Genomic DNA, 72,089 nt, shown 5'->3' on the forward strand with positions numbered 1-72,089 from the left:
GAAGAACAACCAGAAGAAGAAATATCTCGAAATATGTCCGTCAGGCCCCTTCCCTTGAGATAAATCTGCAAATATCTCGGAAACGAAGCGAGCTATTGCAAAATGTTAAGAGACCTTTTTTGTAGAGGATTGAGTTTCCTACTTTCTATGTTCTATGATATTTTTTGATCAGATGCGTAGTTCTCGAGATATATCAAGATATTTAAAAGTTAAGAAGCCGCACCAACATAATAGAGATACAGAAACACCGTGGCCCCTTTCTTTGAGATAACTCTGCACTAATGCGAGCTGCAAATGCCACTTCCAGCTTAGCTGTGCAGAAGAAGAACAACAAGAAGAAGAAATATCACGAAATATGTCCGTTAGGCTCCTTCCCTTGAGATAAATCTGCAAATATCTCGGAAACGAAGCGAGCTATGGCAAAATGTTAAGAGACCTTTTTGTAGCGAATTAAGTTTCCTACTTTTTATGTTCTATGATATTTTTTGATCAGATGCGTAGTTCTCGAGATATATCAAGATATTCAAAAGTTCCGAAGCCGCACCAACATAATAGAGATACAGAAACACCGTGGCCCCTTTCTTTGAGATAACTCTGCACTAGTGCGAGCCGCAAATGCCACTTCCAGCTTAGCTGTGCAGAAGAAGAACAACAAGAAGAAGAAATATCTCGAAATATGTCCGTCAGGCCCCTTCCCTTGAGATAAATCTGCAAATATCTCGGAAACGAAGCGAGCTACGGCAAAATGTTAAGAGACCTTTTTTGTAGAAAATTAGGTTTCCTACTTTTTATGTTCTATGATATTTTTTGATCAGATGCGTAGTTCTCGAGATATATCAAGATATTTAAAAGTTCCGAAGCCGCACCAACATAATAGAGATACAGAAACACCGTCGCCCCTTTCTTTGCGATAACTCTGCACTATTTCGAGCTGCAAATGCCACTTCCAGCTTAGCTGTGCAGAAGAAGAACAACAAGAAGAAGAAATATCTCGAAATATGTCCGTCAGGCCCCTTCCCTTGAGATAAATCTGCAAATATCTCAGAAACGAAGCGAGCTATGCCAAAATGTTAAGAGACCTTATTTGTAGAGAATTAAGTTTCCTACTTTTTATGTTCTATGATATTTTTTGATCAGATGCGTAGTTCTCGAGATATATCGAGATATTTAAAAGTTCCGAAGCCGCACCAACATAATAGAGATACAGAAACACCGTGGCCCCTTTCTTTGAGATAACTGTGCACTATTGCGAGCTGCAAATGCCACTTCCAGCTTAGCTGTGCAGAAGAAGAACAACAAGAAGAAGAAATATCTCGAAATATGTCCGTCAGGCCCCTTCCCTTGAGATAAATCTGCAAATATCTCGGAAACGAAGCGAGCTATGGCAAAATGTTAAGAGACCTTTTTTGTATGGAATTATGTTTCCTACTTTTTATGTTGTATGATATTTTTTGATCAGACGCGTAGTTCTCGAGATATATCAAGATATTTAAAAGTTCCGAAGCCGCACCAACATAATAGAGATACGGAAACACCGTGGCCCCTCTCTTTGAGATAACTCTGCACTATTGCGACCTGGAGATGCCACTTCCAGCTTAGCTGTGCAGAAGAAGAACAACCAGAAGAAGAAATATCTCGAAATATGTCCGTCAGGCCCCTTCCCTTGAGATAAATCTGCAAATATCTCGGAAACGAAGCGAGCTATTGCAAAATGTTAAGAGACCTTTTTTGTAGAGGATTGAGTTTGCTACTTTCTATGTTCTATGATATTTTTTGATCAGATGCGTAGTTCTCGAGATATATCAAGATATTTAAAAGTTAAGAAGCCGCACCAACATAATAGAGATACAGAAACACCGTGGCCCCTTTCTTTGAGATAACTCTGCACTAATGCGAGCTGCAAATGCCACTTCCAGCTTAGCTGTGCAGAAGAAGAACAACAAGAAGAAGAAATATCACGAAATATGTCCGTTAGGCTCCTTCCCTTGAGATAAATCTGCAAATATCTCGGAAACGAAGCGAGCTATGGCAAAATGTTAAGAGACCTTTTTGTAGCGAATTAAGTTTCCTACGTTTTATGTTGTATGATATTTTCTGATCAGATGCGTAGTTCTCGAGATATATCAAGATATTTAAAAGTTCCGAAGCCGCACCAACATAATAGAGATACAGAAACACCGTGGCCCCTTTCTTTGAGATAACTCTGCACTAGTGCGAGCCGCAAATGCCACTTCCAGCTTAGCTGTGCAGAAGAAGAACAACAAGAAGAAGAAATATCTCGAAATATGTCCGTCAGGCCCCTTCCCTTGAGATAAATCTGCAAATATCTCGGAAACGAAGCGAGCTACGGCAAAATGTTAAGAGACCTTTTTTGTAGAAAATTAGGTTTCCTACTTTTTATGTTCTATGATATTTTTTGATCAGATGCGTAGTTCTCGAGATATATCAAGATATTTAAAAGTTCCGAAGCCGCACCAACATAATAGAGATACAGAAACACCGTCGCCCCTTTCTTTGCGATAACTCTGCACTATTGCGAGCTGCAAATGCCACTTCCAGCTTAGCTGTGCAGAAGAAGAACAACAAGAAGAAGAAATATCTCGAAATATGTCCGTCAGGCCCCTTCCCTTGAGATAAATCTGCAAATATCTCAGAAACGAAGCGAGCTATGCCAAAATGTTAAGAGACCTTATTTGTAGAGAATTAAGTTTCCTACTTTTTATGTTCTATGATATTTTTTGATCAGATGCGTAGTTCTCGAGATATATCGAGATATTTAAAAGTTCCGAAGCCGCACCAACATAATAGAGATACAGAAACACCGTGGCCCCTTTCTTTGAGATAACTGTGCACTATTGCGAGCTGCAAATGCCACTTCCAGCTTAGCTGTGCAGAAGAAGAACAACAAGAAGAAGAAATATCTCGAAATATGTCCGTCAGGCCCCTTCCCTTGAGATAAATCTGCAAATATCTCGGAAACGAAGCGAGCTATGGCAAAATGTTAAGAGACCTTTTTTGTATGGAATTATGTTTCCTACTTTTTATGTTGTATGATATTTTTTGATCAGACGCGTAGTTCTCGAGATATATCAAGATATTTAAAAGTTCCGAAGCCGCACCAACATAATAGAGATACGGAAACACCGTGGCCCCTCTCTTTGAGATAACTCTGCACAATTGCGAGCTGCAAATGCCACTTCCAGCTTAGCTGTGCAGAAGAAGAACAACCAGAAGAAGAAATATCTCGAAATATGTCCGTCAGGCCCCTTCCCTTGAGATAAATCTGCAAATATCTCGGAAACGAAGCGAGCTATTGCAAAATGTTAAGAGACCTTTTTTGTAGAGGATTGAGTTTCCTACTTTCTATGTTCTATGATATTTTTTGATCAGATGCGTAGTTCTCGAGATATATCAAGATATTTAAAAGTTAAGAAGCCGCACCAACATAATAGAGATACAGAAACACCGTGGCCCCTTTCTTTGAGATAACTCTGCACTAATGCGAGCTGCAAATGCCACTTCCAGCTTAGCTGTGCAGAAGAAGAACAACAAGAAGAAGAAATATCACGAAATATGTCCGTTAGGCTCCTTCCCTTGAGATAAATCTGCAAATATCTCGGAAACGAAGCGAGCTATGGCAAAATGTTAAGAGACCTTTTTGTAGCGAATTAAGTTTCCTACTTTTTATGTTCTATGATATTTTTTGATCAGATGCGTAGTTCTCGAGATATATCAAGATATTCAAAAGTTCCGAAGCCGCACCAACATAATAGAGATACAGAAACACCGTGGCCCCTTTCTTTGAGATAACTCTGCACTAGTGCGAGCCGCAAATGCCACTTCCAGCTTAGCTGTGCAGAAGAAGAACAACAAGAAGAAGAAATATCTCGAAATATGTCCGTCAGGCCCCTTCCCTTGAGATAAATCTGCAAATATCTCGGAAACGAAGCGAGCTACGGCAAAATGTTAAGAGACCTTTTTTGTAGAAAATTAGGTTTCCTACTTTTTATGTTCTATGATATTTTTTGATCAGATGCGTAGTTCTCGAGATATATCAAGATATTTAAAAGTTCCGAAGCCGCACCAACATAATAGAGATACAGAAACACCGTCGCCCCTTTCTTTGCGATAACTCTGCACTATTTCGAGCTGCAAATGCCACTTCCAGCTTAGCTGTGCAGAAGAAGAACAACAAGAAGAAGAAATATCTCGAAATATGTCCGTCAGGCCCCTTCCCTTGAGATAAATCTGCAAATATCTCAGAAACGAAGCGAGCTATGCCAAAATGTTAAGAGACCTTATTTGTAGAGAATTAAGTTTCCTACTTTTTATGTTCTATGATATTTTTTGATCAGATGCGTAGTTCTCGAGATATATCGAGATATTTAAAAGTTCCGAAGCCGCACCAACATAATAGAGATACAGAAACACCGTGGCCCCTTTCTTTGAGATAACTGTGCACTATTGCGAGCTGCAAATGCCACTTCCAGCTTAGCTGTGCAGAAGAAGAACAACAAGAAGAAGAAATATCTCGAAATATGTCCGTCAGGCCCCTTCCCTTGAGATAAATCTGCAAATATCTCGGAAACGAAGCGAGCTATGGCAAAATGTTAAGAGACCTTTTTTGTATGGAATTATGTTTCCTACTTTTTATGTTGTATGATATTTTTTGATCAGACGCGTAGTTCTCGAGATATATCAAGATATTTAAAAGTTCCGAAGCCGCACCAACATAATAGAGATACGGAAACACCGTGGCCCCTCTCTTTGAGATAACTCTGCACTATTGCGACCTGGAGATGCCACTTCCAGCTTAGCTGTGCAGAAGAAGAACAACCAGAAGAAGAAATATCTCGAAATATGTCCGTCAGGCCCCTTCCCTTGAGATAAATCTGCAAATATCTCGGAAACGAAGCGAGCTATTGCAAAATGTTAAGAGACCTTTTTTGTAGAGGATTGAGTTTGCTACTTTCTATGTTCTATGATATTTTTTGATCAGATGCGTAGTTCTCGAGATATATCAAGATATTTAAAAGTTAAGAAGCCGCACCAACATAATAGAGATACAGAAACACCGTGGCCCCTTTCTTTGAGATAACTCTGCACTAATGCGAGCTGCAAATGCCACTTCCAGCTTAGCTGTGCAGAAGAAGAACAACAAGAAGAAGAAATATCACGAAATATGTCCGTTAGGCTCCTTCCCTTGAGATAAATCTGCAAATATCTCGGAAACGAAGCGAGCTATGGCAAAATGTTAAGAGACCTTTTTGTAGCGAATTAAGTTTCCTACGTTTTATGTTGTATGATATTTTCTGATCAGATGCGTAGTTCTCGAGATATATCAAGATATTTAAAAGTTCCGAAGCCGCACCAACATAATAGAGATACAGAAACACCGTGGCCCCTTTCTTTGAGATAACTCTGCACTAGTGCGAGCCGCAAATGCCACTTCCAGCTTAGCTGTGCAGAAGAAGAACAACAAGAAGAAGAAATATCTCGAAATATGTCCGTCAGGCCCCTTCCCTTGAGATAAATCTGCAAATATCTCGGAAACGAAGCGAGCTACGGCAAAATGTTAAGAGACCTTTTTTGTAGAAAATTAGGTTTCCTACTTTTTATGTTCTATGATATTTTTTGATCAGATGCGTAGTTCTCGAGATATATCAAGATATTTAAAAGTTCCGAAGCCGCACCAACATAATAGAGATACAGAAACACCGTCGCCCCTTTCTTTGCGATAACTCTGCACTATTGCGAGCTGCAAATGCCACTTCCAGCTTAGCTGTGCAGAAGAAGAACAACAAGAAGAAGAAATATCTCGAAATATGTCCGTCAGGCCCCTTCCCTTGAGATAAATCTGCAAATATCTCAGAAACGAAGCGAGCTATGCCAAAATGTTAAGAGACCTTATTTGTAGAGAATTAAGTTTCCTACTTTTTATGTTCTATGATATTTTTTGATCAGATGCGTAGTTCTCGAGATATATCGAGATATTTAAAAGTTCCGAAGCCGCACCAACATAATAGAGATACAGAAACACCGTGGCCCCTTTCTTTGAGATAACTGTGCACTATTGCGAGCTGCAAATGCCACTTCCAGCTTAGCTGTGCAGAAGAAGAACAACAAGAAGAAGAAATATCTCGAAATATGTCCGTCAGGCCCCTTCCCTTGAGATAAATCTGCAAATATCTCGGAAACGAAGCGAGCTATGGCAAAATGTTAAGAGACCTTTTTTGTATGGAATTATGTTTCCTACTTTTTATGTTGTATGATATTTTTTGATCAGACGCGTAGTTCTCGAGATATATCAAGATATTTAAAAGTTCCGAAGCCGCACCAACATAATAGAGATACGGAAACACCGTGGCCCCTCTCTTTGAGATAACTCTGCACAATTGCGAGCTGCAAATGCCACTTCCAGCTTAGCTGTGCAGAAGAAGAACAACCAGAAGAAGAAATATCTCGAAATATGTCCGTCAGGCCCCTTCCCTTGAGATAAATCTGCAAATATCTCGGAAACGAAGCGAGCTATTGCAAAATGTTAAGAGACCTTTTTTGTAGAGGATTGAGTTTGCTACTTTCTATGTTCTATGATATTTTTTGATCAGATGCGTAGTTCTCGAGATATATCAAGATATTTAAAAGTTAAGAAGCCGCACCAACATAATAGAGATACAGAAACACCGTGGCCCCTTTCTTTGAGATAACTCTGCACTAATGCGAGCTGCAAATGCCACTTCCAGCTTAGCTGTGCAGAAGAAGAACAACAAGAAGAAGAAATATCACGAAATATGTCCGTTAGGCTCCTTCCCTTGAGATAAATCTGCAAATATCTCGGAAACGAAGCGAGCTATGGCAAAATGTTAAGAGACCTTTTTGTAGCGAATTAAGTTTCCTACGTTTTATGTTCTATGATATTTTTTGATCAGATGCGTAGTTCTCGAGATATATCAAGATATTTAAAAGTTCCGAAGCCGCACCAACATAATAGAGATACAGAAACACCGTGGCCCCTTTCTTTGAGATAACTCTGTACTATTGCGAGCTGGAAATGCCACTTCCAGTTTAGCTGTGCAGAAGAAGAACAACAAGAAGAAGAAATATCTCGAAATATGTCCGTTAGGCCCCTTCCCTTGAGATAAATCTGCAAATATCTCGGAAACGAAGCGAGCTATGGCAAAATGTTAAGAGACGTTTTTTGTAGAGAATTATGTTTCCTACAATTTATGTTCTATGATATTTTTTGATCAGAAGCGTAGTTTTCGAGATATATCGAGATATTTAACAGTTCCGAGGCAGCACCAACATAATAGAGATACAGAAACACCGTGGCCCCTTTCCTTGAGATAACTCTGCACTAGTGCGAGCCGCAAATGCCACTACCAGCTTAGCTGTGCAGAAGAAGAACAACAAGAAGAAGAAATATCTCGAAATATGTCCGTCAGGCCCCTTCCCTTGAGATAAATCTGCAAATATCTCGGAAACGAAGCGAGCTATTGCAAAATGTTAAGAGACCTTTTTTGTAGAGAATTGAGTTTCCTACTTTTTATGTTCTATGATATTTTTTGATCAGATGCGTAGTTCTCGAGATATATCAAGATATTTAAAAGTTCCGAAGCCGCACCAACATAATAGAGATACAGAAACACCGTGGCCCCTTTCTTTGAGATAACTCTGCACTAGTGCGAGCCGCAAATGCCACTTCCAGCTTAGCTGTGCAGAAGAAGAACAACAAGAAGAAGAAATATCTCGAAATATGTCCGTCAGGCCCCTTCCCTTGAGATAAATCTGCAAATATCTCGGAAACGAAGCGAGCTATTGCAAAATGTTAAGAGACCTTTTTTGTAGAGAATTGAGTTTCCTACTTTCTATGTTCTATGATATTTTTTGATCAGATGCGTAGTTCTCGAGATATATCAAGATATTTAAAAGTTAAGAAGCCGCACCAACATAATAGAGATACAGAAACACCGTGGCCCCTTTCTTTGAGATAACTCTGCACTAATGCGAGCTGCAAATGCCACTTCCAGCTTAGCTGTGCAGAAGAAGAACAACAAGAAGAAGAAATATCACGAAATATGTCCGTTAGGCTCCTTCCCTTGAGATAAATCTGCAAATATCTCGGAAACGAAGCGAGCTATGGCAAAATGTTAAGAGACCTTTTTGTAGCGAATTAAGTTTCCTACTTTTTATGTTCTATGATATTTTTTGATCAGATGCGTAGTTCTCGAGATATATCAAGATATTCAAAAGTTCCGAAGCCGCACCAACATAATAGAGATACAGAAACACCGTGGCCCCTTTCTTTGAGATAACTCTGCACTAGTGCGAGCCGCAAATGCCACTTCCAGCTTAGCTGTGCAGAAGAAGAACAACAAGAAGAAGAAATATCTCGAAATATGTCCGTCAGGCCCCTTCCCTTGAGATAAATCTGCAAATATCTCGGAAACGAAGCGAGCTACGGCAAAATGTTAAGAGACCTTTTTTGTAGAAAATTAGGTTTCCTACTTTTTATGTTCTATGATATTTTTTGATCAGATGCGTAGTTCTCGAGATATATCAAGATATTTAAAAGTTCCGAAGCCGCACCAACATAATAGAGATACAGAAACACCGTCGCCCCTTTCTTTGCGATAACTCTGCACTATTGCGAGCTGCAAATGCCACTTCCAGCTTAGCTGTGCAGAAGAAGAACAACAAGAAGAAGAAATATCTCGAAATATGTCCGTCAGGCCCCTTCCCTTGAGATAAATCTGCAAATATCTCAGAAACGAAGCGAGCTATGCCAAAATGTTAAGAGACCTTATTTGTAGAGAATTAAGTTTCCTACTTTTTATGTTCTATGATATTTTTTGATCAGATGCGTAGTTCTCGAGATATATCGAGATATTTAAAAGTTCCGAAGCCGCACCAACATAATAGAGATACAGAAACACCGTGGCCCCTTTCTTTGAGATAACTGTGCACTATTGCGAGCTGCAAATGCCACTTCCAGCTTAGCTGTGCAGAAGAAGAACAACAAGAAGAAGAAATATCTCGAAATATGTCCGTCAGGCCCCTTCCCTTGAGATAAATCTGCAAATATCTCGGAAACGAAGCGAGCTATGGCAAAATGTTAAGAGACCTTTTTTGTATGGAATTATGTTTCCTACTTTTTATGTTGTATGATATTTTTTGATCAGACGCGTAGTTCTCGAGATATATCAAGATATTTAAAAGTTCCGAAGCCGCACCAACATAATAGAGATACAGAAACACCGTGGCTCCTTTCTTTTAGATAACTCTGCACTATTGCGACCTGGAGATGCCACTTCCAGTTTAGCTGTGCAGAAGAAGAACAACAAGAAGAAGAAATATCTCGAAATAAGTCCGTTAGGCCCCTTCCCTTGAGATAAATCTGCAAATATCTCGGAAACGAAGCGCGCTATGGCAAAATGTTAAGAGACCTTTTTTGTAGAGAATTAAGTTTCCTACTTTTTATGTTCTATGATATTTTTTGATCAGATGCGTAGATCTCGAGATATATCAAGATATTTAAAAGTTCCGAAGCCGCACCAACATAATAGAGATACAGAAACACCGTGGCCCCTCTCTTTGAGATAACTCTGCACAATTGCGAGCTGCAAATGCCACTTCCAGCTTAGCTGTGCAGAAGAAGAACAACCAGAAGAAGAAATATCTCGAAATATGTCCGTCAGGCCCCTTCCCTTGAGATAAATCTGCAAATATCTCGGAAACGAAGCGAGCTATTGCAAAATGTTAAGAGACCTTTTTTGTAGAGGATTGAGTTTCCTACTTTCTATGTTCTATGATATTTTTTGATCAGATGCGTAGTTCTCGAGATATATCAAGATATTTAAAAGTTAAGAAGCCGCACCAACATAATAGAGATACAGAAACACCGTGGCCCCTTTCTTTGAGATAACTCTGCACTAATGCGAGCTGCAAATGCCACTTCCAGCTTAGCTGTGCAGAAGAAGAACAACAAGAAGAAGAAATATCACGAAATATGTCCGTTAGGCTCCTTCCCTTGAGATAAATCTGCAAATATCTCGGAAACGAAGCGAGCTATGGCAAAATGTTAAGAGACCTTTTTGTAGCGAATTAAGTTTCCTACGTTTTATGTTGTATGATATTTTCTGATCAGATGCGTAGTTCTCGAGATATATCAAGATATTTAAAAGTTCCGAAGCCGCACCAACATAATAGAGATACAGAAACACCGTGGCCCCTCTCTTTGAGATAACTCTGCACTATTGCGAGCTGGAAGTGCCACTTCCAGTTTAGCTGTGCAGAAGAAGAACAACAAGAAGAAGAAATATCTCGAAATATGTCCGTTAGGCCCCTTCCCTTGAGATAAATCTGCAGATATCTCGGAAACGAAGCGAGCTATGGCAAAATCTTACGAGACTTTTTTGTAGAGAATTAAGTTTCCTACTTTTTATGTTGTATGATATTTTTTGATCAGATGCGTAGTTCTCGAGATATATCAAGATATTTAAAAGTTCCGAAGCCGCACCAACATAATAGAGATACAGAAACACCGTGGCCCCTTTCTTTGAGATAACTCTGCACTATGGCGAGCTGCAAATGCCACTTCCAGCTTAGCTGTGCAGAAGAAGAACAACAAGAAGAAGAAACATCTCGAAATGTGTCCGTCAGGCCCCTTCCCTTGAGATAAATCTGCAAATATCTCGGAAACGAAGAGAGCTATGGCAAAATGTTAAGAGACCTTTTTTGTAGAGAATTAAGTTTCCTACTTTTTATGTTCTATGATATTTTTTGATCAGATGCGTAGTTCTCGAGATATATCAAGATATTTAAAAGTTCCGAAGCCGCACCAACATAATAGAGATACAGAAACACCGTGGCCCCTTTCTTTGAGATAACTCTGTACTATTGCGAGCTGGAAATGCCACTTCCAGTTTAGCTGTGCAGAAGAAGAACAACAAGAAGAAGAAATATCTCGAAATATGTCCGTTAGGCCCCTTCCCTTGAGATAAATCTGCAAATATCTCGGAAACGAAGCGAGCTATGGCAAAATGTTAAGAGACGTTTTTTGTAGAGAATTATGTTTCCTACAATTTATGTTCTATGATATTTTTTGATCAGAAGCGTAGTTTTCGAGATATATCGAGATATTTAACAGTTCCGAGGCAGCACCAACATAATAGAGATACAGAAACACCGTGGCCCCTTTCCTTGAGATAACTCTGCACTAGTGCGAGCCGCAAATGCCACTTCCAGCTTAGCTGTGCAGAAGAAGAACAACAAGAAGAAGAAATATCTCGAAATATGTCCGTCAGGCCCCTTCCCTTGAGATAAATCTGCAAATATCTCGGAAACGAAGCGAGCTATTGCAAAATGTTAAGAGACCTTTTTTGTAGAGAATTGAGTTTCCTACTTTTTACGTTATATGATATTTTTTGATCAGATGCGTAGTTCTCGAGATATATCAAGATATTTAAAAGTTCCGAAGCCGCACCAACATAATAGAGATACAGAAACACCGTGGCCCCTCTCTTTGAGATAACTCTGCACTATTGCGAGCTGGAAATGCCACTTCCAGTTTAGCTGTGCAGAAGAAGAACAACAAGAAGAAGAAATATCTCGAAATATGTCCGTTAGGCCCCTTCCCTTGAGATAAATCTGCAAATATCTCGGAAACGAAGCGAGCTATGGCAAAATCTTACGAGACTTTTTTGTAGAGAATTAAGTTTCCTACTTTTTATGTTCTATGATATTTTTTGATCAGATGCGTAGTTCTCGAGATATATCAAGATATTTAAAAGTTCCGAAGCCGCACCAACATAATAGAGATACAGAAACACCGTGGCCCCTTTCTTTGAGATAACTCTGCACTATTGCGAGCTGCAAATGCCACTTCCAGCTTAGCTGTGCAGAAGAAGAACAACAAGAAGAAGAAACATCTCGAAATGTGTCCGTCAGGCCCCTTCCCTTGAGATAAATCTGCAAATATCTCGGAAACGAAGAGAGCTATGGCAAAATGTTAAGAGACCTTTTTTGTAGAGAATTAAGTTTCCTACTTTTTATGTTCTATGATATTTTTTGATCAGATGCGTAGTTCTCGAGATATATCAAGATATTTAAAAGTTCCGAAGCCGCACCAACATAATAGAGATACAGAAACACCGTGGCCCCTTTCTTTGAGATAACTCTGTACTATTGCGAGCTGGAAATGCCACTTCCAGTTTAGCTGTGCAGAAGAAGAACAACAAGAAGAAGAAATATCTCGAAATATGTCCGTTAGGCCCCTTCCCTTGAGATAAATCTGCAAATATCTCGGAAACGAAGCGAGCTATTGCAAAATGTTAAGAGACCTTTTATGTAGAGAATTGAGTTTCCTACTTTTTATGTTCTATGATATTTTTTGATCAGATGCGTAGTTCTCGAGATATATCAAGATATTTAAAAGTTCCGAAGCCGCACCAACATAATAGAGATACAGAAACACCGTGGCCCCTTCCTTTCAGATAACTATGCACTATTACGAGCTGTAAATGCCACTTCCAGCTTAGCTGTGCAGAAGAAGAACAACAAGAAGAAGAAATATCTCGAAATATGTCCGTCAGGCCCCTTACCTTGAGATATATCTGCAAATATCTCGGAAACGAAGCGAGCTATGGCAAAATGTTAAGAGACGTTTTTTGTAGAGAATTAAGTTTCCTACTTTTTATGTTGTATGATATTTTTTGATCAGATGCGTAGTTCTCGAGATATATCAAGATATTTAAAAGTTCCGAAGCCGCACCAACATAATAGAGATACAGAAACACCGTGGCCCCTCTCTTTGAGATAACTCTGCACTATTGCGAGCTGGAAATGCCACTTCCAGTTTAGCTGTGCAGAAGAAGAACAACAAGAAGAAGAAATATCTCGAAATATGTCCGTCAGGCCCCTTCCCTTGAGATATATCTGCAAATATCTCGGAAACGAAGCGAGCTATGGCAAAATGTTAAGAGACCTTTTTTGTAGAGAATTATGTTTCCTACAATTTATCTTCTATGATATTTTTTGATCAGAAGCGTAGTTTTCGAGATATATCGAGATATTTAAAAGTTCCAAAGCCGCACCAACATAATAGAGATACAGAAACACCGTGGCCCCTTTCTTTGAGATAACTCTGCACTAGTGCGAGCCGCAAATGCCACTTCCAGCTTAGCTGTGCAGAAGAAGAACAACAAGAAGAAGAAATATCTCGAAATATGTCCGTCAGGCCCCTTCCCTTGAGATAAATCTGCAAATATCTCGGAAACCAAGCGAGCTATGGCAAAATGTTAAGAGACCTTTTTTGTAGAGAATTAAGTTTCCTACTTTTTATGTTCTATGATATTTTTTGATCAGATGCGTAGTTCTCGAGATATATCAAGATATTTAAAAGTTCCGAAGCCGCACCAACATAATAGAGATACAAAAACACCGTGGCCCCTTTCTTTGAGATAACTCTGCACTATTGCGAGCTGCAAATGCCACTTCCAGCTTAGCTGTGCAGAGGAAGAACAACAAGAAGAAGAAATATCTCGAAATATGTCCGTCAGGCCAGTTCCTTTGAGCTGAATCTGCAAATATCTCGGAAACGAAGCGAGCTATGGCAAAATGTTAAGAGACGTTTTTTGTAGAGAATTATGTTTCCTACAATTTATGTTCTATGATATTTTTTGATCAGAAGCGTAGTTTTCGAGATATATCGAGATATTTAAAAGTTCCGAAGCCGCACCAACATAATAGGGATACAGAAACACCGTGGCCCCTTTCTTTGAGATAACTCTGCACTAGTGCGAGCCGCAAATGCCACTTCCAGCTTAGCTGTGCAGAAGAAGAACAACAAGAAGAAGAAATATCTCGAAATATGTCCGTCAGGCCCCTTCCCTTGAGATAAATCTGCAAATATCTCGGAAACGAAGCGAGCTATGGCAAAACGTTAAGAGACCTTTTTTGTAGAGAATTAAGTTTCCTACTTTTTATGTTCTATGATATTTTTTGATCAGATGCGTAGTTCTCGAGATATATCAAGATATTTAAAAGTTCCGAAGCCGCACCAACATAATAGAGATACAGAAACACCGTGGCCCTTTCTTTGTGATAACTCTGCAGTATTGCGAGCTGTAAATGCCACTTCCAGCTTAGCTGTGCAGGAGAAGAACAACAAGAAGAAGAAATATCTCGAAATATGTCCGTCAGGCCCCTTCCCTTGAGATAAATCTGCAAATATCTCGGAAACGAAACGAGCTATGGCAAAATGTTAAGAGACCTTTTTTGTAGAGAATAATGTTTCCTACAATTTACGTTCTACGATATTTTTTGATCAGAAGCGTAGTTTTCGAGATATATCGAGATATTTAAAAGTTCCGAAGCCGCACCAACATAATAGAGATACAGAAACACCGTGGCCCCTTTCTTTGAGATAACTCTGCACTATTGCGACCTGCAAATGCCACTTCCAGCTCAGCTGTGCAGAAGAAGAACAACCAGAAGAAGAAATATCTCGAAATATGTCCGTCAGGCCCCTTCGCTTGAGATAAATCTGCAAATATCTCGGAAACGAAGCGAGCTATTGCAAAATGTTAAGAGACCTTTTTTGTAGAGGATTGAGTTTCCTACTTTCTATGTTCTATGATATTTTTTGATCAGATGCGTAGTTCTCGAGATATATCAAGATATTTAAAAGTTCCGAAGCCGCACCAACATAATAGAGATACAGAAACACCGTGGCTCCTTTCTTTTAGATAACTCTGCACTATTGCGACCTGGAGATGCCACTTCCAGTTTAGCTGTGCAGAAGAAGAACAACAAGAAGAAGAAATATCTCGAAATAAGTCCGTTAGGCCCCTTCCCTTGAGATAAATCTGCAAATATCTCGGAAACGAAGCGCGCTATGGCAAAATGTTAAGAGACCTTTTTTGTAGAGAATTAAGTTTCCTACTTTTTATGTTCTATGATATTTTTTGATCAGATGCGTAGATCTCGAGATATATCAAGATATTTAAAAGTTCCGAAGCCGCACCAACATAATAGAGATACAGAAACACCGTGGCCCCTCTCTTTGAGATAACTCTGCACAATTGCGAGCTGCAAATGCCACTTCCAGCTTAGCTGTGCAGAAGAAGAACAACCAGAAGAAGAAATATCTCGAAATATGTCCGTCAGGCCCCTTCCCTTGAGATAAATCTGCAAATATCTCGGAAACGAAGCGAGCTATTGCAAAATGTTAAGAGACCTTTTTTGTAGAGGATTGAGTTTCCTACTTTCTATGTTCTATGATATTTTTTGATCAGATGCGTAGTTCTCGAGATATATCAAGATATTTAAAAGTTAAGAAGCCGCACCAACATAATAGAGATACAGAAACACCGTGGCCCCTTTCTTTGAGATAACTCTGCACTAATGCGAGCTGCAAATGCCACTTCCAGCTTAGCTGTGCAGAAGAAGAACAACAAGAAGAAGAAATATCACGAAATATGTCCGTTAGGCTCCTTCCCTTGAGATAAATCTGCAAATATCTCGGAAACGAAGCGAGCTATGGCAAAATGTTAAGAGACCTTTTTGTAGCGAATTAAGTTTCCTACGTTTTATGTTGTATGATATTTTCTGATCAGATGCGTAGTTCTCGAGATATATCAAGATATTTAAAAGTTCCGAAGCCGCACCAACATAATAGAGATACAGAAACACCGTGGCCCCTCTCTTTGAGATAACTCTGCACTATTGCGAGCTGGAAATGCCACTTCCAGTTTAGCTGTGCAGAAGAAGAACAACAAGAAGAAGAAATATCTCGAAATATGTCCGTTAGGCCCCTTCCCTTGAGATAAATCTGCAGATATCTCGGAAACGAAGCGAGCTATGGCAAAATCTTACGAGACTTTTTTGTAGAGAATTAAGTTTCCTACTTTTTATGTTGTATGATATTTTTTGATCAGATGCGTAGTTCTCGAGATATATCAAGATATTTAAAAGTTCCGAAGCCGCACCAACATAATAGAGATACAGAAACACCGTGGCCCCTTTCTTTGAGATAACTCTGCACTATGGCGAGCTGCAAATGCCACTTCCAGCTTAGCTGTGCAGAAGAAGAACAACAAGAAGAAGAAATATCTCGAAATGTGTCCGTCAGGCCCCTTCCCTTGAGATAAATCTGCAAATATCTCGGAAACGAAGAGAGCTATGGCAAAATGTTAAGAGACCTTTTTTGTAGAGAATTAAGTTTCCTACTTTTTATGTTCTATGATATTTTTTGATCAGATGCGTAGTTCTCGAGATATATCAAGATATTTAAAAGTTCCGAAGCCGCACCAACATAATAGAGATACAGAAACACCGTGGCCCCTTTCTTTGAGATAACTCTGTACTATTGCGAGCTGGAAATGCCACTTCCAGTTTAGCTGTGCAGAAGAAGAACAACAAGAAGAAGAAATATCTCGAAATATGTCCGTTAGGCCCCTTCCCTTGAGATAAATCTGCAAATATCTCGGAAACGAAGCGAGCTATGGCAAAATGTTAAGAGACGTTTTTTGTAGAGAATTATGTTTCCTACAATTTATGTTCTATGATATTTTTTGATCAGAAGCGTAGTTTTCGAGATATATCGAGATATTTAACAGTTCCGAGGCAGCACCAACATAATAGAGATACAGAAACACCGTGGCCCCTTTCCTTGAGATAACTCTGCACTAGTGCGAGCCGCAAATGCCACTTCCAGCTTAGCTGTGCAGAAGAAGAACAACAAGAAGAAGAAATATCTCGAAATATGTCCGTCAGGCCCCTTCCCTTGAGATAAATCTGCAAATATCTCGGAAACGAAGCGAGCTATTGCAAAATGTTAAGAGACCTTTTTTGTAGAGAATTGAGTTTCCTACTTTTTATGTTCTATGATATTTTTTGATCAGATGCGTAGTTCTCGAGATATATCAAGATATTTAAAAGTTCCGAAGCCGCACCAACATAATAGAGATACAGAAACACCGTGGCCCCTTTCTTTGAGATAACTCTGCACTAGTGCGAGCCGCAAATGCCACTTCCAGCTTAGCTGTGCAGAAGAAGAACAACAAGAAGAAGAAATATCTCGAAATATGTCCGTCAGGCCCCTTCCCTTGAGATAAATCTGCAAATATCTCGGAAACGAAGCGAGCTATTGCAAAATGTTAAGAGACCTTTTTTGTAGAGAATTGAGTTTCCTACTTTTTACGTTATATGATATTTTTTGATCAGATGCGTAGTTCTCGAGATATATCAAGATATTTAAAAGTTCCGAAGCCGCACCAACATAATAGAGATACAGAAACACCGTGGCCCCTCTCTTTGAGATAACTCTGCACTATTGCGAGCTGGAAATGCCACTTCCAGTTTAGCTGTGCAGAAGAAGAACAACAAGAAGAAGAAATATCTCGAAATATGTCCGTTAGGCCCCTTCCCTTGAGATAAATCTGCAAATATCTCGGAAACGAAGCGAGCTATGGCAAAATCTTACCAGACTTTTTTGTAGAGAATTAAGTTTCCTACTTTTTATGTTCTATGATATTTTTTGATCAGATGCGTAGTTCTCGAGATATATCAAGATATTTAAAAGTTCCGAAGCCGCACCAACATAATAGAGATACAGAAACACCGTGGCCCCTTTCTTTGAGATAACTCTGCACTATTGCGAGCTGCAAATGCAACTTCCAGCTTAGCTGTGCAGAAGAAGAACAACAAGAAGAAGAAACATCTCGAAATGTGTCCGTCAGGCCCCTTCCCTTGAGATAAATCTGCAAATATCTCGGAAACGAAGAGAGCTATGGCAAAATGTTAAGAGACCTTTTTTGTAGAGAATTAAGTTTCCTACTTTTTATGTTCTATGATATTTTTTGATCAGATGCGTAGTTCTCGAGATATATCAAGATATTTAAAAGTTCCGAAGCCGCACCAACATAATAGAGATACAGAAACACCGTGGCCCCTTTCTTTGAGATAACTCTGTACTATTGCGTGCTGGAAATGCCACTTCCAGTTTAGCTGTGCAGAAGAAGAACAACAAGAAGAAGAAATATCTCGAAATATGTCCGTTAGGCCCCTTCCCTTGAGATAAATCTGCAAATATCTCGGAAACGAAGCGAGCTATTGCAAAATGTTAAGAGACCTTTTATGTAGAGAATTGAGTTTCCTACTTTTTATGTTCTATGATATTTTTTGATCAGATGCGTAGTTCTCGAGATATATCAAGATATTTAAAAGTTCCGAAGCCGCACCAACATAATAGAGATACAGAAACACCGTGGCCCCTTCCTTTCAGATAACTATGCACTATTGCGAGCTGTAAATGCCACTTCCAGCTTAGCTGTGCAGAAGAAGAACAACAAGAAGAAGAAATATCTCGAAATATGTCCGTCAGGCCCCTTACCTTGAGATATATCTGCAAATATCTCGGAAACGAAGCGAGCTATGGCAAAATGTTAAGAGACGTTTTTTGTAGACAATTAAGTTTCCTACTTTTTATGTTGTATGATATTTTTTGATCAGATGCGTAGTTCTCGAGATATATCAATATATTTAAAAGTTCCGAAGCCGCACCAACATAATAGAGATACAGAAACACCGTGGCCCCTTTCTTTGAGATAACTCTGCACTATTGCGAGCTGCAAATGCCACTTCCAGCTTAGCTGTGCAGAAGAAGAACAACAAGAAGAAGAAATATCTCGAAATGTGTCCGTTAGGCCCCTTCCCTTGAGATAAATCTGCAAATATCTCGGAAACGAAGCGAGCTATGGCAAAATGTTAAGAGACGTTTTTTGTAGAGAATTATGTTTCCTACAATTTATGTTCTATGATATTTTTTGAACAGAAGCGTAGTTTTCGAGATATATCGAGATATTTAACAGTTCCGAGGCAGCACCAACATAATAGAGATACAGAAACACCGTGGCCCCTTTCTTTGAGATAACTCTGCACTAGTGCGAGCCGCAAATGCCACTTCCAGCTTAGCTGTGCAGAAGAAGAACAACAAGAAGAAGAAATATCTCGAAATATGTCCGTCAGGCCCCTTCCCTTGAGATAAATCTGCAAATATCTCGGAAACGAAGCGAGCTATTGCAAAATGTTAAGAGACCTTTTTTGTAGAGAATTATGTTTCCTACTTTTTATGTTCTATGATATTTTTTGATCAGACGCGTAGCTCTCGAGATATATCAAGATATTTAAAAGTTCCGAAGCCGCACCAACATAATAGAGATACAGAAACACCGTGGCCCCTCTCTTTGAGATAACTCTGCACTATTGCGAGCTGGAAATGCCACTTTCAGTTTAGCTGTGCAGAAGAAGAACAACAAGAAGAAGAACTATCTCGAAATATGTCCGTTAGGCCCCTTCCCTTGAGATAAATCTGCAAATATCTCGGAAACGAAGCGAGCTATGGCAAAATGTTAAGAGACCTTTTTTGTAGAGAATTAAGTTTCCTACTTTTTATGTTCTATGATATTTTTTGATCAGATGCGTAGTTCTCGAGATATATCAAGATATTTAAAAGTTCCGAAGCCGCACCAACATAATAGAGATACAGAAACACCGTGGCCCCTTTCTTTGAGATAACTCTGCACTATTGCGAGCTGCAAATGCCACTTCCAGCTTAGCTGTGCAGAGGAAGAACAACAAGAAGAAGAAATATCTCGAAATATGTCCGTCAGGCCAGTTCCTTTGAGCTGAATCTGCAAATATCTCGGAAACGAAGCGAGCTATGGCAAAATGTTAGGAGACGTTTTTTGTAGAGAATTATGTTTCCTACAATTTATGTTCTATGATATTTTTTGATCAGAAGCGTAGTTTTCGAGATATATCGAGATATTTAAAAGTTCCGAAGCCGCACCAACATAATAGGGATACAGAAACACCGTGGCCCCTTTCTTTGAGATAACTCTGCACTAGTGCGAGCCGCAAATGCCACTTCCAGCTTAGCTGTGCAGAAGAAGAACAACAAGAAGAAGAAATATCTCGAAATATGTCCGTCAGGCCCCTTCCCTTGAGATAAATCTGCAAATATCTCGGAAACGAAGCGAGCTATGGCAAAACGTTAAGAGACCTTTTTTGTAGAGAATTAAGTTTCCTACTTTTTATGTTCTATGATATTTTTTGATCAGATGCGTAGTTCTCGAGATATATCAAGATATTTAAAAGTTCCGAAGCCGCACCAACATAATAGAGATACAGAAACACCGTGGCCCCTTTCTTTGAGATAACTCTGCAGTATTGCGAGCTGTAAATGCCACTTCCAGCTTAGCTGTGCAGGAGAAGAACAACAAGAAGAAGAAATATCTCGAAATATGTCCGTCAGGCCCCTTCCCTTGAGATAAATCTGCAAATATCTCGGAAACGAAACGAGCTATGGCAAAATGTTAAGAGACCTTTTTTGTAGAGAATAATGTTTCCTACAATTTACGTTCTACGATATTTTTTGATCAGAAGCGTAGTTTTCGAGATATATCGAGATATTTAAAAGTTCCGAAGCCGCACCAACATAATAGAGATACAGAAACACCGTGGCCCCTTTCTTTGAGATAACTCTGCACTATTGCGACCTGCAAATGCCACTTCCAGTTTAGCTGTGCAGAAGAAGAACAACAAGAAGAAGAAATATCTCGAAATATGTCCGTTAGGCCCCTTTCCTTCAGATAATCTGCAAATATCTCGGAAACGAAGCGAGCTATGGCAAAATGTTAAGAGACCTTTTTTGTAGAGAATTAAGTTTCCTACTTTTTATGTTCGATGATATTTTTTGATCAGATGCGTAGTTCTCGAGATATATCAAGATATTTAAAAGTTCCGAAGCTGCACCAACATAATAGAGGTACAGAAACACCGTGGCCTCTTTCTTTGAGATAACTCTGCACTATTGCGAGCTGCAAATGCCGCTTCGAGCTTAGCTGTGCAGAAGAAGAACAACAAGAAGAAGAAATATCTCGAAATATGTCCGTCAGACCCGTTCCCTTGAGATGAATCTGCAAATATCTCGGAAACGAAGCGAGCTATGGCAAAATGTTAAGAGACCTTTTTCGTAGAGAATAATGTTTCCTACAATTTACGTTCTATGATATTTTTTGATCAGAAGCGTAGTTTTCGAGATATATCGAGATATTTAAAAGTTCCGAAGCCGCACCAACATAATAGAGATACAGAAACACCGTGGCCCCTTTCTTTGAGATAACTCTGCACTATTGCGAGCTGCAAATGCCACTTCCAGCTCAGCTGTGCAGAAGAAGAACAACAAGAAGAAGAAATATCTCGAAATATGTCCGTCAGGCCCCTTCCCTTGAGATAAATCTGCAAATATCTCGGAAACGAAGCGAGCTATGGCAAAATGTTAAGAGACCTTTTTTGTAGAGAATTAAGTTTCCTACTTTTTATGTTCTATGATATTTTTTGATCAGATGCGTAGTTCTCGAGATATATCAAGATATTTAAAAGTTCCGAAACCGCACCAACATAATAGATATACAGAAACACCGTGTCCCCTTTCTTTGAGATAACTCTGCACTATTGCGAGCTGGAAATGCCACTTCCAGTTTAGCTGTGCAGAAGAAGAACAACAAGAAGAAGAAATATCTCGAAATATGTCCGTTAGGCCCCTTCCCTTGAGATAAATCTGCAAATATCTCGGAAACGAAGCGAGCTATGGCAAAATGTTAAGAGACCTTTTTTGTAGAGAATTAAGTTTCCTACTTTTTATGTTCTATGATATTTTTTGATCAGAGGCGTAGTTTTCGAGATATATCGAGATATTTAAAAGTTCCGAAGACGCACCAACATAATAGAGATACAGAAACACCGTGGCCCCTTTCTTTGAGATAACTGTGCACTAGTGCGAGCCGCAAATGCAACTTCCAGCTTAGCTGTGCAGAAGAAGAACAACAAGAAGAAGAAATATCTCGAAATATGTCCGTCAGGCCCCTTCCCTTGAGATATATCTGCAAATATCTCGGAAACGAAGCGAGCTATGGCAAAATGTTAAGAGACCGTTTTTGTATGGAATTATGTTTCCTACTTTTTATGTTGTATGATATTTTTTGATCAGACGCGTAGTTCTCGAGATATATCAAGATATTTAAAAGTTCCGAAGCCGCACCAACATAATAGAGATACAGAAACACCGTGGCTCCTTTCTTTGAGATAACTCTGCACTATTGCGACCTGCAAATGCCACTTCCAGCTTAGCTGTGCAGAAGAAGAACAACAAGAAGAAGAAATATCTCGAAATAAGTCCGTTAGGCCCCTTCCCGTGAGATATATCTGCAAATATCTCGGAAACGAAGCGAGCTATGGCAAAATGGTAAGAGAACTTTTTTGTAGAGAATTATGTTTCCTACAATTTAGGTTCTATGATATTTTTTGATCAGATGCGTAGTTCTCGAGATATATCAAGATATTTAAAAGTTCCGAAGCCGCACCAACATAATAGAGATACAGAAACACCGTGGCCCCTTTCTTTGAGATAACTGTGCACTAGTGCGAGCCGCAAATGCAACTTCCAGCTTAGCTGTGCAGAAGAAGAACAACAAGAAGAAGAAATATCTCGAAATATGTCCGTCAGGCCCCTTCCCTTGAGATATATCTGCAAATATCTCGGAAACGAAGCGAGCTATGGCAAAATGTTAAGAGACCGTTTTTGTATGGAATTATGTTTCCTACTTTTTATGTTGTATGATATTTTTTGATCAGACGCGTAGTTCTCGAGATATATCAAGATATTTAAAAGTTCCGAAGCCGCACCAACATAATAGAGATACAGAAACACCGTGGCTCCTTTCTTTGAGATAACTCTGCACTATTGCGACCTGCAAATGCCACTTCCAGCTTAGCTGTGCAGAAGAAGAACAACAAGAAGAAGAAATATCTCGAAATAAGTCCGTTAGGCCCCTTCCCGTGAGATATATCTGCAAATATCTCGGAAACGAAGCGAGCTATGGCAAAATGGTAAGAGAACTTTTTTGTAGAGAATTATGTTTCCTACAATTTAGGTTCTATGATATTTTTTGATCAGATGCGTAGTTCTCGAGATATATCAAGATATTTAAAAGTTCCGAAGCCGCACCAACATAATAGAGATACAGAAACACCGTGGCCCCTTTCATTGAGATAACTCTGCACTATTGCGAGCTGGAAATGCCACTTCCAGCTTAGCTGTGCAGAAGAAGAACAACAAGAAGAAGAAATATCTCGAAATATGTCCGTCAGGCCACTTCCCTTGAGATAAATCTGCAAATATCTCGGAAACCAAGCGAGCTATGGCAAAATGTTAAGAGACCTTTTTTGTAGAGAATTAAGTTTCCTACTTTTTATGTTCTATGATATTTTTTGATCAGATGCGTAGTTCTCGAGATATATCAAGATATTTAAAAGTTCCGAAGCCGCACCAACATAATAGAGATACAGAAACACCGTGGCCCCTTTCTTTGAGATAACTCTGCACTATTGCGAGCTGGAAATGCCACTTCCAGTTTAGCTGTGCAGAAGAAGAACAACAAGAAGAAGAAATATCTCGAAATATGTCCGTTAGGCCCCTTCCCTTCAGATAAATCTGCAAATATCTCGGAAACGAAGCGAGCTATGGCAAAATGTTAAGAGACCTTTTTTGTAGAGAATTAAGTTTCCGACTTTTTATGTTCTACGATATTTTTTGATCAGATGCGTAGTTCTCGAGATATATCAAGATATTTAAAAGTTCCGAAGCCGCACCAACATAATAGAGATACAGAAACACCGTGGCCCCTTTCATTGAGATAACTCTGCACTATTGCGAGCTGGAAATGCCACTTCCAGCTTAGCTGTGCAGAAGAAGAACAACAAGAAGAAGAAATATCTCGAAATATGTCCGTCAGGCCACTTCCCTTGAGATAAATCTGCAAATATCTCGGAAACGAAGCGAGCTATGGCAAAATGTTAAGAGACCTTTTTTGTAGAGAATTAGGTTTCCTACTTTTTATGTTCGATGATATTTTTTGATCAGATGCGTAGTTCTCGAGATATATCAAGATATTTAAAAGTTCCGAAGCCGCACCAACATAATAGAGATACAGAAACACCGTGGCCTCTTTCTTTGAGATAACTCTGCACTATTGCGACCTGCAAATGCCACTTCCAGCTTAGCTGTGCAGAAGAAGAACAACAAGAAGAAGAAATATCTCGAAATATGTCCGTCAGACCCCTTCCCTTGAGATGAATCTGCAAATATCTCGGAAACGAAGCGAGCTATGGCAAAATGTTAAGAGACCTTTTTTGTAGAGAATAATGTTTGATACAATTTACGTTCTATGATATGTTTTGATCAGAAGCGTAGTTTTCGAGATATATCGAGATATTTAAAAGTTCCGAAGCCGCACCAACATAATAGAGATACAGAAACACCGTGGCCCCTTTCTTTGAGATAACTCTGCACTATTGCGACCTGCAAATGCCACTTCCAGCTCAGCTGTGCAGAAGAAGAACAACAAGAAGAAGAAATATCTCGAAATATGTCCGTCAGGCCCCTTCCCTTGAGATAAATCTGCAAATATCTCGGAAACGAAGCGAGCTATGGCAAAATGTTAAGAGACCTTTTTTGTAGAGAATTAAGTTTCCTACTTTTTATGTTCTATGATATTTTTTGATCAGATGCGTAGTTCTCGAGATATATCAAGATATTTAAAAGTTCCGAAGCCGCACCAACATAATAGAGATACAGAAACACCGTGGCCCCTTTCTTTGAGATAACTCTGCACTATTGCCAGCCGCAAATGCCACTTCCAGCTTAGCTGTGCAGAGGAAGAACAACAAGAAGAAGAAGAAGTATCTCGAAATATGTCCGTCAGGCCCGTTCCTTTGAGCTGAATCTGCAAATGTCTCGGAAACGAAGCGAGCTATGGCAAAATGTTAAGATACGTTTTTTGTAGAGAATTATGTTTCCTACAATTTATGTTCTATGATATTTTTTGATCAGAAGCGTAGTTTTCGAGATATATCGAGATAATTAAAAGTTCCGAAGCCGCACCAACATAATAGAGATACAGAAACACCGTGGCCCCTTTCTTTGAGATAACTCTGCACTAGTGCGAGCCGCAAATGCCACTTCCAGCTTAGCTGTGCAGAAGAAGAACAACAAGAAGAAGAAATATCTCGAAATATGTCCGTCAGGCCCCTTCCCTTGAGATAAATCTGCAAATATCTCGGAAACGAAGCGAGCTATGGCAAAATGTTAAGAGACCTTTTTTGTAGAGAATTAAGTTTCCTACTTTTTATGTTCTATGATATTTTTTGATCAGATGCGTAGTTCTCGAGATATATCAAGATATTTAAAAGTTCCGAAGCCGCACCAACATAATAGAGATACAGAAACACCGTGGCCCCTTTCTTTGAGATAACTCTGCACTATTGCGAGCTGGAAATGCCACTTCCAGTTTAGCTGTGCAGAAGAAGAACAACAAGAAGAAGAAATATCTCGAAATATGTCCGTTAGGCCCCTTTCCTTCAGATAATCTGCAAATATCTCGGAAACGAAGCGAGCTATGGCAAAATGTTAAGAGACCTTTTTTGTAGAGAATTAAGTTTCCTACTTTTTATGTTCTATGATATTTTTTGATCAGATGCGTAGTTCTCGAGATATATCAAGATATTTAAAAGTTCCGAAGCCGCACCAACATAATAGAGATACAGAAACACGGTGGCCCCTTTCTTTGAGATAACTCTGCACTAGTGCGAGCCGCAAATGCCACTTCCAGCTTAGCTGTGCAGAAGAAGAACAACAAGAAGAAGAAATATCTCGAAATATGTCCGTCAGGCCCCTGCCCTTGAGATATATCTGCAAATATCTCGGAAACGAAGCGAGCTATGGCAAAATGTTAAGAGACCTTTTTTGTAGAGAATTATGTTTCCTACTTTTTATGTTCTATGATATTTTTTGATCAGATGCGTAGTTCTCGAGATATATCAAGATATTTAAAAGTTCCGAAGCCGCACCAACATAATAGAGATACAGAAACACCGTGGCCCCTTTCTTTGAGATAACTCTGCACTATTGCGACCTGCAAATGCCACTTCCAGCTTAGCTGTGCAGAAGAAGAACAACAAGAAGAAGAAATATCTCGAAATATGTCCGTCAGGCCACTTCCCTTGAGATAAATCTGCAAATATCTCGGAAACGAAGCGAGCTATGGCAAAATGTTAAGAGACCTTTTTTGTATAGAATAATGTTTCCTACAATTTACGCTCTATCATATTTTTTGATCAGAAGCGTAGTTTTCGAGATATATCGAGATATTTAAAAGTTCCGAAGCCGCACCAACATAATAGAGATACAGAAACACCGTGGCCCCTTTCTTTGAGATAACTCTGCACTATTGCGACCTGCAAATGCCACTTCCAGCTCAGCTGTGCAGAAGAAGAACAACAAGAAGAAGAAATATCTCGAAATATGTCCGTCAGGCCCCTTCCCTTGAGATAAATCTGCAAATATCTCGGAAACGAAGCGAGCTATGGCAAAATGTTTAGAGACCTTTCTTGTAGAGAATTAAGTTTCCTACTTTTTATGTTCGATGATATTTTTTGATCAGATGCGTACTTCTCGAGATATATCAAGATATTTAAAAGTTCCGAAGCTGCACCAACATAATAGAGGTACAGAAACACCGTGGCCTCTTTCTTTGAGATAACTCTGCACTATTGCGAGCTGGAAATGCCACTTCCAGTTTAGCAGTGCAGAAGAAGAACAACAAGAAGAAGAAATATCTCGAAATATGTCCGTTAGGCCCCTTCCCTTGAGATAAATCTGCAAATATCTCGGAAACGAAGCGAGCTATGGCAAAATGTTAAGAGACCTTTTTTGTAGAGAATTAAGTTTCCTACTTTTTATGTTCGATGATATTTTTTGATCAGATGCATAGTTCTCGAGATATATCAAGATATTTAAAAGTTCCGAAGCTGCACCAACATAATAGAGGTACAGAAACAGCGTGGCCTCTTTCTTTGAGATAACTCTGCACTATTGCGAGCTGCAAATGCCGCTTCGAGCTTAGCTGTGCAGAAGAAGAACAACAAGAAGAAGAAATATCTCGAAATATGTCCGTCAGACCCCTTCCCTTGAGATGAATCTGCAAATATCTCGGAAACGAAGCGAGCTATGGCAAAATGTTAAGAGACCTTTTTTGTAGAGAATAATGTTTGATACAATTTACGTTCTAAGATATTTTTTGATCAGAAGCGTAGTTTTCGAGATATATCGAGATATTTAAAAGTTCCGAAGCCGCACCAACATAATAGAGATACAGAAACACCGTGGCCCCTTTCTTTGAGATAACTCTGCACTATTGCGACCTGCAAATGCCACTTCCAGCTCAGCTGTGCAGAAGAAGAACAACAAGAAGAAGAAATATCTCGAAATATGTCCGTCAGGCCCCTTCCCTTGAGATAAATCTGCAAATATCTCGGAAACGAAGCGAGCTATGGCAAAATGTTAAGAGACCTTTTTTGTAGAGAATTAAGTTTCCTACTTTTTATGTTCTATGATATTTTTTGATCAGATGCGTAGTTCTCGAGATATATCAAGATATTTAAAAGTTCCGAAGCCGCACCAACATAATAGAGATACAGAAACACCGTGGCCCCTTTCTTTGAGATAACTCTGCACTATTGCCAGCCGCAAATGCCACTTCCAGCTTAGCTGTGCAGAGGAAGAACAACAAGAAGAAGAAGTATCTCGAAATATGTCCGTCAGGCCCGTTCCTTTGAGCTGAATCTGCAAATATCTCGGAAACGAAGCGAGCTATGGCAAAATGTTAAGATACGTTTTTTGTAGAGAATTATGTTTCCTACAATTTATGTTCTATGATATTTTTTGATCAGAAGCGTAGTTTTCGAGATATATCGAGATATTTAAAAGTTCCGAAGCCGCACCAACATAATAGAGATACAGAAACACCGTGGCCCCTTTCTTTGAGATAACTCTGCACTAGTGCGAGCCGCAAATGCCACTTCCAGCTTAGCTGTGCAGAAGAAGAACAACAAGAAGAAGAAATATCTCGAAATATGTCCGTCAGGCCCCTTCCCTTGAGATAAATCTGCAAATATCTCGGAAACGAAGCGAGCTATGGCAAAATGTTAAGAGACCTTTTTTGTAAAGAATCATGTTTCCTACAATTTATGTTCTATGATATTTTTTGATCAGAAGCGTAGTTTTCGAGATATATCGAGATATTTAAAAGTTCCGAAGCCGCACCAACATAATAGAGATACAGAAACACCGTGGCCCCTTTCTTTGAGATAACTCTGCACTATTGCGACCTGCAAATGCCACGTCCAGCTCAGCTGTGCAGAAGAAGAACAACAAGAAGAAGAAATATCTCGAAATATGTCCGTTAGGCCCCTTCCCTTCAGATAATCTGCAAATATCTCGGAAACGAAGCGAGCTATGGCAAAATGTTAAGAGACCTTTTTTGTAGAGAATTAAGTTTCCTACTTTTTATGTTCTATGATATTTTTTGAGCAGATGCGTAGTTCTCGAGATATATCAAGATATTTAAAAGTTCCGAAGCTGCACCAACATAATAGAGGTACAGAAACACCGTGGCCTCTTTCTTTGAGATAACTCTGCACTATTGCGAGCTGCAAATGCCGCTTCGAGCTTAGCTGTGCAGAAGAAGAACAACAAGAAGAAGAAATATCTCGAAATATGTCCGTCAGACCCCTTCCCTTGAGATGAATCTGCAAATATCTCGGAAACGAAGCGAGCTATGGCAAAATGTTAAGAGACCTCTTTTGTAGAGAATAATGTTTCCTACAATTTACGCTCTATCATATTTTTTGATCAGAAGCGTAGTTTTCGAGATGTATCGAGATATTTAAAAGTTCCGAAGCCGCACCAACATAATAGAGATACAGAAACACCGTGGCCCCTTTCTTTGAGATAACTCTGCACTATTGCGACCTGCAAATGCCACTTCCAGCTCAGCTGTGCAGAAGAAGAACAACAAGAAGAAGAAATATCTCGAAATATGTCCGTCAGGCCCCTTCCCTTGAGATAAATCTGCAAATATCTCGGAAACGAAGCGAGCTATGGCAAAATGTTTAGAGACCTTTCTTGTAGAGAATTAAGTTTCCTACTTTTTATGTAGTATGATATTTTTTGATCAGATGCGTAGTTCTCGAGATATATCAAGATATTTAAAAGTTCCGAAGCCGCACCAACATAATAGAGATACAGAAACACCGTGGCCCCTTTCTTTGGGATAACTCTGCACTATTGCGAGCTGCAAATGCCACTTCCAGCTTAGCTGTGCAGAAGAAGAACAACAAGAAGAAGAAATATCTCGAAATATGTCCGTCAGGCCACTTCCCTTGAGATAAATCTGCAAATATCTCGGAAACGAAGCGAGCTATGGCAAAATGTTAAGAGACCTTTTTTGTAGAGAATTAAGTTTCCTACTTTTTATGTTCGATGATATTTTTTGATCAGATGCGTAGTTCTCGAGATATATCAAGATATTTAAAAGTTCCGAAGCCGCACCAACATAATAGAGATACAGAAACACCGTGGCCCCTTTCTTTGAGATAACTCTGCACTATTGCGAGCTGGAAATGCCACTTCCAGTTTAGCTGTGCAGAAGAAGAACAACAAGAAGAAGAAATATCTCGAAATATGTCCGTTAGGCCCCTTCCCTTGAGATAAATCTGCAAATATCTCGGAAACGAAGCGAGCTATGGCAAAATGTTAAGAGACCTTTTTTGTAGAGAATTAAGTTTCCTACTTTTTATGTTCTATGATATTTTTTGATCAGAAGCGTAGTTTTCGAGATATATCGAGATATTTAAAAGTTCCGAAGCCGCACCAACATAATAGAGATACAGAAACACCGTGGCCCCTTTCTTTGAGATAACTCTGCACTATTGCGAGCTGCAAATGCCACTTCCAGCTTAGCTGTGCAGAAGAAGAACAACAAGAAGAAGAAATATCTCGAAATATGTCCGTCAGGCCCCTTCCCTTGAGATAAATCTGCAAATATCTCGGAAACGAAGCGAGCTATGGCAAAATGTTAAGAGACCTTTTTCGTAGAGAATTATGTTTCCTACAATTTATGTTCTCTGATATTTTTTGATCAGAAGCGTAGTTTTCGAGATATATCGAGATATTTAAAAGTTCCGAAGCCGCACCAACATAATAGAGATACAGGAACACCGTGGCCCCTTTCTTTGAGATAACTCTGCACTATTGCGAGCCGCAAATGCCACTTCCAGCTTAGCTGTGCTGAAGAAGAACAACAAGAAGAAGAAATATCTCGAAATATGTCCGACAGGCCCCTTCCCTTGAGATAAATCTGCAAATATCTCGGGAACGAAGCGAGCTATGGCGAAATGTTAAGAGACCTTTTTTGTAGAGAATTAAGTTTCCTACTTTTTATCTTCTATGATATTTTTTGATCAGATGCGTAGTTCTCGAGATATATCAAGATATTTAAAAGTGCCGAAGCCGCACCAACATAATACAGATACAGAAACACCGTGGCCCCTTTCTTTGAGATAACTCTGCATTATTGCGAGCTGGAAATGCCAGTTCCAGTTTAGCTGTGCAGAAGAAGAACAACAAGAAGAAGAAATATCTCGGAATATGTCCGTCAGGCCCCTTTCCTTGAGATAAATCTGCAAATATCTCGGAAACGAAGCGAGCTATGGCAAAATATTAAGAGACCATTTTTGTAGACAATTAAGTTTCCTACTTTTTATGTTCTATGATATTTTTTGATCAGATGCGTAGTTCTCGAGATATATCAAGATATTTAAAAGTTCCGAAGCCGCACCAACATAATACAGATACAGAAACACCGTGGCCCCTTTCTTTGAGATAACTCTGCACTATTGCGAGCCGCAAATGCCACTTCCAGCTTAGCTGTGCAGAAGAAGAACAACAAGAAGAAGAAATATCTCGAAATATGTCCGACAGGCCCCTTCCCTTGAGATAAATCTGCAAATATCTCGGGAACGAAGCGAGCTATGGCGAAATGTTAAGAGACCTTTTTTGTAGAGAATTAAGTTTCCTACTTTTTATCTTCTATGATATTTTTTGATCAGATGCGTAGTTCTCGAGATATATCAAGATATTTAAAAGTGCCGAAGCCGCACCAACATAATACAGATACAGAAACACCGTGGCCCCTTTCTTTGAGATAACTCTGCACTATTGCGAGCTGGAAATGCCAGTTCCAGTTTAGCTGTGCAGAAGAAGAACAACAAGAAGAAGAAATATCTCGGAATATGTCCGTTAGGCCCCTTCCCTTGAGATAAATCTGCAAATATCTCGGAAACGAAGCGAGCTATGGCAAAATGTTAAGAGACCTTTTTTGTAGAGAATTAAGTTTCCAACTTTTTATGTTCTATGATATTTTTTGATCAGATGCGTAGTTCTCGAGATATATCAAGATATTTAAAAGTTCCGAAGCCGCACCAACATAATAGAGATACAGTAACACCGTGGCCCCTTTCTTTGAGATAACTCTGCACTATTGCGAGCTGCAAATGCCACTTCCAGCTTAGCTGTGCAGAGGAAGAACAACAAGAAAAAGAAGTATCTCGAAATATGTCCGTCAGGCCCGTTCCTTTGAGCTGAATCTGCAAATATCTCGGAAACGAAGCGAGCTATGGCAAAATGTTAAGAGACCTTTTTTGTAGAGAATTAAGTTTCCTACTTTTTATGTTGTATGATATTTTTTGATCAGATGCGTAGTTCTCGAGATATATCAAGATATTTAAAAGTTCCGAAGCCGCACCAACATAATAGAGATACAGAAACACCGTGGCTCCTTTCTTTGAGATAACTCTGCACTATAGCGAGCTGGAAATGCCACTTCCAGTTTAGCTGTGCAGAAGAAGAACAACAAGAAGAAGAAATATCTCGAAATATGTCCGTTAGGCCCCTTCCCTTGAGATAAATCTGCAAATATCTCGGAAACGAAGCGAGCTATGGCAAAATGTTAAGACACCTTTTTTGTATAGAATAATGTTTCCTACAATTTACGCTCTATCATATTTTTTGATCAGAAGCGTAGTTTTCGAGATATATCGAGATATTTAAAAGTTCCGAAGCCGCACCAACATAATAGAGATACAGAAACACCGTGGCCCCTTTCTTTGAGATAACTCTGCACTATTGCGACCTGCAAATGCCACTTCCAGCTCAGCTGTGCAGAAGAAGAACAACAAGAAGAAGAAATATCTCGAAATATGTCCGTCAGGCCCCTTCCCTTGAGATAAATCTGCAAATATCTCGGAAACGAAGCGAGCTATGGCAAAATGTTTAGAGACCTTTCTTGTAGAGAATTAAGTTTCCTACTTTTTATGTTCGATGATATTTTTTGATCAGATGCGTACTTCTCGAGATATATCAAGATATTTAAAAGTTCCGAAGCTGCACCAACATAATAGAGGTACAGAAACACCGTGGCCTCTTTCTTTGAGATAACTCTGCACTATTGCGAGCTGGAAATGCCACTTCCAGTTTAGCAGTGCAGAAGAAGAACAACAAGAAGAAGAAATATCTCGAAATATGTCCGTTAGGCCCCTTCCCTTGAGATAAATCTGCAAATATCTCGGAAACGAAGCGAGCTATGGCAAAATGTTAAGAGACCTTTTTTGTAGAGAATTAAGTTTCCTACTTTTTATGTTCGATGATATTTTTTGATCAGATGCATAGTTCTCGAGATATATCAAGATATTTAAAAGTTCCGAAGCTGCACCAACATAATAGAGGTACAGAAACAGCGTGGCCTCTTTCTTTGAGATAACTCTGCACTATTGCGAGCTGCAAATGCCGCTTCGAGCTTAGCTGTGCAGAAGAAGAACAACAAGAAGAAGAAATATCTCGAAATATGTCCGTCAGACCCCTTCCCTTGAGATGAATCTGCAAATACCTCGGAAACGAAGCGAGCTATGGCAAAATGTTAAGAGACCTTTTTTGTAGAGAATAATGTTTGATACAATTTACGTTCTAAGATATTTTTTGATCAGAAGCGTAGTTTTCGAGATATATCGAGATATTTAAAAGTTCCGAAGCCGCACCAACATAATAGAGATACAGAAACACCGTGGCCCCTTTCTTTGAGATAACTCTGCACTATTGCGACCTGCAAATGCCACTTCCAGCTCAGCTGTGCAGAAGAAGAACAACAAGAAGAAGAAATATCTCGAAATATGTCCGTCAGGCCCCTTCCCTTGAGATAAATCTGCAAATATCTCGGAAACGAAGCGAGCTATGGCAAAATGTTAAGAGACCTTTTTTGTAGAGAATTAAGTTTCCTACTTTTTATGTTCTATGATATTTTTTGATCAGATGCGTAGTTCTCGAGATATATCAAGATATTTAAAAGTTCCGAAGCCGCACCAACATAATAGAGATACAGAAACACCGTGGCCCCTTTCTTTGAGATAACTCTGCACTATTGCCAGCCGCAAATGCCACTTCCAGCTTAGCTGTGCAGAGGAAGAACAACAAGAAGAAGAAGTATCTCGAAATATGTCCGTCAGGCCCGTTCCTTTGAGCTGAATCTGCAAATATCTCGGAAACGAAGCGAGCTATGGCAAAATGTTAAGATACGTTTTTTGTAGAGAATTATGTTTCCTACAATTTATGTTCTATGATATTTTTTGATCAGAAGCGTAGTTTTCGAGATATATCGAGATATTTAAAAGTTCCGAAGCCGCACCAACATAATAGAGATACAGAAACACCGTGGCCCCTTTCTTTGAGATAACTCTGCACTAGTGCGAGCCGCAAATGCCACTTCCAGCTTAGCTGTGCAGAAGAAGAACAACAAGAAGAAGAAATATCTCGAAATATGTCCGTCAGGCCCCTTCCCTTGAGATAAATCTGCAAATATCTCGGAAACGAAGCGAGCTATGGCAAAATGTTAAGAGACCTTTTTTGTAAAGAATCATGTTTCCTACAATTTATGTTCTATGATATTTTTTGATCAGAAGCGTAGTTTTCGAGATATATCGAGATATTTAAAAGTTCCGAAGCCGCACCAACATAATAGAGATACAGAAACACCGTGGCCCCTTTCTTTGAGATAACTCTGCACTATTGCGACCTGCAAATGCCACGTCCAGCTCAGCTGTGCAGAAGAAGAACAACAAGAAGAAGAAATATCTCGAAATATGTCCGTTAGGCCCCTTCCCTTCAGATAATCTGCAAATATCTCGGAAACGAAGCGAGCTATGGCAAAATGTTAAGAGACCTTTTTTGTAGAGAATTAAGTTTCCTACTTTTTATGTTCTATGATATTTTTTGAGCAGATGCGTAGTTCTCGAGATATATCAAGATATTTAAAAGTTCCGAAGCTGCACCAACATAATAGAGGTACAGAAACACCGTGGCCTCTTTCTTTGAGATAACTCTGCACTATTGCGAGCTGCAAATGCCGCTTCGAGCTTAGCTGTGCAGAAGAAGAACAACAAGAAGAAGAAATATCTCGAAATATGTCCGTCAGACCCCTTCCCTTGAGATGAATCTGCAAATATCTCGGAAACGAAGCGAGCTATGGCAAAATGTTAAGAGACCTCTTTTGTAGAGAATAATGTTTCCTACAATTTACGCTCTATCATATTTTTTGATCAGAAGCGTAGTTTTCGAGATGTATCGAGATATTTAAAAGTTCCGAAGCCGCACCAACATAATAGAGATACAGAAACACCGTGGCCCCTTTCTTTGAGATAACTCTGCACTATTGCGACCTGCAAATGCCACTTCCAGCTCAGCTGTGCAGAAGAAGAACAACAAGAAGAAGAAATATCTCGAAATATGTCCGTCAGGCCCCTTCCCTTGAGATAAATCTGCAAATATCTCGGAAACGAAGCGAGCTATGGCAAAATGTTTAGAGACCTTTCTTGTAGAGAATTAAGTTTCCTACTTTTTATGTAGTATGATATTTTTTGATCAGATGCGTAGTTCTCGAGATATATCAAGATATTTAAAAGTTCCGAAGCCGCACCAACATAATAGAGATACAGAAACACCGTGGCCCCTTTCTTTGGGATAACTCTGCACTATTGCGAGCTGCAAATGCCACTTCCAGCTTAGCTGTGCAGAAGAAGAACAACAAGAAGAAGAAATATCTCGAAATATGTCCGTCAGGCCACTTCCCTTGAGATAAATCTGCAAATATCTCGGAAACGAAGCGAGCTATGGCAAAATGTTAAGAGACCTTTTTTGTAGAGAATTAAGTTTCCTACTTTTTATGTTCGATGATATTTTTTGATCAGATGCGTAGTTCTCGAGATATATCAAGATATTTAAAAGTTCCGAAGCCGCACCAACATAATAGAGATACAGAAACACCGTGGCCCCTTTCTTTGAGATAACTCTGCACTATTGCGAGCTGGAAATGCCACTTCCAGTTTAGCTGTGCAGAAGAAGAACAACAAGAAGAAGAAATATCTCGAAATATGTCCGTTAGGCCCCTTCCCTTGAGATAAATCTGCAAATATCTCGGAAACGAAGCGAGCTATGGCAAAATGTTAAGAGACCTTTTTTGTAGAGAATTAAGTTTCCTACTTTTTATGTTCTATGATATTTTTTGATCAGAAGCGTAGTTTTCGAGATATATCGAGATATTTAAAAGTTCCGAAGCCGCACCAACATAATAGAGATACAGAAACACCGTGGCCCCTTTCTTTGAGATAACTCTGCACTATTGCGAGCTGCAAATGCCACTTCCAGCTTAGCTGTGCAGAAGAAGAACAACAAGAAGAAGAAATATCTCGAAATATGTCCGTCAGGCCCCTTCCCTTGAGATAAATCTGCAAATATCTCGGAAACGAAGCGAGCTATGGCAAAATGTTAAGAGACCTTTTTTGTAGAGAATTAAGTTTCCTACTTTTTATGTTCGATGATATTTTTTGATCAGATGCGTAGTTCTCGAGATATATCAAGATATTTAAAAGTTCCGAAGCTGCACCAACATAATAGAGGTACAGAAACACCGTGGCCTCTTTCTTTGAGATAACTCTGCACTATTGCGAGCTGGAAATGCCACTTCCAGTTTAGCTGTGCAGAAGAAGAACAACAAGAAGAAGAAATATCTCGAAATATGTCCGTTAGGCCCCTTCCCTTGAGATAAATCTGCAAATATCTCGGAAACGAAGCGAGCTATGGCAAAATGTTAAGAGACCTTTTTCGTAGAGAATTATGTTTCCTACAATTTATGTTCTCTGATATTTTTTGATCAGAAGCGTAGTTTTCGAGATATATCGAGATATTTAAAAGTTCCGAAGCCGCACCAACATAATAGAGATACAGAAACACGGTGGCCCCTTTCTTTGAGATAACTCTGCACTAGTGCGAGCCGCAAATGCCACTTCCAGCTTAGCTGTGCAGAAGAAGAACAACAAGAAGAAGAAATATCTCGAAATATGTCCGTCAGGCCCCTTCCCTTGAGATAAATATGCAAATATCTCGGAAACGAAGCGAGCTATGGCAAAATGTTAAGAGACCTTTTTTGTAGAGAATTAAGTTTCCTACTTTTTATGTTCTATGACATTTTTTGATCAGATGCGTAGTTCTCGAGATATATCAAGATATTTAAAAGTTCCGAAGCCGCACCTACATAATAGAGATACAGAAACACCGTGGCCCCTTTCTTTGAGATAACTCTGCACTATTGCGAGCTGCAAATGCCACTTCCAGCTTAGCTGTGCAGAAGAAGAACAAGAAGAAGAAATATCTCGAAATATGTCCGTCAGGCCCCTTCCCTTGAGATAAATATGCAAATATCTCGGAAACGAAGCGAGCTATGGCAAAATGTTAAGAGACCTTTTTTGTAGAGAATTAAGTTTCCTACTTTTTATGTTCTATGACATTTTTTGATCAGATGCGTAGTTCTCGAGATATATCAAGATATTTAAAAGTTCCGAAGCCGCACCTACATAATAGAGATACAGAAACACCGTGGCCCCTTTCTTTAAGATAACTCTGCACTATTGCGAGCTGCAAATGCCACTTCCAGCTTAGCTGTGCAGAAGAAGAACAACAAGAAGAAGAAATATCTCGAAATATGTCCGTCAGGCCCCTGCCCTTGAGATATATCTGCAAATATCTCGGAAACCAAGCGAGCTATGGCAAAATGTTAAGAGACCTTTTTTGTAGAGAATTATGTTTCCTACAATTTATGTTCTATGATATTTTTTGATCAGAAGCGTAGTTTTCGAGATATATCGAGATATTTAAAAGTTACGAAGCCGCACCAACATAATAGAGATACAGGAACACCGTGGCCCCTTTCTTTGAGATAACTCTGCACTATTGCGAGCCGCAAATGCCACTTCCAGCTTAGCTGTGCTGAAGAAGAACAACAAGAAGAAGAAATATCTCGAAATATGTCCGACAGGCCCCTTCCCTTGAGATAAATCTGCAAATATCTCGGGAACGAAGCGAGCTATGGCGAAATGTTAAGAGACCTTTTTTGTAGAGAATTAAGTTTCCTACTTTTTATCTTCTATGATATTTTTTGATCAGATGCGTAGTTCTCGAGATATATCAAGATATTTAAAAGTGCCGAAGCCGCACCAACATAATACAGATACAGAAACACCGTGGCCCCTTTCTTTGAGATAACTCTGCATTATTGCGAGCTGGAAATGCCAGTTCCAGTTTAGCTGTGCAGAAGAAGAACAACAAGAAGAAGAAATATCTCGGAATATGTCCGTCAGGCCCCTTTCCTTGAGATAAATCTGCAAATATCTCGGAAACGAAGCGAGCTATGGCAAAATATTAAGAGACCATTTTTGTAGACAATTAAGTTTCCTACTTTTTATGTTCTATGATATTTTTTGATCAGATGCGTAGTTCTCGAGATATATCAAGATATTTAAAAGTTCCGAAGCCGCACCAACATAATACAGATACAGAAACACCGTGGCCCCTTTCTTTGAGATAACTCTGCACTATTGCGAGCCGCAAATGCCACTTCCAGCTTAGCTGTGCAGAAGAAGAACAACAAGAAGAAGAAATATCTCGAAATATGTCCGACAGGCCCCTTCCCTTGAGATAAATCTGCAAATATCTCGGGAACGAAGCGAGCTATGGCGAAATGTTAAGAGACCTTTTTTGTAGAGAATTAAGTTTCCTACTTTTTATCTTCTATGATATTTTTTGATCAGATGCGTAGTTCTCGAGATATATCAAGATATTTAAAAGTGCCGAAGCCGCACCAACATAATACAGATACAGAAACACCGTGGCCCCTTTCTTTGAGATAACTCTGCACTATTGCGAGCTGGAAATGCCAGTTCCAGTTTAGCTGTGCAGAAGAAGAACAACAAGAAGAAGAAATATCTCGGAATATGTCCGTTAGGCCCCTTCCCTTGAGATAAATCTGCAAATATCTCGGAAACGAAGCGAGCTATGGCAAAATGTTAAGAGACCTTTTTTGTAGAGAATTAAGTTTCCAACTTTTTATGTTCTATGATATTTTTTGATCAGATGCGTAGTTCTCGAGATATATCAAGATATTTAAAAGTTCCGAAGCCGCACCAACATAATAGAGATACAGTAACACCGTGGCCCCTTTCTTTGAGATAACTCTGCACTATTGCGAGCTGCAAATGCCACTTCCAGCTTAGCTGTGCAGAGGAAGAACAACAAGAAAAAGAAGTATCTCGAAATATGTCCGTCAGGCCCGTTCCTTTGAGCTGAATCTGCAAATATCTCGGAAACGAAGCGAGCTATGGCAAAATGTTAAGAGACCTTTTTTGTAGAGAATTAAGTTTCCTACTTTTTATGTTCTATGATATTTTTTGATCAGATGCGTAGTTCTCGAGATATATCAAGATATTTAAAAGTTCCGAAGCCGCACCAACATAATACAGATACAGAAACACCGTGGCCCCTTTCTTTGAGATAACTCTGCACTAGTGCGAGCCGCAAATGCCACTTCCAGCTTAGCTGTGCAGAAGAAGAACAACAAGAAGAAGAAATATCTCGAAATATGTCCGTCAGGCCCCTTCCCTTGAGATAAATCTGCAAATATCTCGGAAACGAAGCGAGGTATGGCAAAATGTTAGGAGACCTTTTTTGTAGAGAATTAAGTTTCCTACTTTTTATGTTGTATGATATTTTTTGATCAGATGCGTAGTTCTCGAGATATATCAAGATATTTAAAAGTTCCGAAGCCGCACCAACATAATAGAGATACAGAAACACCGTGGCTCCTTTCTTTGAGATAACTCTGCACTATAGCGAGCTGGAAATGCCACTTCCAGTTTAGCTGTGCAGAAGAAGAACAACAAGAAGAAGAAATATCTCGAAATATGTCCGTTAGGCCCCTTCCCTTGAGATAAATCTGCAAATATCTCGGAAACGAAGCGAGCTATGGCAAAATGTTAAGAGACCTCTTTTGTAGAGAATTAAGTTTCCTACTTATAATGTTCTATGATATTTTTTGATCAGATGCGTAGTTCTCGAGATATATCAAGATATTTAAAAGTTCCGAAGCCGCACCAACATAATAGAGATACAGAAACACCGTGGCTCCTTTCTTTGAGATAACTCTGCACTATTGCGAGCTGGAAATGCCACTTCCAGCTTAGCTGTGCAGAGGAAGAACAACAAGAAGAAGAAGTATCTCGAAATATGTCCGTCAGGCCCGTTCCTTTGAGCTGAATCTGCAAATATCTCGGAAACGAAGCGAGCTATGGCAAAATGTTAAGAGACCTTTTTTGTAGAGAATTAAGTTTCCTACTTATAATGTTCTATGATATTTTTTGATCAGATGCGTAGTTCTCGAGATATATCAAGATATTTAAAAGTTCCGAAGCCGCACCAACATAATAGAGATACAGAAACACCGTGGCCCCTTTCTTTGAGATAGCTCTGCACTATTGCGAGCTGGAAATGCCACTTCCAGTTTAGCTGTGCAGAAGAAGAACAACAAGAAGAAGAAATATCTCGAAATATGTCCGTTAGGCCCCTTCCCTTGAGATAAATCTGCAAATATCTCGGAAACGAAGCGAGCTATGGCAAAATGTTAAGAGACCTTTTTTGTAGAGAATTAAGTTTCCTACTTTTTATCTTGTATGATATTTTTTGATCAGATGCGTAGTTCTCGAGATATATCAAGATATTTAAAAGTGCCGAAGCCGCACCAACATAATACAGATACAGAAACACCGTTGCCCCTTTCTTTGAGATAACTCTGCACTATTGCGAGCCGCAAAGGCCACTTCCAGCTTAGCTGTGCAGAAGAAGAACAACAAGAAGAAGAAATATCTCGAAATATGTCCGTCAGGCCCCTTCCCTTGAGATAAATCTGCAAATATCTCGGAAACGAAGCGAGCTATGGGAAAATGTTAAGAGACCTTTTTTGTAGAGAATTAAGTTTCCTACTTTTTATGTTCTATGATATTTTTTGATCAGATGCGTAGTTCTCGAGATATATCAAGATATTTAAAAGTTCCGAAGCCGCACCAACATAATACAGATACAGAAACACCGTGGCCCCTTTCTTTGAGATAACTCTGCACTAGTGCGAGCCGCAAATGCCACTTCCAGCTTAGCTGTGCAGAAGAAGAACAACAATAAGAAGAAATATCTCGAAATATGTCCGTCAGGCCCCTTCCCTTGAGATATATCTGCAAATATCTCGGAAACGAAGCGAGCTATGGCAAAATGTTAAGAGACCTTTTTTGTAGAGAATTAAGTTTCCTACTTTTTATCTTCTATGATATTTTTTGATCAGATGCGTAGTTCTCGAGATATATCAAGATATTTAAAAGTGCCGAAGCCGCACCAACATAATACAGATACAGAAACACCGTGGCCCCTTTCTTTGAGATAACTCTGCACTAGTGCGAGCCGCAAATGCCACTTCCAGCTTAGCTGTGCAGAAGAAGAACAACAAGAAGAAGAAATATCTCGAAATATGTCCGTCAGGCCCCTTCCCTTGAGATAAATCTGCAAATATCTCGGAAACGAAGCGAGCTATGGCAAAATGTTAAGAGACCTTTTTTGTAGAGAATTAAGTTTCCTACTTTTCATGTTCTATGATATTTTTTGATCAGATGGGTAGTTCTCGAGATATATCAAGATATTTAAAAGTTCCGAAGCCGCACCAACATAATAGAGATACAGAAACACCGTGGCCCCTTTCTTTGAGATAACTCTGCACTATTGCGAGCCGCAAATGCCACTTCCAGCTTAGCTGTGCAGAAGAAGAACAACAAGAAGAAGAAATATCTCGAAATATGTCCGACAGGCCCCTTCCCTTGAGATAAATCTGCAAATATCTCGGGAACGAAGCGAGCTATGGCGAAATGTTAAGAGACCTTTTTTGTAGAGAATTAAGTTTCCTACTTTTTATCTTCTATGATATTTTTTGATCAGATGCGTAGTTCTCGAGATATATCAAGATATTTAAAAGTTCCGAAGCCGCACCAACATAATAGAGATACAGAAACACCGTGGCCCCTTTCTTTGAGATAACTCTGCACTATTGCGAGCTGCAAATGCCACTTCCAGCTTAGCTGTGCAGAAGAAGAACAACAAGAAGAAGAAATATCTCGAAATATGTCCGTCAGGCCCCTTCCCTTGAGATAAATCTGCAAATATCTCGGAAACGAAGCGAGGTATGGCAAAATGTTAGGAGACCTTTTTTGTAGAGAATTAAGTTTCCTACTTTTTATGTTGTATGATATTTTTTGATCAGATGCGTAGTTCTCGAGATATATCAAGATATTTAAAAGTTCCGAAGCCGCACCAACATAATAGAGATACAGAAACACCGTGGCCCCTTTCTTTGAGATAACTCTGCACTAGTGCGAGCCGCAAATGCCACTTCCAGCTTAGCTGTGCAGAAGAAGAACAACAAGAAGAAGAAATATCTCGAAATATGTCCGTCAGGCCCCTTCCCTTGAGATAAATCTGCAAATATCTCGGAAACGAAGCGAGGTATGGCAAAATGTTAGGAGACCTTTTTTGTAGAGAATTAAGTTTCCTACTTTTTATGTTGTATGATATTTTTTGATCAGATGCGTAGTTCTCGAGATATATCAAGATATTTAAAAGTTCCGAAGCCGCACCAACATAATAGAGATACAGAAACACCGTGGCTCCTTTCTTTGAGATAACTCTGCACTATAGCGAGCTGGAAATGCCACTTCCAGTTTAGCTGTGCAGAAGAAGAACAACAAGAAGAAGAAATATCTCGAAATATGTCCGTTAGGCCCCTTCCCTTGAGATAAATCTGCAAATATCTCGGAAACGACGCGAGCTATGGCAAAATGTTAAGAGACCTTTTTTGTAGAGAATTAAGTTTCCTACTTATAATGTTCTATGATATTTTTTGATCAGATGCGTAGTTCTCGAGATATATCAAGATATTTAAAAGTTCCGAAGCCGCACCAACATAATAGAGATACAGAAACACCGTGGCCCCTTTCTTTGAGATAACTCTGCACTATTGCGAGCTGGAAATGCCACTTCCAGTTTAGCTGTGCAGAAGAAGAACAACAAGAAGAAGAAATATCTCGAAATATGTCCGTTAGGCCCCTTCCCTTGAGATAAATCTGCAAATATCTCGGAAACGAAGCGAGCTATGGCAAAATGTTAAGAGACCTCTTTTGTAGAGAATTAAGTTTCCTACTTATAATGTTCTATGATATTTTTTGATCAGATGCGTAGTTCTCGAGATATATCAAGATATTTAAAAGTTCCGAAGCCGCACCAACATAATAGAGATACAGAAACACCGTGGCTCCTTTCTTTGAGATAACTCTGCACTATTGCGAGCTGGAAATGCCACTTCCAGCTTAGCTGTGCAGAGGAAGAACAACAAGAAAAAGAAGTATCTCGAAATATGTCCGTCAGGCCCGTTCCTTTGAGCTGAATCTGCAAATATCTCGGAAACGAAGCGAGCTATGGCAAAATGTTAAGAGACCTTTTTTGTAGAGAATTAAGTTTCCTACTTATAATGTTCTATGATATTTTTTGATCAGATGCGTAGTTCTCGAGATATATCAAGATATTTAAAAGTTCCGAAGCCGCACCAACATAATAGAGATACAGAAACACCGTGGCCCCTTTCTTTGAGATAGCTCTGCACTATTGCGAGCTGGAAATGCCACTTCCAGTTTAGCTGTGCAGAAGAAGAACAACAAGAAGAAGAAATATCTCGAAATATGTCCGTTAGGCCCCTTCCCTTGAGATAAATCTGCAAATATCTCGGAAACGAAGCGAGCTATGGCAAAATGTTAAGAGACCTTTTTTGTAGAGAATTAAGTTTCCTACTTTTTATGTTCTATGATATTTTTTGATCAGATGCGCAGTTCTCGAGATATATCAAGATATTTAAAAGTTCCGAAGCCGCACCAACATAATAGAGATACAGAAACACCGTGGCCCCTCTCTTTGAGATAACTCTGCACTATTGCGAGCTGGAAATGCCACTTCCAGTTTAGCTGTGCAGAAGAAGAACAACAAGAAGAAGAAATATCTCGAAATATGTCCGTCAGGCTCCTGCCCTTGAGATATATCGACAAATATCTCGGAAACGAAGCGAGCTATGGCAAAATGTTGAGAGACCTTTTTTGTCGAGAATTAAGTTTCCTACTTTTTATGTTCTATGATATTTTTTGATCAGATGCGTAGTTCTCGAGATATATCAAGATATTTAAAAGTTCCGAAGCCGCACCAACATAATAGAGATACAGAAACACCGTGGCCCCTTTCTTTGAGATAACTCTGCACTATTGCGAGCTGCAAATGCCACTTCCAGCTTAGCTGTGCAGAAGAAGAACATCAAGAAGAAGAAATATCTCGAAATATGTCCGTCAGGCCCCTTCCCTTGAGATATATCTGCAAATATCTCGGAAACGAAGCGAGCTATGGCAAAATGTTAAGAGACCTTTTTTGTAGAGAATTATGTTTCCTACAATTTATGTTCTATGATATTTTTTGATATAGAAGCGTAGTTATCGAGATATATCGAGATATTTAAAAGTTCTAAAGCCGCACCAACATAATAGAGATACAGAAACACCGTGGCCCCTTTCTTTGAGATAACTCTGCACTAGTGCGAACCGCAAATGCCACTTCCAGCTTAGCTGTGCAGAAGAAGAACAACAAGAAGAAGAAATATCTCGAAATATGTCCGTCAGGCCCCTTCCCTTGAGATAAATCTGCAAATATCTCGGAAACGAAGCGAGCTATGGCAAAATGTTGAGAGACCTTTTTTGTCGAGAATTAAGTTTCCTACTTTTTATGTTCTATGATATTTTTTGATCAGATGCGTAGTTCTCGAGATATATCAAGATATTTAAAAGTTCCGAAGCCGCACCAACATAATAGGGATACAGAAACACCGTGGCCCCTTTCTTTGAGATAACTCTGCACTAGTGCGAGCCGCAAATGCCACTTCCAGCTTAGCTGTGCAGAAGAAGAACAACAAGAAGAAGAAATATCTCGAAATATGTCCGTCAGGCCCCTTCCCTTGAGATAAATCTGCAAATATCTCGGAAACGAAGCGAGCTATGGCAAAATGTTGAGAGACCTTTTTTGTCGAGAATTAAGTTTCCTACTTTTTATGTTCTATGATATTTTTTGATCAGATGCGTAGTTCTCGAGATATATCAAGATATTTAAAAGTTCCGAAGCCGCACCAACATAATAGGGATACAGAAACACCGTGGCCCCTTTCTTTGAGATAACTCTGCACTAGTGCGAGCCGCAAATGCCACTTCCAGCTTAGCTGTGCAGAAGAAGAACAACAAGAAGAAGAAATATCTCGAAATATGTCCGTCAGGCCCCTTCCCTGGAGATATATCTGCAAATATCTCGGAATCGAAGCGAGCTATGGCGAAATGTTAAGAGACCTTTTTTGTAGAGAATTATGTTTCCTACAATTTATGTTCTATGATATTCTTTGATCAGATGCGTAGTTCTCGAGATATATCAAGATATTTAAAAGTTCCGAAGCCGCACCAACATAATAGAGATACAGAAACACCGTGGCCCCTTTCTTTGAGATAACTCTGCACTAGTGCGAGCCGCAAATGCCACTTCCAGCTTAGCTGTGCAGAAGAAGAACAACAAGAAGAAGAAATATCTCGAAATATGTCCGTCAGGCTCCTGCCCTTGAGATATATCTGCAAATATCTCGGAAACGAAGCGAGCTATGGCAAAATGTTGAGAGACCTTTTTTGTAGCGAATTATGTTTCCTACAATTTATGTTCTATGATATTTTTTGATCAGAAGCGTAGTTTTCGAGATATATCGAGATATTTAAAAGTTCCGAAGCCGCACCAACATAATAGAGATACAGAAACACCGTGGCCCCTTTCTTTGAGATAACTCTGCACTATTGCGAGCTGCAATTGCCACTTCCAGCTTAGCTGTGCAGAGGAAGAACAAGAAGAAGAAGAAGTATCTCGAAATATGTCCGTCAGGCCAGTTCCTTTGAGCTGAATCTGCAAATATCTCGGAAACGAAGCGAGCTGTGGCAAAATGTTAAGAGACGTTTTTGTAGAGAATTATGTTTCCTACAATTTATGTTCTATGATATTTTTTGATCAGAAGCGTAGTTTTCGAGATATATCGAGATATTTAAAAGTTCCGAAGCCGCACCAACATAATAGGGATACAGAAACACCGTGGCCCCTTTCTTTGAGATAACTCTGCACTAGTGCGAGCCGCAAATGCCACTTCCAGCTTAGCTGTGCAGAAGAAGAACAACAAGAAGAAGAAATATCTCGAAATATGTCCGTCAGGCCCCTTCCCTTGAGATAAATCTGCAAATATCTCGGAAACGAAGCGAGCTATGGCAAAATGTTAAGAGACCTTTTTTGTAGAGAATTAAGTTTCCTACTTTTTATGTTCTATGATATTTTTTGATCAGATGCGTAGTTCTCGAGATATATCAAGATATTTAAAAGTTCCGAAGCCGCACCAACATAATAGAGATACAGAAACACCGTGGCCCCTTTCTTTGAGATAACTCTGCACTATTGCGAGCTGTAAATGCCACTTCCAGCTTAGCTGTGCAGAAGAAGAACAACAAGAAGAAGAAATATCTCGAAATATGTCCGTCAGGCCCCTTCCCTTGAGATATATCTGCAAATATCTCGGAAACGAAGCGAGCTATGGCAAAATGTTAAGAGACCTTTTTTGTAGAGAATTATGTTTCCTACAATTTAGGTTCTATGATATTTTTTGATATAGAAGCGTAGTTTTCGAGATATATCGAGATATTTAAAAGTTCCAAAGCCGCACCAACATAATAGAGATACAGAAACACCGTGGCCCCTTTCTTTGAGATAACTCTGCACTAGTGCGACCCGCAAATGCCACTTCCAGCTTAGCTGTGCAGAAGAAGAACAACAAGAAGAAGAAATATCTCGAAATATGTCCGTCAGGCCCCTTCCCTTGAGATAAATCTGCAAATATCTCGGAAACGAAGCGAGCTATGGCAAAATGTTGAGAGACCTTTTTTGTCGAGAATTAAGTTTCCTACTTTTTATGTTCTATGATATTTTTTGATCAGATGCGTAGTTCTCGAGATATATCAAGATATTTAAAAGTTCCGAAGCCGCACCAACATAATAGAGATACAGAAACACCGTGGCCCCTTTCTTTGAGATAACTCTGCACTATTGCGAGCTGCAAATGCCACTTCCAGCTTAGCTGTGCAGAAGAAGAACATCAAGAAGAAGAAATATCTCGAAATATGTCCGTCAGGCCAGTTCCTTTGAGCTGAATCGGCAAATATCTCGGAAACGAAGCGAGCTATGGCAAAATGTTAAGAGACGTTTTTTGTAGAGAATTATGTTTCCTACAATTTATGTTCTATGATATTTTCTGATCAGAAGCGTAGTTTTCGAGATATATCGAGATATTTAAAAGTTCCGAAGCCGCACCAACATAATAGGGATACAGAAACACCGTGGCCCCTTTCTTTGAGATAACTCTGCACTAGTGCGAGCCGCAAATGCCACTTCCATCTCAGCTGTGCAGAAGAAGAACAACAAGAAGAAGAAATATTTCGAAATATGTCCGTCAGGCCCCTTCCCTTGAGATAAATCTGCAAATATCTCGGAATCGAAGCGAGCTATGGCGAAATGTTAAGAGACCTTTTTTGTAGAGAATTATGTTTCCTACAATTTATGTTCTATGATATTCTTTGATCAGATGCGTAGTTCTCGAGATATATCAAGATATTTAAAAGTTCCGAAGCCGCACCAACATAATAGAGATACAGAAACACCGTGGCCCCTTTCTTTGAGATAACTCTGCACTATTGCGAGCTGCAAATGCCACTTCCAGCTTAGCTGTGCAGAAGAAGAACATCAAGAACAAGAAATATCTCGATTAATGTCCGTCAGGCCCCTTCCCTTGAGATAAATCTGCAAATATCTCGGAAACGAAGAGGGCTATGGCAAAATGTTAAGAGACCTTTTTTGTAGAGAATTCAGTTTCCTACTTTTTATGTTCTATGATATTTTTTTATCTGATGCGTAGTTCTCGAGATATATCAAGATATTTAAAAGTTCCGAAGCCGCACCAACATAATAGAGATACAGAAACACCGTGGCCCCTTTCTTTGAGATAACTCTGCACTATTGCGAGCTGTAAATGCCACTTGCAGCTTAGCTGTGCAGAAGAAGAACAACAAGAAGAAGAAATATCTCGAAATATGTCCGTCAGACCCCTTCCCTTGAGATATATCTGCAAATATCTCGGAAACGAAGCTAGCTATGGCAAAATCTTAAGAGACCTTTTTTGTAGAGAATTACGTTTCCTACAATTTATGTTCTATCATATTTTTTGATCAGAAGCGTAGTTTTCGAGATATATCGAGATATTTAAAAGTTCCGAAGCCGCACCAACATAATAGGGATACAGAAACACCGTGGCCCCTTTCTTTGAGATAACTCTGCACTAGTGCGAGCCGCAAATGCCACTTCCAGCTTAACTGTGCAGAAGAAGAACAACAAGAAGAAGAAATATCTCGAAATATGTCCGTCAGGCCCCTTCCCTTGAGATAAATCTGCAAATATCTCGGAAACGAAGCGAGCTATGGCAAAATGTTAAGAGACCTTTTTTGTAGAGAATTAAGTTTCCTACTTTTTATCTTGTATGATATTTTTTGATCAGATGCGTAGTTCTCGAGATATATCAAGATATTTAAAAGTTCCGAAGCCGCACCAACATAATAGAGATACAGAAACACCGTGGCCCCTTTCGTTGAGATAACTCTGCACTAGTGCGAGCCGCAAATGCCACTTCCAGCTTAGCTGTGCAGAAGAAGAACAACAAGAAGAAGAAATATCTCGAAATATGTCCGTCAGGCCCCTTCCCGTGAGATAAATCTGCACATATCTCGGAAATGAAGCGAGCTATGGCAAAATGTTAAGAGACCTTTTTTGTAGAGAATTAAGTTTCCTACTTTTTATGTTCTATGATATTTTTTGATCAGATGCGTAGTTCTCGAGATATATCGAGATATTTAAAAGTTCCAAAGCCGCACCAACATAATAGAGATACAGAAACACCGTGGCCCCTTTCTTTGAGATAACTCTGCACTAGTGCGACCCGCAAATGCCACTTCCAGCTTAGCTGTGCAGAAGAAGAACAACAAGAAGAAGAAATATCTCGAAATATGTCCGTCAGGCCCCTTCCCTTGAGATAAATCTGCAAATATCTCGGAAACGAAGCGAGCTATGGCAAAATGTTGAGAGACCTTTTTTGTCGAGAATTAAGTTTCCTACTTTTTATGTTCTATGATATTTTTTGATCAGATGCGTAGTTCTCGAGATATATCAAGATATTTAAAAGTTCCGAAGCCGCACCAACATAATAGAGATACAGAAACACCGTGGCCCCTTTCTTTGAGATAACTCTGCACTATTGCGAGCTGCAAATGCCACTTCCAGCTTAGCTGTGCAGAAGAAGAACAACAAGAAGAAGAAATATCTCGAAATATGTCCGTCAGGCCCCTGCCCTTGAGATATATCTGCAAATATCTCGGAAACGAAGCGAGCTATGGCAAAATGTTGAGAGACCTTTTTTGTAGCGAATTATGTTTCCTACAATTTATGTTCTATGATATTTTTTGATCAGAAGCGTAGTTTTCGAGATATATCGAGATATTTAAAAGTTCCGAAGCCGCACCAACATAATAGAGATACAGAAACACCGTGGCCCCTTTCTTTGAGATAACTCTGCACTAGTGCGAGCCGCAAATGCCACTTCCAGCTTAGCTGTGCAGAAGAAGAACAACAAGAAGAAGAAATATCTCGAAATATGTCCGTCAGGCCCCTTCCCTTGAGATAAATCTGCAAATATCTCGGAAACGAAGCGAGCTATGGCAAAATGTTAAGAGACCTTTTTTGTAGAGAATTAAGTTTCCTACTTTTTATGTTCTATGATATTTTTTGATCAGATGCGTAGTTCTCGAGATATATCAAGATATTTAAAAGTTCCGAAGCCGCACCAACATAATAGAGATACAGAAACACCGTGGCCCCTTTCTTTGAGATAACTCTGCACTATTGCGAGCTGTAAATGCCACTTCCAGCTTAGCTGTGCAGAAGAAGAACAACAAGAAGAAGAAATATCTCGAAATATGTCCGTCAGGCCCCTTCCCTTGAGATATATCTGCAAATATCTCGGAAACGAAGCGAGCTATGGCAAAATGTTAAGAGACCTTTTTTGTAGAGAATTATGTTTCCTACAATTTGGGTTCTATGATATTTTTTGATATAGAAGCGTAGTTTTCGAGATATATCGAGATATTTAAAAGTTCCAAAGCCGCACCAACATAATAGAGATACAGAAACACCGTGGCCCCTTTCTTTGAGATAACTCTGCACTAGTGCGACCCGCAAATGCCACTTCCAGCTTAGCTGTGCAGAAGAAGAACAACAAGAAGAAGAAATATCTCGAAATATGTCCGTCAGGCCCCTTCCCTTGAGATAAATCTGCAAATATCTCGGAAACGAAGCGAGCTATGGCAAAATGTTGAGAGACCTTTTTTGTCGAGAATTAAGTTTCCTACTTTTTATGTTCTATGATATTTTTTGATCAGATGCGTAGTTCTCGAGATATATCAAGATATTTAAAAGTTCCGAAGCCGCACCAACATAATAGAGATACAGAAACACCGTGGCCCCTTTCTTTGAGATAACTCTGCACTATTGCGAGCTGCAAATGCCACTTCCAGCTTAGCTGTGCAGAAGAAGAACATCAAGAAGAAGAAATATCTCGAAATATGTCCGTCAGGCCAGTTCCTTTGAGCTGAATCGGCAAATATCTCGGAAACGAAGCGAGCTATGGCAAAATGTTAAGAGAAGTTTTTTGTAGAGAATTATGTTTCCTACAATTTATGTTCTATGATATTTTCTGATCAGAAGCGTAGTTTTCGAGATATATCGAGATATTTAAAAGTTCCGAAGCCGCACCAACATAATAGGGATACAGAAACACCGTGGCCCCTTTCTTTGAGATAACTCTGCACTAGTGCGAGCCGCAAATGCCACTTCCAGCTCAGCTGTGCAGAAGAAGAACAACAAGAAGAAGAAATATCTCGAAATATGTCCGTCAGGCCCCTTCCCTTGAGATAAATCTGCAAATATCTCGGAATCGAAGCGAGCTATGGCGAAATGTTAAGAGACCTTTTTTGTAGAGAATTATGTTTCCTACAATTTATGTTCTATGATATTCTTTGATCAGATGCGTAGTTCTCGAGATATATCAAGATATTTAAAAGTTCCGAAGCCGCACCAACATAATAGAGATACAGAAACACCGTGGCCCCTTTCTTTGAGATAACTCTGCACTATTGCGAGCTGCAAATGCCACTTCCAGCTTAGCTGTGCAGAAGAAGAACATCAAGAAGAAGAAATATCTCGATTAATGTCCGTCAGGCCCCTTCCCTTGAGATAAATCTGCAAATATCTCGGAAACGAAGAGGGCTATGGCAAAATGTTAAGAGACCTTTTTTGTAGAGAATTCAGTTTCCTACTTTTTATGTTCTATGATATTTTTTTATCTGATGCGTAGTTCTCGAGATATATCAAGATATTTAAAAGTTCCGAAGCCGCACCAACATAATAGAGATACAGAAACACCGTGGCCCCTTTCTTTGAGATAACTCTGCACTATTGCGAGCTGTAAATGCCACTTGCAGCTTAGCTGTGCAGAAGAAGAACAACAAGAAGAAGAAATATCTCGAAATATGTCCGTCAGACCCCTTCCCTTGAGATATATCTGCAAATATCTCGGAAACGAAGCTAGCTATGGCAAAATCTTAAGAGACCTTTTTTGTAGAGAATTACGTTTCCTACAATTTATGTTCTATCATATTTTTTGATCAGAAGCGTAGTTTTCGAGATATATCGAGATATTTAAAAGTTCCGAAGCCGCACCAACATAATAGGGATACAGAAACACCGTGGCCCCTTTCTTTGAGATAACTCTGCACTAGTGCGAGCCGCAAATGCCACTTCCAGCTTAGCTGTGCAGAAGAAGAACAACAAGAAGAAGAAATATCTCGAAATATGTCCGTCAGGCCCCTTCCCTTGAGATAAATCTGCAAATATCTCGGAAACGAAGCGAGCTATGGCAAAATGTTAAGAGACCTTTTTTGTAGAGAATTAAGTTTCCTACTTTTTATCTTGTATGATATTTTTTGATCAGATGCGTAGTTCTCGAGATATATCAAGATATTTAAAAGTTCCGAAGCCGCACCAACATAATAGAGATACAGAAACACCGTGGCCCCTTTCGTTGAGATAACTCTGCACTAGTGCGAGCCGCAAATGCCACTTCCAGCTTAGCTGTGCAGAAGAAGAACAACAAGAAGAAGAAATATCTCGAAATATGTCCGTCAGGCCCCTTCCCGTGAGATAAATCTGCACATATCTCGGAAATGAAGCGAGCTATGGCAAAATGTTAAGAGACCTTTTTTGTAGAGAATTAAGTTTCCTACTTTTTATGTTCTATGATATTTTTTGATCAGATGCGTAGTTCTCGAGATATATCGAGATATTTAAAAGTTCCAAAGCCGCACCAACATAATAGAGATACAGAAACACCGTGGCCCCTTTCTTTGAGATAACTCTGCACTAGTGCGACCCGCAAATGCCACTTCCAGCTTAGCTGTGCAGAAGAAGAACAACAAGAAGAAGAAATATCTCGAAATATGTCCGTCAGGCCCCTTCCCTTGAGATAAATCTGCAAATATCTCGGAAACGAAGCGAGCTATGGCAAAATGTTGAGAGACCTTTTTTGTCGAGAATTAAGTTTCCTACTTTTTATGTTCTATGATATTTTTTGATCAGATGCGTAGTTCTCGAGATATATCAAGATATTTAAAAGTTCCGAAGCCGCACCAACATAATAGAGATACAGAAACACCGTGGCCCCTTTCTTTGAGATAACTCTGCACTATTGCGAGCTGTAAATGCTACTTCCAGCTTAGCTGTGCAGAAGAAGAACAACAAGAAGAAGAAATATCTCGAAATATGTCCGTCAGGCCCCTTCCCTTGAGATATATCTGCAAATATCTCGGAAACGAAGCTAGCTATGGCAAAATGTTAAGAGACCTTTTTTGTAGAGAATTACGTTTCCTACAATTTATGTTCTATCATATTTTGTGATCAGAAGCGTAGTTTTCGAGATATATCGAGATATTTAAAAGTTCCGAAGCCGCACCAACATAATAGGGATACAGAAACACCGTGGCCCCTTTCTTTGAGATAACTCTGCACTAGTGCGAGCCGCAAATGCCACTTCCAGCTTAGCTGTGCAGAAGAAGATCAACAAGAAGAAGAAATATCTCGAAATATGTCCGTCAGGCCCCTTCCCTTGAGATAAATCTGCAAATATCTCGGAATCGAAGCGAGCTATGGCGAAATGTTAAGAGACCTTTTTTGTAGAGAATTATGTTTCCTACAATTTATGTTCTATGATATTCTTTGATCAGATGCGTAGTTCTCGAGATATATCAAGATATTTAAAAGTTCCGAAGCCGCACCAACATAATAGAGATACAGAAACACCGTGGCCCCTTTCTTTGAGATAACTCTGCACTATTGCGAGCTGCAAATGCCACTTCCAGCTTAGCTGTGCAGAAGAAGAACATCAAGAAGAAGAAATATCTCGATTAATGTCCGTCAGGCCCCTTCCCTTGAGATAAATCTGCAAATATCTCGGAAACGAAGAGGGCTATGGCAAAATGTTAAGAGACCTTTTTTGTAGAGAATTAAGTTTCCTACTTTTTATGTTCTATGATATTTTTTTATCTGATGCGTAGTTCTCGAGATATATCAAGATATTTAAAAGTTCCGAAGCCGCACCAACATAATAGAGATACAGAAACACCGTGGCCCCTTTCTTTGAGATAACTCTGCACTATTGCGAGCTGTAAATGCTACTTCCAGCTTAGCTGTGCAGAAGAAGAACAACAAGAAGAAGAAATATCTCGAAATATGTCCGTCAGGCCCCTTCCCTTGAGATATATCTGCAAATATCTCGGAAACGAAGCTAGCTATGGCAAAATGTTAAGAGACCTTTTTTGTAGAGAATTACGTTTCCTACAATTTATGTTCTATCATATTTTGTGATCAGAAGCGTAGTTTTCGAGATATATCGAGATATTTAAAAGTTCCGAAGCCGCACCAACATAATAGGGATACAGAAACACCGTGGCCCCTTTCTTTGAGATAACTCTGCACTAGTGCGAGCCGCAAATGCCACTTCCAGCTTAGCTGTGCAGAAGAAGATCAACAAGAAGAAGAAATATCTCGAAATATGTCCGTCAGGCCCCTTCCCTTGAGATAAATCTGCAAATATCTCGGAATCGAAGCGAGCTATGGCGAAATGTTAAGAGACCTTTTTTGTAGAGAATTATGTTTCCTACAATTTATGTTCTATGATATTCTTTGATCAGATGCGTAGTTCTCGAGATATATCAAGATATTTAAAAGTTCCGAAGCCGCACCAACATAATAGAGATACAGAAACACCGTGGCCCCTTTCTTTGAGATAACTCTGCACTATTGCGAGCTGCAAATGCCACTTCCAGCTTAGCTGTGCAGAAGAAGAACATCAAGAAGAAGAAATATCTCGATTAATGTCCGTCAGGCCCCTTCCCTTGAGATAAATCTGCAAATATCTCGGAAACGAAGAGGGCTATGGCAAAATGTTAAGAGACCTTTTTTGTAGAGAATTAAGTTTCCTACTTTTTATGTTCTATGATATTTTTTTATCTGATGCGTAGTTCTCGAGATATATCAAGATATTTAAAAGTTCCGAAGCCGCACCAACATAATAGAGATACAGAAACACCGTGGCCCCTTTCTTTGAGATAACTCTGCACTATTGCGAGCTGTAAATGCTACTTCCAGCTTAGCTGTGCAGAAGAAGAACAACAAGAAGAAGAAATATCTCGAAATATGTCCGTCAGGCCCCTTCCCTTGAGATATATCTGCAAATATCTCGGAAACGAAGCTAGCTATGGCAAAATGTTAAGAGACCTTTTTTGTAGAGAATTACGTTTCCTACAATTTATGTTCTATCATATTTTGTGATCAGAAGCGTAGTTTTCGAGATATATCGAGATATTTAAAAGTTCCGAAGCCGCACCAACATAATAGGGATACAGAAACACCGTGGCCCCTTTCTTTGAGATAACTCTGCACTAGTGCGAGCCGCAAATGCCACTTCCAGCTTAGCTGTGCAGAAGAAGAACAACAAGAAGAAGAAATATCTCGAAATATGTCCGTCAGGCCCCTTCCCTTGAGATAAATCTGCAAATATCTCGGAAACGAAGCGAGCTATGGCAAAATGTTGAGAGACCTTTTTTGTAGAGAATTAAGTTTCCTACTTTTTATCTTGTATGATATTTTTTGATCAGATGCGTAGTTCTCGAGATATATCAAGATATTTAAAAGTTCCGAAGCCGCACCAACATAATAGAGATACAGAAACACCGTGGCCCCTTTCGTTGAGATAACTCTGCACTAGTCCGAGCCGCAAATGCCACTTCCAGCTTAGCTGTGCAGAAGAAGAACAACAAGAAGAAGAAATATCTCGAAATATGTCCGTCAGGCCCCTTCCCTTGAGATAAATCTGCACATATCTCGGAAACGAAGCGAGCTATGGCAAAATGTTAAGAGACCTTTTTTGTAGAGAATTAAGTTTCCTACTTTTTATGTTCTATGATATTTTTTGATCAGATGCGTAGTTCTCGAGATATATCAAGATATTTAAAAGTTCCGAAACCGCACCAACATAATAGAGATACAGAAACACCGTGGCCCCTTTCTTTGAGATAACTCTGCACTAGTGCGAGCCGCAAATGCCACTTCCAGCTTAGCTGTGCAGAAGAAGAACAACAAGAAGAAGAAATATCTCGAAATATGTCCGTCAGGCCCCTTCCCTTGAGATAAATCTGCAAATATCTCGGAAACGAAGCGAGCTATGGCAAAATGTTAAGAGACCTTTTTTGTAGAGCATTAAGTTTCCTACTTTTTATCTTCTATGATATTTTTTGATCAGATGCGTAGTTCTCGAGATATATCAAGATATTTAAAAGTTCCGAAGCCGCACCAACATAATAGAGATACAGAAACACCGTGGCCCCTCTCTTTGAGATAACTCTGCACTATTGCGAGCTGGAAATGCCACTTCCAGTTTAGCTGTGCAGAAGAAGAACAACAAGAAGAAGAAATATCTCGAAATATGTCCGTTAGGCCCCTTCCCTTGAGATAAATCTGCAAATATCTCGGAAACCAAGCGAGCTATGGCAAAATGGTAAGAGACCTTATTTGTAGAGAATTAAGTTTCCTACTTTTTATGTTCTACGATATTTTTTGATCAGATGCGTAGTTCTCGAGATATATCAAGATATTTAAAAGTTCCGAAGCCGCACCAACATAATAGAGATACAGAAACACCGTGGCCCCTTTCTTTGAGATAACTCTGCACTATTGCGAGCTGCAAATGCCACTTCCAGCTTAGCTGTGCAGAAGAAGTACAACAAGAAGAAGAAATATCTCGAAATATGTCCGTCAGGCCCCTTCCCTTGAGATAAATCTGCAAATATCTCGGAAACGAAGCGAGCTATGGCAAAATGTTAAGAGACCTTTTTTGTAGAGAATTATGTTTCCTACAATTTACGTTCTCTGATATTTTTTGATCAGAAGCGTAGTTTTCGAGATATATCAAGATATTTAAAAGTTCCGAAGCCGCACCAACATAATAGAGATACAGAAACACCGTGGCCCCTTTCTTTGAGATAACTCTGCACTATTGCGCGCTGCAAATGCCACTTCCAGCTTAGCTGTGCAGAAGAAGAACAACAAGAAGAAGAAATATCTCGAAATATGTCCGTCAGGCCCCTTCCCTTGAGATAAATCTGCAAATATCTCGGAAACGAAGCGAGCTACGGCAAAATGTTAAGAGACCTTTTTTGTAGAAAATTAGGATTCCTACTTTTTATGTTCTATGATATTTTTTGAACAGATGCGTAGTTCTCGAGATATATCAAGATATTTAAAAGTTCCGAAGCCGCACTAACATAATAGAGATACAGAAACACCGTGGCCCCTTTCTTTGAGATAACTCTGCACTATTGCGCGCTGCAAATGCCACTTCCAGCTTAGCTGTGCAGAAGAAGAACAACAAGAAGAAGAAATATCTCGAAATATGTCCGTCAGGCCCCTTCCCTTGAGATAAATCTGCAAATATCTCGGAAACGAAGCGAGCTATGGCAAAATGTTAAGAGACCTTTTTTGTAGAGAATTAAGTTTCCTACTTTTTATGTTCTATGATATTTTTTGATCAGATGCGTAGTTCTCGAGATATATCAAGATATTTAAAAGTTCCGAAGCCGCACCAACATAATAGAGATACAGAAACACCGTGGCCCCTTTCTTTGTGATAACTCTGCACTACTGCGAGCTGCAAATGCCACTTCCAGCTTAGCTGTGCAGAAGAAGAACAACAAGAAGAAGAAATATCTCGAAATATGTCCGTCAGGCCCCTTCCCTTGAGATAAATCTGCAAATATCTTGGAAACGAAGCGAGCTATGGCAAAATGTTAAGAGACCTTTTTTGTAGAGACTTAAGTTTGCTACTTTTTATGTTCTATGATATTTTTCGATGAGAGGCGTAGTTCTCGAGATATATCAAGATATTTAAAAGTTCCGAAGCCGCACCAACATAATAGAGATACAGAAACACCGTGGCCCCTTTCTTTGAGATAACTCTGCACGATTGCGAGCTGGAAATGCCACTTCCAGTTTAGCTGTGCAGAAGAAGAACAACAAGAAGAAGAAATATCTCGAAATATGTCCATCAGGACCCTTCCCTTGAGATAAATCTGCAAATATCTCGGAAACGAAGCGAGGTATGGCAAAATGTTAGGAGACCTTTTTTGTAGAGAATTATGTTTCCTACAATTTATGTTCTATGATATTTTTTGATCAGAAGCGTAGTTTTCGAGATATATCGAGATATTTAAAAGTTCCGAAGCCGCACCAACATAATAGAGATACGGAAACACCGTGGCCCCTTTCTTTGGGATAACTCTGCACTATTGCGAGCTGGAAATGCCACTTCCAGTTTAGCTGTGCAGAAGAAGAACAACAAGAAGAAGAAATATCTCGAAATATGTCCGTCAGGACCCTTCCCTTGAGATAAATCTGCAAATATCTCGGAAACGAAGCGAGCTATTGCAAAACGTTGAGAGACCTTTTTTGTAGAGAATTAAGTTACCTACTTTTTATGTTCTATGATATTTTTTGATCAGATGCGTAGTTCTCGAGATATATCAAGATATTTAAAAGCTCCGAAGCTGCACCAACATAATAGAGGTACAGAAACACCGTGGCCCCTTTCTTTGAGATAACTCTGCACTATTGCGAGCTGCAAATGCCACTTCCAGCTTAGCTGTGCAGAAGAAGAACAACAAGAATAAGAAATATTTCGAAATATGTCCGTCAGGCCCCTTCCCTTGAGATAAATCTGCAAATATCTCGGAAACGAAGCGAGCTACGGCAAAATGTTAAGCGACCTTTTTTGTAGAAAATTAGGTTTCCTACTTTTTATGTTCTATGATATTTTTTGATCAGATGCGTAGTTCTCGAGATATATCAAGATATTTAAAAGTTCCGAAGCCGCACCAACATAATAGAGATACAGAAACACCGTGGCCCCTTTCTTTGAGATAACTCTGCACTATTGCGAGCTGCAAATGCCACTTCCAGCTTAGCTGTGCAGAAGAAGAACAACAAGAAGAAGAAATATCTGGAAATATGTCCGTCAGGCCCCTTCCCTTGAGATAAATCTGCAAATATCTCGGAAACCAAGCGAGCTATGGCAAAATGTTAAGAGACCTTATTTGTAGAGAATTAAGTTTCCTACTTTTTATGTTCTACGATATTTTTTGATCAGATGCGTAGTTCTCGAGATATATCAAGATATTTAAAAGTTCCGAAGCCGCACCAACATAATAGAGATACAGAAACACCGTGGCCCCTTTCTTTGAGATAACTCTGCACTATTGCGCGCTGCAAATGCCACTTCCAGCTTAGCTGTGCAGAAGAAGAACAACAAGAAGAAGAAATATCTCGAAATATGTCCGTCAGGCCCCTTCCCTTGAGATAAATCTGCAAATATCTCGGAAACGAAGCGAGCTATGGCAAAATGTTAAGAGACCTTTTTTGTAGAGAATTAAGTTTCCTACTTTTTATGTTCTATGATATTTTTTGATCAGATGCGTAGTTCTCGAGATATAGCAAGATATTTAAAAGTTCCGAAGCCGCACCAACATAATAGAGATACAGAAACACCGTGGCCCCTTTCTTTGAGATAACTCTGCACTATTGCGAGCTGCAAATGCCACTTCCAGCTTAGCTGTGCAGAAGAAGAACAACAAGAAGAAGGAATATCTCGAAATATGTCCGTCAGGCCCCTTCCCTTGAGATAAATCTGCAAATATCTCGGAAACGAAGCGAGCTATGGCAAAATGTTAAGAGACCTTTTTTGTAGAGAATTATGTTTCCTACAATTTACGTTCTCTGATATTTTTTGATCAGAAGCGTAGTTTTCGAGATATATCGAGATATTTAAAAGTTCCGAAGCCGCACCAACATAATAGAGATACAGAAACACCGTGGCCCCTTTCTTTGAGATAACTCTGCACTATTGCGACCTGCAAATGCCACTTCCAGCTTAGCTGTGCAGAAGAGGAACAACAAGAAGAAGAAATATCTCGGAATATGTCGTCAGGCCCCTTCCCTTGAGCTAAATCTGCAAATATCTCGGAAACGATGCCAGCTATGGGAAAATGTTAAGAGACCTTTTTTGTAGAGAATTATGTTTCCTACTTTTTATGTTCTATGATATTTTTTGATCAGATGCGTAGTTCTCGAGATATATCAAGATATTTAAAAGTTCCGAAGCCGCACCAACATAATAGAGATACAGAAACACCGTGGCCCCTTTCTTTGAGATAACTCTGCACTATTGCGAGCTGCAAATGCCACTTCCAGCTTAGCTGTGCAGAAGAAGAACAACAAGAAGAAGAAATATCTGGAAATATGTTCGTCAGGCCCCTTCCCTTGAGATAAATCTGCAAATATCTCGGAAACCAAGCGAGCTATGGCAAAATGTTAAGAGACCTTATTTGTAGAGAATTAAGTTTCCTACTTTTTATGTTCTACGATATTTTTTGATCAGATGCGTAGTTCTTGAGATATATCAAGATATTTAAAAGTTCCGAAGCCGCACCAACATAATAGAGATACAGAAACACCGTGGCCCCTTTCTTTGAGATAACTCTGCACTATTGCGCGCTGCAAATGCCACTTCCAGCTTAGCTGTGCAGAAGAAGAACAACAAGAAGAAGAAATATCTCGAAATATGTCCGTCAGGCCCCTTCCCTTGAGATAAATCTGCAAATATCTCGGAAACGAAGCGAGCTATGGCAAAATGTTAAGAGACCTTTTTTGTAGAGAATTATGTTTCCTACAATTTATGTTCTATGATATTTTTTGATCAGAAGCGTAGTTTTCGAGATATATCGAGATATTTAAAAGTTCCGAAGCCGCACCAACATAATAGAGATACGGAAACACCGTGGCCCCTTTCTTTGGGATAACTCTGCACTATTGCGAGCTGGAAATGCCACTTCCAGTTTAGCTGTGCAGAAGAAGAACAACAAGAAGAAGAAATATCTCGAAATATGTCCGTCAGGCCCCTTCCCTTGAGATAAATCTGCAAATATCTCGGAAACGAAGCGAGCTACGGCAAAATGTTAAGCGACCTTTTTTGTAGAAAATTAGGTTTCCTACTTTTTATGTTCTATGATATTTTTTGATCAGATGCGTAGTTCTCGAGATGTATCAAGATATTTAAAAGTTCCGATGCCGCACCAACATAATAGAGATACAGAAACACCGTGGCCCCTTTCTTTGAGATAACTCTGCACTATTGCGAGCTGCAAATGCCACTTCCAGCTTAGCTGTGCAGAAGAAGAACAACAAGAAGAAGAAATATCTGGAAATATGTCCGTCAGGCCCCTTCCCTTGAGATAAATCTGCAAATATCTCGGAAACCAAGCGAGCTATGGCAAAATGTTAAGAGACCTTATTTGTAGAGAATTAAGTTTCCTACTTTTTATGTTCTACGATATTTTTTGATCAGATGCGTAGTTCTCGAGATATATCAAGATATTTAAAAGTTCCGAAGCCGCACCAACATAATAGAGATACAGAAACACCGTGGCCCCTTTCTTTGAGATAACTCTGCACTATTGCGCGCTGCAAATGCCACTTCCAGCTTAGCTGTGCAGAAGAAGAACAACAAGAAGAAGAAATATCTCGAAATATGTCCGTCAGGCCCCTTCCCTTGAGATAAATCTGCAAATATCTCGGAAACGAAGCGAGCTATGGCAAAATGTTAAGAGACCTTTTTTGTAGAGAATTAAGTTTCCTACTTTTTATGTTCTATGATATTTTTTGATCAGATGCGTAGTTCTCGAGATATAGCAAGATATTTAAAAGTTCCGAAGCCGCACCAACATAATAGAGATACAGAAACACCGTGGCCCCTTTCTTTGAGATAACTCTGCACTATTGCGAGCTGCAAATGCCACTTCCAGCTTAGCTGTGCAGAAGAAGAACAACAAGAAGAAGAAATATCTCGAAATATGTCCGTCAGGCCCCTTCCCTTGAGATAAATCTGCAAATATCTCGGAAACGAAGCGAGCTATGGCAAAATGTTAAGAGACCTTTTTTGTAGAGAATTATGTTTCCTACAATTTACGTTCTCTGATATTTTTTGATCAGAAGCGTAGTTTTCGAGATATATCGAGATATTTAAAAGTTCCGAAGCCGCACCAACATAATAGAGATACAGAAACATCGTGGCCCCTTTCTTTGAGATAACTCTGCACTATTGCGACCTGCAAATGCCACTTCCAGCTTAGCTGTGCAGAAGAGGAACAACAAGAAGAAGAAATATCTCGGAATATGTCGTCAGGCCCCTTCCCTTGAGCTAAATCTGCAAATATCTCGGAAACGATGCCAGCTATGGGAAAATGTTAAGAGACCTTTTTTGTAGAGAATTATGTTTCCTACTTTTTATGTTCTATGATATTTTTTGATCAGATGCGTAGTTCTCGAGATATATCAAGATATTTAAAAGTTCCGAAGCCGCACCAACATAATAGAGATACAGAAACACCGTGGCCCCTTTCTTTGAGATAACTCTGCACTATTGCGAGCTGCAAATGCCACTTCCAGCTTAGCTGTGCAGAAGAAGAACAACAAGAAGAAGAAATATCTGGAAATATGTCCGTCAGGCCCCTTCCCTTGAGATAAATCTGCAAATATCTCGGAAACCAAGCGAGCTATGGCAAAATGTTAAGAGACCTTATTTGTAGAGAATTAAGTTTCCTACTTTTTATGTTCTACGATATTTTTTGATCAGATGCGTAGTTCTCGAGATATATCAAGATATTTAAAAGTTCCGAAGCCGCACCAACATAATAGAGATACAGAAACACCGTGGCCCCTTTCTTTGAGATAACTCTGCACTATTGCGCGCTGCAAATGCCACTTCCAGCTTAGCTGTGCAGAAGAAGAACAACAAGAAGAAGAAATATCTCGAAATATGTCCGTCAGGCCCCTTCCCTTGAGATAAATCTGCAAATATCTCGGAAACGAAGCGAGCTATGGCAAAATGTTAAGAGACCTTTTTTGTAGAGAATTATGTTTCCTACAATTTACGTTCTCTGATATTTTTTGATCAGAAGCGTAGTTTTCGAGATATATCGAGATATTTAAAAGTTCCGAAGCCGCACCAACATAATAGAGATACAGAAACATCGTGGCCCCTTTCTTTGAGATAACTCTGCACTATTGCGAGCTGCAAATGCCACTTCCAGCTTAGCTGTGCAGAAGAAGAACAACAAGAAGAAGAAATATCTGGAAATATGTCCGTCAGGCCCCTTCCCTTGAGATAAATCTGCAAATATCTCGGAAACGAAGCGAGCTATTGCAAAACGTTAAGAGACCTTTTTTGTAGAGAATTAAGTTTCCTACTTTTTATGTTCTATGATATTTTTCGATCAGAGGCGTAGTTCTCGAGATATATCAAGATATTTAAAAGTTCCGAAGCCGCACCAACATAATAGAGATACAGAAACACCGTGGCCCCTTTCTTTGAGATTACTCTGCACGATTGCGAGCTGGAAATGCCACTTCCAGTTTAGCTGTGCAGAAGAAGAACAACAAGAAGAAGAAATATCTCGAAATATGTCCATCAGGACCCTTCCCTTGAGATAAATCTGCAAATATCTCGGAAACGAAGCGAGCTATGGCAAAATGTTAAGAGACCTTTTTCGTAGAGAATTATGTTTCCTACAATTTATGTTCTATGATATTTTTTGATCAGAAGCGTAGTTTTCGAGATATATCGAGATACTTAAAAGTGCCGAAGCCGCACCAACATAATAGAGATACAGAAACACCGTGGCCCCTTTCTTTGGGATAACTCTGCACTATTGCGAGCTGGAAATGCCACTTCCAGTTTAGCTGTGCAGAAGAAGAACAACAAGAAGAAGAAATATCTCGAAATATGTCCGTCAGGACCCTTCCCTTGAGATAAATCTGCAAATATCTCGGAAACGAAGCGAGCTATTGCAAAACGTTAAGAGACCTTTTTTGTAGAGAATTAAGTTTCCTACTTTTTATGTTGTATGATATTTTTTGATCAGATGCGTAGTTCTCGAGATATATCAAGATATTTAAAAGCTCCGAAGCTGCACCAACATAATAGAGGTACAGAAACACCGTGGCCCCTTTCTTTGAGATAACTCTGCACTATTGCGAGCTGCAAATGCCACTTCCAGCTTAGCTGTGCAGAAGAAGAACAACAAGAAGAAGAAATATCTGGAAATATGTCCGTCAGGCCCCTTCCCTTGAGATAAATCTGCAAATATCTCGGAAACCAAGCGAGCTATGGCAAAATGTTAAGAGACCTTATTTGTAGAGAATTAAGTTTCCTACTTTTTATGTTCTACGATATTTTTTGATCAGATGCGTAGTTCTCGAGATATATCAAGATATTTAAAAGTTCCGAAGCCGCACCAACATAATAGAGATACAGAAACACCGTGGCCCCTTTCTTTGAGATAACTCTGCACTATTGCGCGCTGCAAATGCCACTTCCAGCTTAGCTGTGCAGAAGAAGAACAACAAGAAGAAGAAATATCTCGAAATATGTCCGTCAGGCCCCTTCCCTTGAGATAAATCTGCAAATATCTCGGAAACGAAGCGAGCTATGGCAAAATGTTAAGAGACCTTTTTTGTAGAGAATTAAGTTTCCTACTTTTTATGTTCTATGATATTTTTTGATCAGATGCGTAGTTCTCGAGATATAGCAAGATATTTAAAAGTTCCGAAGCCGCACCAACATAATAGAGATACAGAAACACCGTGGCCCCTTTCTTTGAGATAACTCTGCACTATTGCGAGCTGCAAATGCCACTTCCAGCTTAGCTGTGCAGAAGAAGAACAACAAGAAGAAGAAATATCTCGAAATATGTCCATCAGGACCCTTCCCTTGAGATAAATCTGCAAATATCTCGGAAACGAAGCGAGCTATGGCAAAATGTTAAGAGACCTTTTTCGTAGAGAATTATGTTTCCTACAATTTATGTTCTATGATATTTTTTGATCAGAAGCGTAGTTTTCGAGATATATCGAGATATTTAAAAGTGCCGAAGCCGCACCAACATAATAGAGATACAGAAACACCGTGGCCCCTTTCTTTGGGATAACTCTGCACTATTGCGAGCTGGAAATGCCACTTCCAGTTTAGCTGTGCAGAAGAAGAACAACAAGAAGAAGAAATATCTCGAAATATGTCCGTCAGGACCCTTCCCTTGAGATAAATCTGCAAATATCTCGGAAACGAAGCGAGCTATTGCAAAACGTTAAGAGACCTTTTTTGTAGAGAATTAAGTTTCCTACTTTTTATGTTGTATGATATTTTTTGATCAGATGCGTAGTTCTCGAGATATATCAAGATATTTAAAAGCTCCGAAGCTGCACCAACATAATAGAGGTACAGAAACACCGTGGCCCCTTTCTTTGAGATAACTCTGCACTATTGCGAGCTGCAAATGCCACTTCCAGCTTAGCTGTGCAGAAGAAGAACAACAAGAAGAAGAAATATCTCGAAATATGTCCGTCAGGCCCCTTCCCTTGAGATAAATCTGCAAATACCTCGGAAACCAAGCGAGCTATGGCAAAATGTTGAGAGACCTTTTTTGTAGAGAATTAAGTTTCCTACTTTTTATGTTCTATGATATTTTTCGATCAGAGGCGTAGTTCTCGAGATATATCAAGATATTTAAAAGTTCCGAAGCCGCACCAATATAATAGAGATACAGAAACACCGTGGCCCCTTTCTTTGAGATAACTCTGCACGATTGCGAGCTGGAAATGCCACTTCCAGTTTAGCTGTGCAGAAGAAGAACAACAAGAAGAAGAAATATCTCGAAATATGTCCATCAGGACCCTTCCCTTGAGATAAATCTGCAAATATCTCGGAAACGAAGCGAGCTATGGCAAAATGTTAAGAGACCTTTTTTGTAGAGAATTATGTTCCCTACAATTTATGTTCTATGATATTTTTTGATCAGATGCGTAGTTCTCGAGATATATCAAGATATTTAAAATTTCCGAAGCCGCACCAACATAATAGAGATACAGAAACACCGTGGCCCCTTTCTTTGCGATAACTCTGCACTATTGCGAGCTGCAAATGCCACTTCCAGCTTAGCTGTGCAGAAGAAGAACAACAAGAAGAAGAAATATCTCGAAATATGTCCGTCAGGCCCCTTCCCTTGAGATAAATCTGCAAATATCTCGGAAACGAAGCGAGCTATGCCAAAATGTTAAGAGACCTTATTTGTAGACAATTAAGTTTCCTACTTTTTATGTTCTATGATATTTTTTGATCAGATGCGTAGTTCTCGAGATATATCAAGATATTTAAAAGTTCCGAAGCCGCACCAACATAATAGAGATACAGAAACACCGTGGCCCCTTTCTTTGAGATAACTCTGCACTATTGCGAGCTGTAAATGCCACTTCCAGCTTAGCTGTGCAGAAGAAGAACAACAAGAAGAAGAAATATCTCGAAATATGTCCGTCAGGCCCCTTCCCTTGAGATATATCTGCAAATATCTCGGAAACAAAGCGAGCTATGGCAAAATGTTAAGAGACCTTTTTTGTAGAGAATTATGTTTCCTACAATTTATGTTCTATGATATTTTTTGATCAGAAGCGTAGTTTTCGAGATATATCGAGATATTTAAAAGTTCCGAAGCCGCACCAACATAATAGAGATACAGAAACACCGTGGCCCCTTTCTTTCAGATAACTATGCACTATTGCGAGCTGCAAATGCCACTTCCAGCTTAGCTGTGCAGTAGAAGAACAACAAGAAGAAGAAATTTCTCGAAATATGTCCGTCAGGCCCCTTACCTTGAGATAAATCTGCAAATATCTCGGAAACGAAGCGAGCTATGGCAAAATGTTAAGAGACCTTTTTTGTAGAGAATTAAGTTTCCTACTTTTTATCTTCTATGATATTTTCTGACCAGATTCGTAGTTCTCGAGATATATCAAGATATTTAAAAGTTCCGAAGCCGCACCAACATAATAGAGATACAGAAACACCGTGGCCCCTTTCTTTGAGATAACTCTGCACGATTGCGAGCTGGAAATGCCACTTCCAGTTTAGCTGTGCAGAAGAAGAACAACAAGAAGAAGAAATATCTCGAAATATGTCCGTCAGGCCCGTTCCTTTGAGCTGAATCTGCAAATATCTCGGAAACGAAGCGAGCTATGGCAAAATGTTAAGAGACGTTTTTTGTAGTGAATTATGTTTCCTACAATTTATGTTCTATGATATTTTTTGATCAGAAGCGTAGTTTTCGAGATATATCGAGATATTTAAAAGTTCCGAAGCCGCACCAACATAATAGAGATACAGAAACACCGTGGCTCCTTTCTTTGAGATAACTCTGCACTAGTGCGAGCCGCAAATGCCACTTCCAGCTTAGCTGTGCAGAAGAAGAACAACAAGAAGAAGAAATATCTCGAAATATGTCCGTCAGGCCCCTTCCCTAGAGATAAATCTGCAAATATCTCGGAAACGAAGCGAGCTATGGCAAAATGTTAAGAGACCTTTTTTGTAGAGAATTAAGTTTCCTACTTTTTATGTTCTATGATATTTTTCGATCAGAGGCGTAGTTCTCGAGATATATCAAGATATTTAAAAGTTCCGAAGCCGCACCAACATAATAGAGATACAGAAACACCGTGGCCCCTTTCTTTGAGATAACTCTGCACTATTGCGCGCTGCAAATGCCACTTCCAGCTTAGCTGTGCAGAAGAAGAACAACAAGAAGAAGAAATATCTCGAAATATGTCCGTCAGGCCCCTTCCCTTGAGATAAATCTGCAAATATCTCGGAAACGAAGCGAGCTATGGCAAAATGTTAAGAGACGTTTTTTGTAGAGAATTAAGTTTCCTACTTTTTATGTTCTATGATATTTTTTGATCAGATGCGTAGTTCTCGAGATATAGCAAGATATTTAAAAGTTCCGAAGCCGCACCAACATAATAGAGATACAGAAACACCGTGGCCCCTTTCTTTGAGATAACTCTGCACTATTGCGAGCTGCAAATGCCACTTCCAGCTTAGCTGTGCAGAAGAAGAACAACAAGAAGAAGAAATATCTCGAAATATGTCCATCAGGACCCTTCCCTTGAGATAAATCTGCAAATATCTCGGAAACGAAGCGAGCTATGGCAAAATGTTAAGAGACCTTTTTCGTAGAGAATTATGTTTCCTACAATTTATGTTCTATGATATTTTTTGATCAGAAGCGTAGTTTTCGAGATATATCGAGATATTTAAAAGTGCCGAAGCCGCACCAACATAATAGAGATACAGAAACACCGTGGCCCCTTTCTTTGGGATAACTCTGCACTATTGCGAGCTGGAAATGCCACTTCCAGTTTAGCTGTGCAGAAGAAGAACAACAAGAAGAAGAAATATCTCGAAATATGTCCGTCAGGACCCTTCCCTTGAGATAAATCTGCAAATATCTCGGAAACGAAGCGAGCTATTGCAAAACGTTAAGAGACCTTTTTTGTAGAGAATTAAGTTTCCTACTTTTTATGTTGTATGATATTTTTTGATCAGATGCGTAGTTCTCGAGATATATCAAGATATTTAAAAGCTCCGAAGCTGCACCAACATAATAGAGGTACAGAAACACCGTGGCCCCTTTCTTTGAGATAACTCTGCACTATTGCGAGCTGCAAATGCCACTTCCAGCTTAGCTGTGCAGAAGAAGAACAACAAGAAGAAGAAATATCTCGAAATATGTCCGTCAGGCCCCTTCCCTTGAGATAAATCTGCAAATACCTCGGAAACCAAGCGAGCTATGGCAAAATGTTGAGAGACCTTTTTTGTAGAGAATTAAGTTTCCTACTTTTTATGTTCTATGATATTTTTCGATCAGAGGCGTAGTTCTCGAGATATATCAAGATATTTAAAAGTTCCGAAGCCGCACCAATATAATAGAGATACAGAAACACCGTGGCCCCTTTCTTTGAGATAACTCTGCACGATTGCGAGCTGGAAATGCCACTTCCAGTTTAGCTGTGCAGAAGAAGAACAACAAGAAGAAGAAATATCTCGAAATATGTCCATCAGGACCCTTCCCTTGAGATAAATCTGCAAATATCTCGGAAACGAAGCGAGCTATGGCAAAATGTTAAGAGACCTTTTTTGTAGAGAATTATGTTCCCTACAATTTATGTTCTATGATATTTTTTGATCAGATGCGTAGTTCTCGAGATATATCAAGATATTTAAAATTTCCGAAGCCGCACCAACATAATAGAGATACAGAAACACCGTGGCCCCTTTCTTTGCGATAACTCTGCACTATTGCGAGCTGCAAATGCCACTTCCAGCTTAGCTGTGCAGAAGAAGAACAACAAGAAGAAGAAATATCTCGAAATATGTCCGTCAGGCCCGTTCCTTTGAGCTGAATCTGCAAATATCTCGGAAACGAAGCGAGCTATGGCAAAATGTTAAGAGACGTTTTTTGTAGTGAATTATGTTTCCTACAATTTATGTTCTATGATATTTTTTGATCAGAAGCGTAGTTTTCGAGATATATCGAGATATTTAAAAGTTCCGAAGCCGCACCAACATAATAGAGATACAGAAACACCGTGGCTCCTTTCTTTGAGATAACTCTGCACTAGTGCGAGCCGCAAATGCCACTTCCAGCTTAGCTGTGCAGAAGAAGAACAACAAGAAGAAGAAATATCTCGAAATATGTCCGTCAGGCCCCTTCCCTAGAGATAAATCTGCAAATATCTCGGAAACGAAGCGAGCTATGGCAAAATGTTAAGAGACCTTTTTTGTAGAGAATTAAGTTTCCTACTTTTTATGTTCTATGATATTTTTCGATCAGAGGCGTAGTTCTCGAGATATATCAAGATATTTAAAAGTTCCGAAGCCGCACCAACATAATAGAGATACAGAAACACCGTGGCCCCTTTCTTTGAGATAACTCTGCACTATTGCGCGCTGCAAATGCCACTTCCAGCTTAGCTGTGCAGAAGAAGAACAACAAGAAGAAGAAATATCTCGAAATATGTCCGTCAGGCCCCTTCCCTTGAGATAAATCTGCAAATATCTCGGAAACGAAGCGAGCTATGGCAAAATGTTAAGAGACGTTTTTTGTAGAGAATTAAGTTTCCTACTTTTTATGTTCTATGATATTTTTTGATCAGATGCGTAGTTCTCGAGATATAGCAAGATATTTAAAAGTTCCGAAGCCGCACCAACATAATAGAGATACAGAAACACCGTGGCCCCTTTCTTTGAGATAACTCTGCACTATTGCGAGCTGCAAATGCCACTTCCAGCTTAGCTGTGCAGAAGAAGAACAACAAGAAGAAGAAATATCTCGAAATATGTCCATCAGGACCCTTCCCTTGAGATAAATCTGCAAATATCTCGGAAACGAAGCGAGCTATGGCAAAATGTTAAGAGACCTTTTTCGTAGAGAATTATGTTTCCTACAATTTATGTTCTATGATATTTTTTGATCAGAAGCGTAGTTTTCGAGATATATCGAGATATTTAAAAGTGCCGAAGCCGCACCAACATAATAGAGATACAGAAACACCGTGGCCCCTTTCTTTGGGATAACTCTGCACTATTGCGAGCTGGAAATGCCACTTCCAGTTTAGCTGTGCAGAAGAAGAACAACAAGAAGAAGAAATATCTCGAAATATGTCCGTCAGGACCCTTCCCTTGAGATAAATCTGCAAATATCTCGGAAACGAAGCGAGCTATTGCAAAACGTTAAGAGACCTTTTTTGTAGAGAATTAAGTTTCCTACTTTTTATGTTGTATGATATTTTTTGATCAGATGCGTAGTTCTCGAGATATATCAAGATATTTAAAAGCTCCGAAGCTGCACCAACATAATAGAGGTACAGAAACACCGTGGCCCCTTTCTTTGAGATAACTCTGCACTATTGCGAGCTGCAAATGCCACTTCCAGCTTAGCTGTGCAGAAGAAGAACAACAAGAAGAAGAAATATCTCGAAATATGTCCGTCAGGCCCCTTCCCTTGAGATAAATCTGCAAATACCTCGGAAACCAAGCGAGCTATGGCAAAATGTTGAGAGACCTTTTTTGTAGAGAATTAAGTTTCCTACTTTTTATGTTCTATGATATTTTTCGATCAGAGGCGTAGTTCTCGAGATATATCAAGATATTTAAAAGTTCCGAAGCCGCACCAATATAATAGAGATACAGAAACACCGTGGCCCCTTTCTTTGAGATAACTCTGCACGATTGCGAGCTGGAAATGCCACTTCCAGTTTAGCTGTGCAGAAGAAGAACAACAAGAAGAAGAAATATCTCGAAATATGTCCATCAGGACCCTTCCCTTGAGATAAATCTGCAAATATCTCGGAAACGAAGCGAGCTATGGCAAAATGTTAAGAGACCTTTTTTGTAGAGAATTATGTTCCCTACAATTTATGTTCTATGATATTTTTTGATCAGATGCGTAGTTCTCGAGATATATCAAGATATTTAAAATTTCCGAAGCCGCACCAACATAATAGAGATACAGAAACACCGTGGCCCCTTTCTTTGCGATAACTCTGCACTATTGCGAGCTGCAAATGCCACTTCCAGCTTAGCTGTGCAGAAGAAGAACAACAAGAAGAAGAAATATCTCGAAATATGTCCGTCAGGCCCCTTCCCTTGAGATAAATCTGCAAATATCTCGGAAACGAAGCGAGCTATGCCAAAATGTTAAGAGACCTTATTTGTAGACAATTAAGTTTCCTACTTTTTATGTTCTATGATATTTTTTGATCAGATGCGTAGTTCTCGAGATATATCAAGATATTTAAAAGTTCCGAAGCCGCACCAACATAATAGAGATACAGAAACACGGTGGCCCCTTTCTTTGAGATAACTCTGCACTATTGCGAGCTGGAAATGCCACTTCCAGTTTAGCTGTGCAGAAGAAGAACAACAAGAAGAAGAAATATCTCGAAATATGTCCGTTAGGCCCCTTCCCTTGAGATAAATCTGCAAATATCTCGGAAACGAAGCGAGCTATGGCAAAATGTTAAGAGACCTTTTTTGTAGAGAATTAAGTTTCCTACTTTTTATGTTCTATGATATTTTTTGATCAGAAGCGTAGTTTTCGAGATATATCGAGATATTTAAAAGTTCCGAAGCCGCACCAACATAATAGGGATACAGAAACACCGTGGCCCCTTTCTTTGAGATAACTCTGCATTAGTGCGAGCCGCAAATGCCACTTCCAGCTTAGCTGTGCAGAAGAAGAACAACAAGAAGAAGAAATATCTCGAAATATGTCCGTCAGGCCCCTTCCCTTGAGATAAATATGCAAATATCTCGGAAACGAAGCGAGCTATGGCAAAATGTTAAGAGACCTTTTTTGTATAGAATTAAGGTTCCTACTTTTTATGTTCTATGATATTTTTTGATCAGATGCGTAGTTCTCGAGATATATCAAGATATTTAAAAGTTCCGAAGCCGCACCAACATAATAGAGATACAGAAACACCGTGGCCCCTTTCTTTGAGATAACTCTGCACTATTGCGAGCTGCAAATGCCACTTCCAGCTTAGCTGTGCAGAGGAAGAACAACAAGAAGAAGAAATATCTCGAAATATGTCCGTCAGGCCAGTTCCTTTGAGCTGAATCTGCAAATATCTCGGAAACGAAGCGAGCTATGGCAAAATGTTAAGAGACGTTTTTTGTAGAGAATTATGTTTCCTACAATTTATGTTCTATGATATTTTTTGATCAGAAGCGTAGTTTTCGAGATATATCAAGATATTTAAAAGTTCCGAAGCTGCACCAACATAATAGAGGTACAGAAACACCGTGGCCTCTTTCTTTGAGATAACTCTGCACTATTGCGAGCTGCAAATGCCA

This window comes from Osmia lignaria, unplaced genomic scaffold (assembly GCF_051020975.1).
Source record: "Osmia lignaria lignaria isolate PbOS001 unplaced genomic scaffold, iyOsmLign1 scaffold0002, whole genome shotgun sequence".
In the NCBI taxonomy this organism is placed as follows: Eukaryota; Metazoa; Arthropoda; class Insecta; order Hymenoptera; family Megachilidae; genus Osmia; species Osmia lignaria.